The sequence below is a fragment of the Helianthus annuus genome, chromosome 13, assembly GCF_002127325.2.
Source record: "Helianthus annuus cultivar XRQ/B chromosome 13, HanXRQr2.0-SUNRISE, whole genome shotgun sequence".
In the NCBI taxonomy this organism is placed as follows: Eukaryota; Viridiplantae; Streptophyta; class Magnoliopsida; order Asterales; family Asteraceae; genus Helianthus; species Helianthus annuus.
The window spans coordinates 144,626,468-144,698,556 of NC_035445.2; the positions used below are offsets into that span (position 1 = coordinate 144,626,468).

A 72,089-nucleotide genomic window follows, 5' to 3' on the forward strand; every position below is an offset into this window, starting at 1 on the left:
ATACATTCAACCTAGAAAAATATAAAAACAAACTACTCCTCGTCCGAATCAACTTCAAGGTGAGGCAAATCTAAACTTCCGAGATGCTCAACGAGATCGTGTTTTAGCCTCCACGTCACTAACAATTTTTAGGAACAAAGACTTGGACATACGAAACCTATGACGAAAAGTATCTTCATTAAATTTTGGATTTTCATCAAAATAATCGGCCATGAGTGTCTCGTGGCCCCCCACACGATCTCGACGGACATAATTTTTTTTTACTAGACGATGCCGTGTCTAGTAGCTCCGCTTGTTGGATGAGATTTTGGAAGAAAATTAAGCTACTATCGCTTGACGATGCATCTCCATCGTCGGGAAAGTCGGGTAGGGTAGAAAGAAACGGAAGCTTGGAATCCATTTTGTGTTTGAAAGATTTGAGTTTGAGAGTTTTGGTGTGGGTTTGAGAGTTGTGAATGTGGTAAAAAAAATGAATTAGATTGGTTAGTATATATTGTTTAAAAAAAATTGAATTTTTTTTTTATAAATTCGACCGTTTAACAACGGTCAAATCTCGTTCAACGTGCAAAATCAATCGGTAAAGCCACACCCAAAACCCTCCCCGATTCGGGACCCCGCGGTGATGGCGGCGGTGTTCCCGATCGGGGAAACTCCTCACCGAACCACTCCCCGAAGACGCCCCGTACACCCTAAAATATCAAACAAACAAATTAATCAAGTCTTTTATAAGAATTAATTTATATTTTACCCAACTATTAAGTTCTCCTGATCATAAATCTTCATAAATTGATGTATAAGTGATTTCAAATGTGATGGCTAATAGAATGAGAACGGTCTTAGAGGAGGTCATCTCTGACTCGCAGTCTGCCTTTTTAGAAGGTAAATATATCCTTGATGGCCCGCTCATTGTGAATGAAGTTATGTCTTGGTTGAAGAAAAAGAAGTCCAAAGCTTTTATCTTGAAGATTGATTTCGAAAAAGCCTATGACAATGTTCATTGGAATTTCGTTATTTCTATTCTTATCCAAATGGGTTTTCCTCCTCGGTGGTGTTGTTGGGTTTTTGGAATTCTTAAATCTGCTAGATCTTCGGTGTTGGTTAACGGGTCCCCGACTTTTGAGTTTCAATGTAGTAAAGGTATGAGGCAAGGAGATCCTCTCTCTCCGTTCCTCTTTTTGGTGGTAATGGAAGCGCTTTCGTGTATGATAGATAAGGCGAGACAAGCGGGGGTGATTAGAGGAATTAAGTTACCGAACGAAGGTCCGGTGTTATCGCACCTATTCTACGCAGACGATGCCATCATTTTTGGCGATTGGTCAGCAGAGGAAGTTAAAAAAGTGGTTAGGATTCTTCGGTGTTTTCACATGTGTTCAGGTCTGAGAATGAATATCGCTAAATCTAATCTTTATGGTATTGGGGTGTCCTTGGTCGAGACGGAGAATTTGGCCTTTATAGTGGGTTGTAAACCGGACTCTCCGCCTTTTACTTATCTTGGGCTAACGGTCGGAGCTAATATGAACCGTATTAACAACTGGAGACCCATTTTCGAAGTTTTTGAAAGGCGGCTTGCAGTTTGGAAATCAAACTTTCTTTCGATGGGAGGTAGAGTTGTTTTGATTAAATCCGTTTTAGAAAGTTTGCCGTGTTATTATTTCTCTCTGTATAAGGCTCCCAAAAAGGTTATTTCTGATTTGGAAGCTATTATCAAGAGATTTCTGTGGGGAGGTTCTAGTGTTGGTAGGAAGATGCACTGGGTAGGCTGGGACAGGGCGGCGTCTCCTAAGGATTGTGGCGGTTTGGGTTTAAATAGGCTGGGGGATATTAACATAGCTTTACTCTCGAAGTGGGGTTGGAGGTATAAGTCCGAGACGTTTAATCTATGGAGAAAAGTCATTATGTCCTTACATGCTAATAGAAAATCGTGGGAGTGTGTTCCTTTTAGAGCTTCTCTTTCGGGTGTGTGGAGTAACATAGCGAAGCTCTTCTCTAAAGTCAGGATCAATGGGTCCCCGATGCGTAACTGTATCAAAGGTATCATTGGTGATGGTAATGATGTTTCCTTTTGGTTGGACCCGTGGCTTGCGGATGAGCCGTTAAGAATTATGTTTCCGGATCTTTTCCGTCTAGAGATGGATAAAAGATGCAAGGTTTCGGACCGTATTGTTGAAGATGGCTCGGACCGTTCTTTCAGGTGGCGGTGGAAGAGGGGTCCAGATGCAGTTTCGGATATTGCGGAGTTCCAAGATCTGCTTGAGCTGAGTCAGGGGGCTGTTTTTGCAGGCGGGAGAGATAGGTGGCGCTGGATTGCTGACTCTAAAGGTAATTTCTCTGTTGCCAGTGTGAGAAAGCTTCTTCGTTTTGGGCTGGATGTTAGCAGCAGATTTGTTTTTCAATGGTGTAATTGGGTCCCTCTAAAGTGTAACATCCTTGCGTGGAGAGCGGAAATGGGTAAGTTCCCGTCGTGTCTTGCTCTCAGATGCAGGAATGTGTTAGTTGGTAATATGGCATGTAGCCTTTGCGAGGGCTGCGATGAATCCGTGGATCATATTTTTACTTCGTGTCCGGTGGCGGAGAGGGTTTGGAGCTGGATCAAGGCTTGGTGTAAAGTTCCCGGTTTTCTGTTTTTCTCGGTCAAGGACCTGTTGGAATGGCACATGTTCTCGGGCCTCTCGGAGAGTGCTAAAGTGGCGTTCCAAGGGATCATTATCGTCGCTTGTTGGTGCTTATGGATGGCTAGAAATGATGCCAGGTTTAACGGTATTTCGGTTAAAGTCGATAACATTTGCAGCCAAATAAAAGCATTGGGTTTTCTTTGGTTCCACAACAGATCGAAGTTTAAGGAAGTCTCTTGGGTGGAGTGGTGTAGATTTGTAATTATGTAATTTTTGTTTTTGTTTTGGTCGTCCCGGTCTGTGGGTCGGCTTTTCGTTGTGCGTTTTAATGAAAGTAACCGTTCAAAAAAAAAAAAAAAAAGAATTTAATGATTGTATGTTCTAATATACTATTAAGTTCTCCTGATCATAAATTGATGTATAAGTGTCAGTAAGAATTTAATGATTTAATCAAGTATGCTCTAATATACTCTTAAAATCCTTATAAATTGTTATAAATAATAGTATTTTAAAACTTAGGACGTGACCGAACCGAACCATAACTGACATAACTGAACCGTTATTAACTGATAATTGATGGTTATGAAACTCTGATTAACTGATCAATCGGTTATGTTAACTATATAGAGGTTTTTACTAAGATAAAAATATGTTAGTAACAAAAGGATCTTGATGTACATACCCATTGTTTTGATAAAAGCTCAGGTGTTATGATTTTTTTTTGTTGAGAGTTACCTTACCAAAAAGTGTAATCTTGGACTCTTAGGGTAGGGGGTTTAGGTTTTTGAGAGGTGGTGGGTGTTTAGATATATAGTGTGAGGTTCATTGGGGAACACTTAAAAAGTGGGGAACAGCGGGGAACCGACTCAAACGAACTCCGATTGGACTCATTTCAGTTGCGTTGGAACCGGCTCGTCGAACCCTAACTAGGATCTTTTAACCCTGAACCCTAAATCATAACCCCTAAACCCTAAATATATTAGGGTTTGGCTTTTAGGGTTTTTCTTTAGGGTTTAGCTTTAGGGTTTAGCTTTAGGGTTTAGATTTAGTGTTTAGGGTTTAGCTTTAGGGTTTAGGGTTTAGCTTTAGGGTTTAGCTTTAGGGTTTAGCTTAGGGTTTAGCCTTTAGGGTTTAGTTTTTAGGGTTTATAGTTTAGATTGTACGGTTTATCTTAGGTTTTAGCCTTATTTTTTTAGCTTTAGGGTTTAGAGTTTAGGAGTTAGGATTTAGGTTTTAGGGTTAAAAGATCTTAGTTAGGGTTCGACGAGCCGGTTCCAACGCCGCTGGAATGAGTCCAATCGGAGTTCGTTTGAGCCGGTTCCCCGCTGTTCCCCAATTTTTAAGTGTTCCCCAATGAACCTTCCCCTAGATATATATATATATATATATATATATATATATATATATATATATATATATTTTGTTATGTTAGTAACAATAGGTTGTTTGGGTCAAATAATTTACACAAGGAGGTCAAAGTGGGTCACTTAAAAAGTAAAGGCTCTTATCAGCGGGTCAAAGTGGATCTATTAAATTAAAATTACGTGTCATAAGGGTCGTTAGGGATTGAAATAGAAAAACCATGGGTGAAGAAGATGAAGTCATGAACGTCTGAACTCTGATTCTCTGAACATCATCTTCTATGAAGCGAGTTAAATTAGAAGATTAATTCATCGTCTTCAATTAGATTTGAACCGAATCACAGGTCGATTACTTCTTCATCATCGATGTTCATAATTGTGAAGGAGTTACAAGGAATTGTTCCATATAAAAAGATCTGAAAGTTCGAAGACGTCGTTTTGTGGTGTTATTTTGTCTACTAGTAGGTTGTTTTTTGTTTGATTTTGATTATTATTTGTTTAAGTTTTGATTATTTGGATGTGTTTGAGATTGTTATTTTATTTCACAAATAATTGATTATTATTTGTTCAAGTTTTGGTTATTACTAGTTTTTGATAAAAAGGAACTCAGATTTGAGTTGAAATGGCGCCCCTTTAAATGAGATTATGATAACATCAAACAAGTAAAAGATGAAGAGTCCATGTAAAAGTGAAGATGTAGAAGTGTATGGAAGTTAAAACAAATCCCTATTGTTGAGTAAAAAAACAATCCCTTTATAGTCTAGTATCTTGATAAATAATAAAATAAAATATATAAAAGACCGGTTCATTTTGTTGTATTAAAAAATTTTAGTATATTGATAAATAAAAAATTATATAAAAGATCAATACATTTTGTAGAACTCTTCAACATGTGATATCGTTCGCCTAACAATCGATAGATTTCAGTTTTAGCATATGTTTGACACTTTGGTCCAGTTCTGCAATCAAGAACCCTTTAGAGATTCTAGTGTTGAGAAATTTGGCCATTAAAATTCCATAAAGGTTTGGCCAGTTTTGGTTAAAATCTGCCTATAGTTTTTAAAAACAATAAACCAAACTGGTTGGGTTTGGTGGGACGGGTGCAACGGTCAGTTTAACCCATTTGGCAGTTTATACCAACATTTGTTTTCAAACCTATTGGTTTTTAAACTAGCAATTTAAACTGCCAAAACAAAACCTGTTCCATGTACCATATAAGTAATAAAAGTTTACTGACTGGTTTAGCTTACACAACCTCTTCCATGAACCGTTAAACTGCCAAAACGAAACCGTTTGTATCTCAAACCAAAGGATGATATTGGCATTTCATAGCTTCCTAAAACACTTGCCATGTGTGAGTACAGTCCGTAGGGCGAGGGAGCAGAACGAAAGTTAGATTTGGTCATCTTTTTATCGGTTACTATGAATTTTCAGTTCTGTACCATGTTTTTTAAGGTTTTGTATCCCAATCTATTTTTAACAATCTTGAATGCGGTTAAGGTTTTGCATTCGAATCTTTGTTAATACTCAGTGATCTTTACACATCTAAGCATTTTTGCATGTGCGTAACTCTAGAGTCACATAGCCGTCTGCGCAGTCTGCACCTGGGAACTCATTTCAACCCGATGTACAATAATCATTGACCCGTACACAACCCGAACTAACCCGGACTCGTTTCAACCCAATAAAATTGCCCCTTGATGTACAATCTATTTTATTTTTTAAAAGCATTTTTAATCAATCCAAAACCCATTCTGACCCAAACCCGTTTTGACCCAAACCAGTTCTGACCCTAACCCATTTCGACTCGAACCAAAACAACCCATTTTTAAACTGACCCGTTTTGACCCAAACCCGTTGACCCATGGCCAACTCGACCTGACCCCTTTGCCAGGTCTATTCAGAACCCAAGTTCTATTTACTTTAATATATGTTTCAATAATTTATATTCTTAAAGAGTCCAATCGTAAAAGGAGGCTAGCAACCACTTGGGCCTCATTGCTTGTGGCGTGAGATCCACACAGAAAACAGAGCCTCAAACAAAGCAAAGCAACAAACATTTTAACCATAAAACCATCAAAACCTTCATAAATAAAAAATATTTTATATTTTAAAAACAAAAAATAGAATAAAATCAAAACAAAAAATGAAGAAAAAAAGTTAGATAAAAACAAGCATCAGTTCTCCAAGGTGATGTAACATCAAGGAAATGCTTTCAGACGCAAATTACCCATTTGTTTTTAGAGATTCATCATATGCCTAGTTTAAAACACAATCAATTTAACAAAAAATAAAAATAAAAACATAAGCGATCGGAACCTGTCGGGATTCAATGTTTAACATCAATCAAATATTGTCAGTGGATTGACAGACCATTGAATTTTATCGTCACCTCGCCTTCTTTTGTTTTTTTAAATTTCAAAACAATATAATTTATAGCTCAGAACTTCTTAGAGGTATTGCTACCAACACAGACATGATTAAATCATGTTTCTGGAGCATATACATCTTCCTCATAGCAATATTAATTTATAAAAAAAAAAAAATCTAAAAGAGACTAGAGAAGAAAAAAAGAATAAAAATAAATTGACGTAATTCAAAGTTTAAAAAATCAAACGGAATTAGGTGAAGAAAACGAAACTAAACTTGAGTTGTTGATCTGGAGAGTGGAGGGGAGATGAATGAGAGGTTGCGAAGATGGTGAGAGATAAATAGAGTCGCTTGCGGCGCTCTAAACCCTAAACTCTGCAAACATGTTGCTCGGGCCGTATTATAGCCCATTTGGCCCATTTAAATTCTTTTGTGATCATGGACTCGTCGTATGGGTATTATTAATTAAAGTTTGATTTTTTTTTTTTTTGGGTAGTGATGATCATGGACTCGTGGTACGGGCATTATTAATGTTTGATTGTTTTTTGGGTAAATTATGGACGAATATTATTTTTTTTTTGGTAAATTTTGAGACGAATAACCATGTACACTAGAATTCTATCAAATAGGAAGACGTGGATAGAGAATAGCTAATGTATTCCAAAATACTTGACAAACTCTATTGTTTTTGTTGTAAAGTTTTTAGAACGGGGCATCCGAAAGGTGGCTTGGATGATGAAGGTTATACGGATCGGAGACATGCTAGTGGTAGACTTAAAGAACATGAAGCTGGTTTAGAACATTTGAAGAATAGGAATGAATGGTTTGAATTACGCCAAAGGTTCAATTGCAAAGAAACAATTGACAAAGTAGCATATGGGTAATTTAAAAAAGAAAAAGATTATGAGAAATAAATCATTTTACGGAGTGTTGCATTTGTGAAATTTCTTGCAAAATATGGCTTAGCATTTCGTGGATCAAATGAGAAGTTGTATAAAAAAGGCAATGGAAACTTTTTGGGTTTGGTTGAGATGTTGGAAGAGTTTGACCTGATTATGAAAGAACACGTGAGCCGTGTTTTGAATGAAGAGTGCCATGTACACTTTCTCGGCCACAATATTCAAAACGAGTTGATACAATTATTAGCGGATAAAGTTAGAACCGAAATCATCAAGAAGGTTAAGCAAGCAAAGTGTTACTCCATCATCCTCGATTGCACACCTGATACAAGTCACCAAGAGCAAATGTTCATAATTATGAGGTATGTGAATTTTAACTCTAGTTCTGTGACTGTTGAGGAATCGTTTTTAGGTTTTTTGGTTGTTGATGATACCACGGGTTTAGGACTTTTTGAAGTTACATGTAAAGAATTAAAGTCTCTTGGTCTTGATATTGGTGATATGCATGGTCAAGGTTATGATAAATGGGGCAAATATGAGAGGAAAAAACAAAGGAGTTCAAACTAGATTTTTAGAAAAAAAAAATCCTAAAGCTTTCTATAGTGCTTGTGGTTGTCATAGTCTAAATCTAGCATTATGTGACATGACTAACACAATTACTAAGTCTAAAGAATTTTTTGGAACAATACAACAATTATATATTATCTTTGCCCATTCTATTAATAGGTGGAAAATTTTGAAAGACAATGTTAAAGGACTAAGGGGCTGTTTGCCAACATTTGAATGGTTAAGTGCTGAACTAGTAAGAGGTCTGAACCATTAAGTGCTGAACCAGTAAGAGGTCTAAACCATTAAGAACCTGTATAATACTTAACCATTCAGAGGAAAATGTCTGACCAATTCAGATTAGAGGTCTTAACCATTTAGGCTCTGTATAAATCTTAACCATTCAGAGGCAAATGTCTGAACCATTTAGATATATGCTCGTAAAACAAACAGTCTGAACCGTTAAGTGCTAAACCAGTAAGAGGTCTGAACCATTAAGAGCCTCATTAAGAGGTAAACAAACAGCCGCAAACTCTTAAATCACAATGCGTTGCGAAAGTCGTATAGATAGTATTAAGCCTATAAGAACTCAATTTGGAGATGTAAGAAAAGCTTTGCGAGAAGTTAGAGAGACAGATAGAGATGCTAAAATCATAAGTGAAGCTAAATCATTAGAAGAGTATGAAAATGGTGATTTTGAATTTTTGGCACAAATTGTCATTTGGTTTGAATTATTATTAAAAGTGAATGTGGTGAGCAAAATGGTTGCAATCAAAAGATGTTGTCCTTGATGTTGCTATTGATGAAGTGGACAAATTGATTAAATTCTTTAAGAATTATAGAGAAGTGGGGTTCTCTTTGGCGCTTGATGAAGCTAGAGAGATTGCAAATGAAATAGGTGTTAATGCGGAATTCCGTCAAAAACGTATGATATATAAGAAAAAATAATTTGATGAATCGTCAAGTGTAGAAGAAGTAACATTTTCACCCGAGGAGGATTTTAGAGTAAATTATTTTTTATGTATTGTTGATCAAGCTATTTTTCACTTGAAACAAGATTTGAACAATACCAAAAATTCCAAAAAAATATTTGGGTTTTTGTTTCCTAAAAAGTTGAAGACTCTTGATGAAGCCAAGCTTAAGGCGTGTTGTTATCGCCTTCAAGATGCATTGAAGTATGAAGGAGAGTCCGATATTGATGCTAAGGAATTGTATACAGAGTTGAAGTTGATTACTACATTTTTACCGAGACACGTTGACACCCCTTTTAATGTTTTAGACCATATCTTCCAACGCAATACTACTTATCATAATGCTATAAATGCATATAAAGTGTTATTGACAATTCCGGTAACTGTGGCATCGGCAGAAAGAAGTTTCTGAAAGTTGAAGTTGTTGAAGACCTATTTACCTTCTACAATGCCACAAGAAAGGCTAAATAGGTTGGCGACAATATCTATTGAAAGTGAAAAATTAGATACTATGGACTACAAGGAGTTGATCGAGAGCTTTGCTTCAAAAAACGTTAGGAGAATCACGTTGTTCGCTTAGTAAGTAGGTTCGATACTTCGATCATTTTTGCTACACTATTTTTGTTAATTTGTTTTATCTATTTCATAACAATTGTCGTTGTATTATGAGTTTTTAGTTTTTATATATTTGATTGAATGATTGATAAGTTTATATTATATTAATATTTACGAATATGGCCCAAATTTTTTATCTCACATAAAAGTAGTGTCTTAAGTTTCATTATGAAAATGAAAGATGTAATATAATGTAATGTAATTTGATATAATGTGATAAACACATGTCAATGTAATTTAATATAATGTGATGAAATTTAGTGTAATTTGATTTGATGCGATTTAATATTAAATGTATTATTTAATATAATGTAATGCAATTTATTGTAATATAATATAATAAGATACGATATATGATATGATAGAAGTTTAACCAACAAGGAGACAAACCTTTAGCAAAACATCTGGGTTGAGAAAGTAAAATAATAGAGATCAATGGCACAAGTCCTATGCCAGGCAACAAGCCAAGATCTTTGAGCGAATAACAATTGCTTACAACTTTATGAAATTTTAGCAACGAATAACATACGAACTCAAGCCGATAGTTATAAAGAAGAATGACAAATAGTCGCTAGAAGATTATATGAAACGGGAAACAAGTCGAACATAAAAGGAAACATTTATATGTAACAAACACCAGTTGTTCAACAATAAAACTGAAAGAAAGTTTAGAGAATAAAACTTAAAGTTGTAGCACCTCTCTCAATCATCTATTTATTCTTGACCATATATTCCAACTCATTGTAGGCATTGTCACATATATCCTTTTCAGCTTTGGCAGCAGCAAGCTTGGCTTCACATATTGCCTTCTCTTTCATTGCCTTCTTTAATTCTTCCTTTAGATAATCAACTTCAACAATTTTGGAAGTGAGCTCTTGCTCAGCCTCTTTAACCTTGTTGTCAGCTTTGGACTTTCTTTTTACCACTTGGCGAAAAACAGACTGCATGGTTTGGTGGTGCAAAGGTTTTGTAACAAAAACAGAATGTTTGTAAGATATATAGGCATCTGCCAACCCAGGGGCGACATCTCTCAACCTTTTCTATTTACATCTTTTTTTCATTTTGCAATTAATATACTTTTCATTAATAGCATTGGTTAACAAATCTGAATAAACATATTTGCTTTATTTTATTTTTTCTATATATATAAATATATTTATTGAAAATCGAGTTTTATAAAAATAACTTATTATATTTATTGAAAATCGAGTTTTATAAAAAAAAACTTATTATTATGGTATCATGAGGCAACAAAATACGTTATTCTGAATGAATCCGTGCCAACATTCATATACCATTAGTTAAAAGAATCCAACACAAAATACTTACACATTTGGTCATGGGGGTGTACTGTAATATCCGGTAAATTGTAAAACCCTAAAAACGATAAATATCGAATTAATATGTCAGATCTCTAAAACGAATCTAATACATTGTATAACCGACAAAGCAATTAGCGACATTAATTGAGCGTCTTATTTGCTAAATATTGTTCGACAATTTTGAACTCGTACTTATAAATAAACAAGTACTAGCTAGTAACATATATCAACATTTTCTTTATTTAGTTGAGTTGTAATAGTTTGGGGTCTTTTAAAATTTAAATTAAACTATGAGGTCCACTTTGTATATATTGTAATATGCTAGGGGTAAAAAAAACAATAAAAGTCTTAAAAGACTTTCTTTGAACAACTTTGACACTTCCGTGAAACTAGCATCTCACAAACATTCCATTTCAAATGATGATTAGAATCTTTGACAATTAAAGAAAATTAATCAAATTAATTGAGGTGTAATGATATGTGATTGCCTTACGTTCATTCCTATTAACTCCCGAATTGCACATAAAACCCTTCAAACCTTCGCCGCCGTCACCAATAAACCACCGCCACTATTTGTCAAGAATCAGATTATTCAACGCGGCCGACCATCAGTTTGAAACGACGCCACGTAAGTCTGTTCCGCCACGATTCATGTGTGCAAAGCCGCAAAAGAAGCTGAGCATCGCCACCACATTGATCGACTTTCCGTCGTGACGGTCGGGTTCTGTTTGTAGCCTCCGTTCACACCGAAGACAGACAGACATATAACTCCGAGCCATCTCCGCATCACCAATCTAAGCCGCTCGTCGCTACATTTCTTGGTCTGAACCGCATCGCTATTGCGTTGAACCACCATAAGGTAGCCTTGAAACCATTAGCCGACTAATTTCTAACCTTTGATCTTAGATTTGGGATGGGTTGGTTTGTTATTGTGTGCATGCATGAGTGTGCGTGTATGGGTGGTGTGTCTGTGTGTATATTGTGTGTGATGACATAATATATATGTGGTCAACAGTCATGAACTAATAATTCATATCACAAAATTAAAGACTAGCGGAGATACAACAAGAGGTGTGGATCCTGGCCTTTAATGTGCCTGAATGCTCATGTGTGTGTGTTAGAAAAGTTCAAAATCAGGAAAAGTCTTTGAAGTATTCGAAGCGTCGCCGGAGTGTTAACCGGAGTTTTCCTCGTCGGAATAGCGTGTGAGGTCCTGTTCTTCCCCTGGAAGTGACGGTTTGTACCTTCCATTCTATCTTGACCTAGCGTCTCCCCCACTCGGACGTTTTCCTTTTCTCGGCACTTGGTACTCAACCTCCTCTACCCTCATTTCCCGCAGTGGATCCTGGACTTCTTCGGGGCTTAGTGGGTCTGATATTGATCGCGGCTATCTGAGTATAGTTTAGCTAGATCGATTCGAATCCCATTAACACCTTTAGGGTCGGGGTGATACTGATTCGTTTGTTTGTTTGGAGGGCCGGAAAATAAATATGGAGAACAGAAGACAAACAGCTAACAACTGGAGATATGAAGAAAGACAAGAAGAACCGTGGCGGGTGGCAAAATATAAAGGAAAAAGGCTGGTTGATGATAACAAGAACTACAGAAGACCACCAATGAAGGAAACAACTTTCTTCATTGGTAATCTACCGGAAGACTGCTCCAGTCACCTACTGTGGGAGATTTTCTACGGTTTCGGTACAATGTCAGATGCATATGTCCCAAGGAAAAGGGATAAAAAAGGTAACAGGTTCGGTTTTATCAGATTTGAAGGAGTTAGAGACGCTCAGCTCATGGCGGCGGAACTTGGCACGGTGAAGATTGATCAAAGGAAAGTGTTCGTCAAGCCGGCCAAATTTGCTAAAGAAGAGGATAACCATCAAAGAAAGCACCCCCGCAACAACCCGATGTTGAACGTCAGGCAGAACCAAGCCGGCCAAATTAATACGTATAATCTCCCTCATGCAAACGACGTGAGAACCTATGCAGAAGTGACTACGGGTATTAAACATGTTGCCATGCCAGATAAAGATAATTCGGTGAATATAACCACAGTTGAAAGTGAAGCATCAAAAACATGGAGGGAGTCATCACTAGTGGCTGAACTACGTAATCCGTTCGATCTGAAATGTCACCAACAATTATTGGAGGAGGATGGTTTGTCTGGTTTCATTACAAAATACATGGGAGGTTTAAGACTACTTCTCACGTTTGACGGGAAAACAGAAGCTATGAACTTCTTAGAAAACCAAAAGGATATTTGGGAGAAATGGTTTAAAGATCTGTTCGCCTGGGATGGAAGACACCTTCCGTTTCAACGTCTGGCAAAACTACACATTAGGGGTGTACCACTAAAATTCTGGGGTCCGAGCATTTTTGACCAGATTGGGAACCTGATAGGGTCGGTTGTAATTCCTTCTATAGCAAATGATGAAGATGCAGATCTATCGGTGAGCACCATAGGTATCATTACCAACAAAGTAGCTCGTATAAACAGTATTCTAACCATAGCTTGGAATGGTCATCCTCATGAAATCCTCATTACGGAAGACATAAGTGATGGGTTTCCGTTTTCTCAGACAGTATCCGATGATCGGAATAATTCAAAACTCCAGGAGGAATCCGGACAGTCTTGCTCAAAAAATTATTCGCTGGAAGTTGAAGGGGCTGCGTTGGAGAAAGGGAACCTTGGTAACAAGGACAATAAACATAAGGTGGCGGATGGAAATTCTGCACATCATCCAATGTCGGCGGCTGACATAAATTCCCAGAATCCCAATGGTAGTAACAAAGAAATTAATAATAGGGAGTGGGCCACGTCATCTTCAAATTCTAAGGATTCTCAAGTGGGTCCATATGACACCCCACCACTATCTCCACATTTTGGGCCTACAGTTTTGGGTGACAATGAAAATGATCTTGGGCTTAATAATTTATTTGATGATGGTTACATATTGGAAACTCCCCCAAGTGAGCCCAAAGAAAATACCCCCTTAGCCCAGACAAAATCGCCATCTGCTGATAACCCTATATCCCCAGATCCTTTTAACCTCAGACCATTACTTCAGCAAATAAAAAATAAGGTTCCTATTGATCTAAATATTCCCCCAAAAGATATGGCAGGAACTTCGAATCATTCATCCCCAAATTCGGTTCGGACGGGTAACGGTAGGAAGTCCAAATTCAGATTTCCATCGATGAAGATGAAGGATGCACTTTGGGTACCCCGAAACATAGAAGGTCAGAAACACAAAAACAAATTTTCAAGCTCTAAAATTGATGATGGGATCTCTGAGGAAACTGAATCTATCTCGCAAGTAGAAGCTATGGAGGTGGAAAAAGAAGTTAGTCTCACAAAGGAGGTAGGGGAATGTTTGGGCTTTCACATGGAAGGTAAAGAAGAAGATATTAGGAAACAAGTGGCTGGAGAAAGGGTGTCGAATAATGATCAATGAATTACCTATCAGTGAATATCAGAGGGGCGGGCAATCAATTGAAGGCGGTGCATATCAAAGAACTAATCAAACATAACAATGTCAACTTTGTTGCAATACAAGAGACCCAATTCACGGATTCAACAAATCTTCAGGTGAACTCATTCTGGGGTAATTCTCTTTTCGAATCAGAGGCAGTTGATGCCTCTGGGAGGTCAGGGGGGTTGCTTAATATCTGGGATCCTTCTCTTTTTGTTCGTAAATCATCAGTTTCAAACAGGCACTATTTGGCTACCTTGGGTGATCTTAGAAATGGGGGTGGAGACATTAACATAGTAAACATTTATGCTCCTCATGATACTAATCTTAAAAGGGACCTGTGGATGAATCTGACTAACCTAATGAATTCACACAGTGGGGCATGGATTTTCTTAGGTGATTTTAACTATGTAAGGGAACCCAGGGAGAGGAAAAATTCTAAGTTTAATCCGCAAGCGGCTGAAAGTTTCAATCATTTTATCCGCACAAATGGTCTATCCGAGTATACCATGCTCGGGTGTTCGTATACTCATAGATCCGACGACGGCTCGCGTCTAAGCAAAATTGATAGAATGTTGGTATGTCAATCATTCCTATCCAATTGGCCGTCAGCAAAATTAACCGGTTTGCCTAGATACAGGTCAGATCATCGCCCTCTACTCTTAAAGTGTGCCGAAGATCTATTTGGTACCCCTCCTTTTCGTTTCTTTAACTCGTGGCTGAATGAAGGAAGTTTAAAGAATATTGTGCTTGAATCGTACCGCGAGTTTCAACTACCCAATCCGCCAGATAAATTGCTGAGTCTGAGGCTGAAAGCGGTTAAACTGGCAATTAAACCATGGTGTAGGAAGTTAAAAATCCGTGATCGAGAAACAGTCTGTGACCTATCAAAGAAAATTGAAGCGCTTGACATGAAAGCGGAATCTTCTTCTCTTTCGGAGGAAGAGATTCGAAATAGAGAATCATGGTTGAAAACGGTGGCGGAACTTGAAGAGAACAACCTGGAGGATTTAAAGCAAAGAGCTAAAGTTAAATGGTTAATCGAAGGTGATGAGAATTCTTCATTTTTCCATGGCATGATCAAGAGTCACCAGAAGAATAACAGGATAAATGGTCTCAATTTTAATAATGTATGGATCTCGCATCCCGATTCTCTAAAACTGGAAATCAAGAAGTATTTTGAACAATTGTTTAAGGAAGAAAACCACAGTAGGCCATGTTTCACTAATAACGGTTTTAAGGTCTTATCCTTAGATCAATCAGCGATGTTAGTGAAACGATTTTCTAAAGAAGAAATCAAGGAGGCAGTATGGGATTGTGGGGGTGACAAGACTCCGGGTCCAGACGGCTTTACATTCAGCTTCATTAGGCACTTCTGGGACATCATGGAGGCTGATTTTGTTAACTTACTTGATCATTTTTATGTTCACGGTAAATTAAGTCGTGGTTGCAATTCAAGTTTTATCACTCTAGTGCCTAAGTCGTCCAACCCTCAATTTATTAAGGAATTTCGGCCTATTAATCTCATCGGGTGTATCTCAAAGCTAGTTTCCAAAATCCTGGCTAAGAGATTGAAGAAAGTGATGGGTTATTTAATCAGCGATACTCAAACGGCTTATATTGAAGGGAGAAGCATTTTGGAGGGCCCTCTCATAATTAACGAGCTAATCTCTTGGTGCAAGAAGTCGAGGAATAAAATGATGTTGTTCAAAGTTGATTTCGAAAAAGCTTTTGACTCTATTAGTTGGAAGTTCCTGGAGTCAACGCTTTCACAAATGGGATTTCCCGCTTTATGGCGGAAATGGGTGTCGGGTATTCTATCTTCCTCAAGAACCTCAGTTCTGGTAAATGGTTCACCTTCAGAAGAATTCGTCATTGAGCGTGGGGTTCGTCAAGGGGATCCTTTATCACCTTTACTGTTCATCCTTGCTATGGAAGCACTACATGTTGCTACGGTCACGGCTAACACAAATGGTTTATTCAAGGGATGTAAAACTCCGAATGAAGGTCCTCTTATATCTCATCTACTATACGCGGATGATGTATTATTTGTTGGGGAGTGGTCTGATTCAAACCTTCAAAATCTTTCGAGATTGTTAAGATGTTTTCATTTGTCATCGGGTTTAAAGGTGAACTTCTCAAAAAGTCAATTGTTCGGTGTGGGTGTATCAAATGAAGTCATTACGCAAAAGGCGGCTATTTTACAATGTAAAACGGGTACGTTCCCCTTCACTTACTTAGGCCTTCCGGTCGGTGCAAATATGAATTTGGTAAAAAATTGGAGACCTATTATTGAAAGATTTGAGGAGAAGCTCACATTATGGAAGGCTCGTACTTTATCTTTTGGTGGAAGGGTGACATTAATTGAAGCGGTTTTAGGTAACCTACCCTCATACTTTCTTTCGCTTTTCTGTGCACCGATTCAAGTATTAAAACAGTTGGAAAAAATTCGAAGAAAATTCTTGTGGGGTGGGTGTATGGAAAAAAGCAAAGTGAGTTGGGTTCCTTGGTTCAAAGTCGTAGCTCCAAAAAACAAAGGGGGATTGGGTATAGGTAGCCTAGCTTCAACAAACAAAGCCCTCATGATTAAATGGTGTGTGAGATACAAAAATGAGTTATCTTCGTTGTGGGCAAGGGTGATTACGGCCATACACGGTGGACCAAGATGTCAATCGTCCATTCCGCTAAAAAATTCTATAGGAGGTGTGTGGAAGTCAATAGTAAAAATGGGACGTAGTAACGAAATTCAGCCGATAATTGTGCGTGAAAAAATGGTTGTAGACCTGGGAAGTGGAGATAAAACTTGTTTTTGGCTAGACCCGTGGGTGGGAAGTAGACCGTTATGTGAATTATTCCCGAATCTGTTTGAATTAGAAAGTAATAAACGTTGCAGCGTATCGGACCGTTATAATATAATACAAGGTAGAGCCGAATGGTTCTGGGGTAGTAGAAATGTTCTGTCAAATGAAGAACTGAAGAACGAATGGGCGGATTGTTTAGTATGCGTGAAGAATGTCATAATTAGTGCTAGATCAGATGGTTAGCTGTGGAAGTTGGGTGAAAAAAAGGTGAAGTTCCAAGTTAGTATTGTCCGTGCTGAACTGGATGAAATAAACTTAATCAATGAAACAAAGGTGCTTAATTGGCTCCACTGGATACCAAAAAAAGTCAACTGTTTCCTCTGGAGGGTAGTCTTGGACCGTATTGCAACAAAAGAAGCACTCCAAATTCGGCGCCTACATCTCAACTCCTCAAATTGTGTTCTCTGCAATGAATCGCTGGAATCAGTAAGTCATCTTCTCATTACCTGTGATATGGCTCAACAAACTTGGATCTTGATCTTTCAATGGATGAAAATTCCCTTACCGCGTTATATTCTAAGTGTGGTACAATTGCTAGAGTTCATCGGTTCTTATAAAGGTGGAAAAAAACTGAATCGGGCGGTGTACACAGTGGCGGCAGCAACCTGCTGGAACATCTGGCTGATGAGGAATGCAGTTATCTTCAAAAGTAAACCTCCTGATATCGCAAAACTAATCAGTGATATTAAGGCCATCTCATACACTTGGGTAAAAAATCGGGCAGGGTTGTCGGATATATCATGGGAGAACTGGAGAAATTTCAGTTTCTAATGTAATTGTCTGTATTCTTTTCCTGTTTCTCTGTCATTCTATTTTTCATTGTTTGTACTTTGCTTGAGCACCTTGCTTAAGGTTTTTATAAAATTCCGCCTTTATTCAAAAAAAAAAAAAAAAAAAAACTAATAATTCATATGAGTCTTCAAATTTATTTTATTTATATTAACTTTTGTTTTAACTAAATTAATGTATTCTAAAAGTTAAAGCCTTTTATTTAAATAAAAGAAAATACCTTATGAGTTAGTGGATTTTAAAGTTTAAACGTAGATATTGTGATTCATATCTTGAATTGTGAAATGGCCTATAACTTATTATAAGATTCTCTAAATCAGTTATCTTATTATTTATAGACTGTGATTAGATGTTTATAAAAAGGTAAACTTCATCTGACCTACAAGTCATGGTGTAAAAATGCTAAAATAAATTATAAGGGGTTATGGACACAAATTAGTTAACAAGTGAAATAATTGGCGAAACTAAATGATAGCTTATCATAATCAAAATCCGACAATGCTGTAGGATTTTGCGACGCGTGATTCAAGCCTTACGACTTATACCACCTTCCCTTAACTACTAATAAGGTACGGATTCCGTTTCGATTACATCGTAGTATCTTTTATTTATTAGATTCATTACTCTTTGGTACGAATTCTTTAGTCTTCTCATCATAGTACTTCTCTTTATCATATCCTCCGTTACTTTGTAGTACGGATTATTGTCTCTGTCTTAAAATGTTATTTTCATGTTTCGATACCTGTTTTCGTTCGATATGTGATACGTCATCTGAGTTAGTATTTTATTTTCCTACTTGTTATTAGTGTGTTGTAGCATGCCATACCTCAGACTTGTACTCGTGGTCGCATGTTCCTGTTAATATTATATTCAGTAGGATGTAAATTATTTACAAGGCCCTAGTATTTGTACTCTGTCACCCAAGCATGTCTGGCTTGTCGTTTGGGCGTCAACGGCATGGCACTTATCGTGACAGTGCGTAATCAAAGTTCACGGCGTCTCTAGCTCGTGCTTGTGTAGCACCTTGGCCACTAGAGGCGTATAGATCGATCTTAGCTCTGAGTTTGAGTTTGTTTGTCTGGAGATGGAATAAGGGGTGAACGCCACACTCACCATCTCATAGGTGCATGAACTAGCTAGCTGTGTACCAGTCTGTTTCTGTTTCTGGCTCTGGGTGCTTCTGTGTTACACGACTTATTTTATTGATATATAGTTGTCGTGTAAGTTAGTATATGTTTCTGTATGTGAATACGTTAAGTATCTGTTCTGATATGTCTTATATGTTTGTACGCATCTGGTTATGTTTCTGATTGTGTATTGGGTTAATTATGCTTTTGATCGTGTTCAGTATCCGAGTCTATTATGTATTAGCCATGTCTCTTTTGACTCGGTATATGTATCGGTTTGTATCAGATTTGTCTCGATCCGTATCAGTCTCAGTTTGGATTTAGATTCCGTGTTATACGTTTAGTTTGTGTCCGACAATACCTGTATTCAGTATTTGATTCGGTGTCTGTCTTTGTTCCGTGTCCATTTTTCCGATCGGTTTAAGAAATTTCGTAAGGATTAAATTATTCTACGTTTAAAATCAAGTTATCGAGATTATTTTGGTTATTAAATATAAATCTCCAAAGCTATACAAATATTTGTTATAATTAAATAATAACTTATGAAATTTGATTAATTAATAGAGATGGTTTTGAATCAAAACGATTATTAAATATAATAGCTTCAACAATCCTTTCTTTTAAAGATTATATTATTTTTAATGGTATTTAAAGTGTCTAGGCTTACGTTTTTGGTTTTGTTTCTGTATCGGCTTTCCATGTCAGTACGTAACTTTTGTAAGTATTTCATTTGAAATCCAGTTTATTACATTTATTATAGTCCTAAATTATAACTTTTCAAAGTTAGAAAATTGTTCCTTTTTTTTAGTGTTGATTTACTATGAAATGTGATAAACTATTTTATTTTGATAAAATTCAAACGCTCTATATAAGAAAATACTTTTGCCAAGTATCTTGTTTAAAAAAAATAGCATTATTAAACGTTGTTTAAAATATTCGATAGTTATTATTTCTTGGATTTGTATAAACGTTTCATTTAAAAACTACAAATGATAGGTTAGAAACTTTTCTGTTTATATGGATACTAGATTATTTAAAAGATGTTTTCAATAAGTTTGTTTATACAAGATAACATATTTTAGTCACCGTGGTCAACGATGTATAAGTCTCTACAACGGTTTTGTGTTGACTTTTGTTTCCGTGTTAGTTTTCGTTAAAGTTTCAGATCGGTTCGTGTATCAGTTTTTGTATCAGTCTTTTGTCCGCATCTGTTTCGGTACTCGTGTCAGTAATCTGATTTAGTTAAGTCTTAGTTCTGTTATGTTTTGCTTCCGCTGATATGACTTTACTTGTACTGTTGATTTCTCCGTTACTGGGCAATTTTTGGCTCAGCCGTATTTTCTTTTTTTGTTTTCTTCCTATTTGTTTTTACAGGTAATATGGGATGATCCGGGATTTCAGTGAGGAGCGTTAGGAAGTTGCTGGCCAAGATTCTTTATTTCTGTAATGTAATAAATGTAATTAGGATCTTTTATTTAACGCTATGGATTGGTTTTTAGATTTGATATCTGTAAGAGTGACACGTCAGCCCTAGACGAGTTGGGGTGTTACATGTACTCTAACATCTAGAGTGTTAACAATGACCTGGCATGTGATGTGTGCAAAATTTAACATATAAATTACATCAAATTAGGCATAAAACTAACCATTTTTAGTACTAATGTTGGAAAAATCGTGTTTTTGTCTTCCTTTTGAATTTACAGGACCAAATGAGCTTAAACGAACAAAAAGAGCAAATAAGAAGCCAAAACCAACATAAATACAAAGAAAAGAAATAAACGTGACATGCCCGACCCCTCGGCAACATCTCCAAAGCAAAAACAAGGCAACAGAAGACTGACCACGAGGCCGTGCCCAGCCGAATACGGGGTGTGGTTAGGAACCTGCAGAAAAGACAAACCTTTAGAAGCTTCCACGCCCACCACGGGGGCGTGCCCAACTCAGCGCAGGGCATGGTCAACGCAAAGATACGCAGAATCTTGTCAAATCTTGATAGTACAGATACTATGCTGACCACGGTGCCGTGCCCACCGGACACGGGGCCGTGTGGGACCTTCTGCTGACACTTGCAATTAATGAAGGAAGAGAAAAGGCTGGCCACGGGGGCGTGCCCGCCGGACACGGGGTCGTGGCCAGAGTACTGTGCAGGCTATAAATAGGGGTGCGTGGCTCACTTCAAAGGCGTCACTTGGCAAACCACTACTCTCCCACTTTGCCACCATTCCACCACCACTACAACACCAACACCCACTACCATCATCCATCATCCATATTTAGAGTGTGTAGTATTCTTGGGATCCAGGATTGATTGTAAGGGTTCTTGCCAATCAAAGGCTATGTTTGGTTAAGCCTCTTACATCACTTGGTGAAGACAAGTGTTTTATGTATTACTTTTGATTTTTAATCTTTCGTCACTTTTTATTTGGTTTTGTATTAATGACTTTAATAACTAGTTTCTTATGTTGAAGTTGAATTCTTCCTATCATTTTTCTGTGGTGTCTTGACGTTACTTTACTGTCTATGTAAAGTAAAAGATTGCATTATTCATGTTTTTACGGTCTATATAAAAGCATGTTGACTACCTGGTCGGGGGTTAGGGGAATGGTTTGGTAAGATTCTTGCCTTGTTAAGTGTATAGATCATGCAAGAACCTGGTTCAAGCTTACTGGGACCTCCTTCAATACCCACTGGTATTGTATGGTGAGGGTGCGAATAACTTAAACCCCTCATATGTAAACTACTATTAATACATTAAACCGGCATCTTGGGATTGTATCCTTGCTGACTCAAACCACTTAGCCGAGGGTAACGTCGCCTTCAAAAGAGGGGCCTACCACTTTTCACATTAATAACTAACTTAACCCCTCATATGTAAACTACTATTAATACATTAAACCGGCTTCTTGGGATTGTATCCTTGCTGACTCAAACCACTTAGCCGAGGGTAACGTCGCCTTCAAAAGAGGGGCCTACCACTTTTCACATTAATAACTAACTTAATTATCTTTCAGTATCCCGACCCTTTGGGATTGTATCTCTGCTGACTCAAACCACTGGGTTGAGGATAACATCACCTTCAAAAGAGGGGCCTACTACTATAACTAAGATAATCTCTTAAAAAGTCCGAAAGTGCGAAAATCATCAAAGGATACATTAAAGGCGAGTCGGATCCAAGTGATTCATCTTGTCTATCTGTTTTTATTTTACTTTTGCATTTTTAGTTTTTATTTTTCATTTTTTAAAACTTTTCTCAAAAAAAATTTAGATTGATTAGACGTTGAGGATAAACCGGTACTAAAAGCTCTTATGTCTTTGGACGACCTCGGTATCCTACCAACGATATACTACACTCACGATGGGTGCCCCCATCCGAAGTGTATGTTTAGTGTTAGTAGAATATCATGCTTTATAAATTTAAAACTTGATTAATGTGTAAAATGAACTTAATATATCAATAAAAACATATCACGCCGAACGCACACCAGCATGTAAACTAACATTGCAAACCACCCCCTCCTTGTGTTAAAGTGCATTAAACGAGTTATGTATTAACATGTTAACCCAATGTTAAGAGATTGAATTAATTATTATTTTCTTTTTTTGACAAAAACTCAATATTAAAATGCATTAAGTGAGTTATGTGTTAACATGTTAAACCATTTCCTTAGAGTGAGACAAAGTGAAATGAGGGAAAAAAAGAGTTGATGTGTCACTTAGGTGGAGTTAAGTTAGGTTAAAGTATACCCAAAGGTCTTATACACACTATTCTCAAATAATAATAATAATAATAATAATAATAATAATAATAATAATAATAATAATAATAATAATAATAATAATAATAATAATAATAATAATAATTCCAAAAGTACTTGGTTTTCCAACAAAGTTTTATTTGAATAAAAATGTGTAATATGTTATGGCATTTAAGTGTTAAATGCATCAAGTTTATGATTATGATGGAATATGGAAGATTGGAATATCGTGAGGAGCGTACTAAACAACTGAGAACGCTAGGTTAATTATCAGAAATATGAAAGGTCGATTATTAGCTTAATATTAGATTTTAGTAAAGTATACAAATCAAATTTGAAGATTTTGCAAACCAAAACAAGGGTTCGAACAGGTAGAACCAGATTAACTGATGGTATATAACAATTAATGTATTCTAGTTTTACAGGTCTTTTTCGTACCGGATGGTATCCGGTAATTACCTGTCACACCCCAACTAAGGACAGACTATGTCGGGGCGTGATGTGTGATTGTTCATAACACATGACACTATTTTCTTTTTGGTAAAACATTCTCACCACAACACGTGGGTCCTAAAATCTCGTTTAAATATAACTAGAATTTTGACCCATGCCGCGCGTTGCGGCGGCAACATCGTGTTTGTGATTTTGTTACACACATAACGATGATAACACTAACGTGTGGTGCCTGCAAATGACATTACGCGTTTTTTACTTTGTTATATACGTTACGTTCGTGACATTATTGTTATTAGACATAGACAATAAAAAGAGTATAATGTTTTGAACGTTGCAGCGTAAAACTGCAAAGGTAATTTAGACAGCGGTGTAAAAACGTAAAAGTAGTTTAGACACTAACACAGTTAGGCATAGATGAAAAAAAGTATAATACTCTGTCACACGGTGTAAAGTCATAAAACTAATTTAGATAAAATGAGATGTCAAGTTATTAAGTAGAAAATGTTGACGACTTAATTTGTTCATTACCAAAAGTTTGAAGTGGATGTATAACTTACTTAAGGATGACGGGTCAATTTGTTCATTATCAAAAGGTTGAGGGTGTGACCCGAGTGTGGCGGCAGGTGTGAACTCGATCGTTTTTGGTGTGCGCGTGTAGTAAAGGAAATAAAAAACTAAAAACGATATAGTTGTAACACGCGTAGAACATCTTTGTTTGTTTTTTCGTTATATTGTTAAATGTGAACTTGATCGTTTTTGGTGTACGCATGCGGTAAAGGAAATAGAAAACTAAAAACAATATAGTCTTAAGACGCAGAGAACGGGTCTATTTGATTTTTCGTAATATTGTTAAAGGAGAAAACCATTTTTAGAATTTATTACACAATGGTTTGTTGCTTTGAATTAAAGTTAAATAATAAAAAAGTATAATAATAAAACAAAAGGAAAGCTGAGAATATACCTGATCCAATCATTTCATTGTGTACGTTTTCGCTTTAGTGATAAACAAACAAATGTTGGTGGTTTTTGATGTGATAGCCACCGACATTTGTTTTTAAGAGTATATAAATAGCAAAAAGAAATATAGTTGTACGATTTCGACTACACGATATTATATATATACATCTAAGTTCCATTAAATAATATATGCTATGTAAATGCTATATATACATATATATATATATGTATATATATAGGGGAAGGATCCACTAAAAAGTGGATTTTGCCTAAGTAGCCTAAGAAGAATTGTGATGATGACATGTGTTACTCCTAATAAGTAGGAATGAAGGGCATTTTGGTCCTTATGAATAGGAGTGAAAATGACATGTGACACCCCTTTTGTTTTTTAAAAATACAACAAAAAAAATCTAGTACAAAAAAATCTAGCATAAAAAATCTAGTACAAAAAATATAGCACAAAAAATGTAGTACAAAAAAATATAGCACAAAAAAAATCTAGTACAAAAAAACATAACACGAAAAAATTCAGCAAAAAAATGTAGTACAAAAAATTGGAAAAAACTTTAAGACAAAAAAATTCAGCACAAAAAATTTAATACAAAAATATAGTACAAAAATTCAGCACAAAAAAATGTTATACAACATAGAAATACAACACATTTTAGTGGGTTTTTTAGTCCTCATATTTTATATAGCAATATGGTACTCAAATTAAAGATAAAAAGACACTCAATTTTACGGTGAAAATTTTATGAAAAAATAATGTCCTATAAAAAGTTATGAACGTTTAAAAAATGAAGGTGGAATATGCATGTGCCTTGCATGTGGAGAGAGAAAGTCATAAATATGATTTTCCCAAGATACCTTTGCACTCCTCCTTTCTTCTACACTTTCATCTTAACCATTGATTTAAAAAATGAATGGTTGAGATTTTCTTCTCATCCTACTTAGACAAAATATACTTTTTATTTGATCTTACCCCTATATATATATATATATATAGGGAGCCGCTAAAATGAAAACCACCTCCAGTTGTAAGAACTGCGAGAACCACTATCAACCAATCAGATTATGCCAACTAAAGGGTATTTTGTTCTTTTACCCCAAATGTCAAATCCCTCCTCTCTCTCTCTCCATTTAATGCTTGTTTCTCTCCTTATTTCATTTCATCTGACTCTCTCGTTTCTTCAAAAAGCAGATCCCTCTCCTTCTCTCTACAAAATATTAATCCCCCACCTCTTGAAAGTTGCAGTCTGCTTTCACACTACTATTATACTAAAAATGGATCAATATATAAACACCATTTTAAGGCCTCCATCAACACATGAACACGTACTCCACTCATTAAAAGAAGGTAACTTTTTTCTTTTAATTTAACAGGGATTAATGTTAATCTAAGCCTCTGAGTTTCCAAGGTTGTTGATAACCTTAAATCTTTACAAACCCTTTTTTGTTTTTATTTTTTGTTGATTTTATTATAAACCCATAATTTTTCTTGAATCAAGATCTGATTTTTCTTTTTGTTTTTGTTAGTACTTTATTATTTTTTTATTATTTTTGCATTTTGTTAGCTTATATCAAGTGGGTCACTTGTAATCACAACTAATACTTGTTTTTTCTGGCTGATTGTTCATTGATAATTGATTTCATGAGCTGGGTTAGTTTCATATATTTATATAATCAAATAATATTGGGGTTTTTTTGCTGATGCTTTTTAATGTTTGGATTTGGTTGTTTTTGCTGGTGCTTTTGTTGATGCTTTTGAATGTTTTGAAACAGTGAGCTATGTGTGGGTTTTGATCTGTTTGTTTGGGCGGCGATGATGCAAAATAAAAATGCATATTTTGATGACGATGGGGTGGCAAGGATGGTGGAGGGTAGGTTTTTGAACTTGCAACCCCACTTTGCAACCTCTGATTATCAGCAAAATCTGAGCCAAACCCCGGTTTTTTCAAGAATCCAAACATTGTTTTAATTTTTGTTGTTGGTTTGTTATATTTTTTTTTCCAGTCGATGATGATGATAACAATTTATCTGAGACACATACCGAGCTGTGATTTATGGGTGCGTTCGTTTTTGCGTAAAAAAGTTTATGTGAAAAAAAGGTAAACCGTAAACTTTTTAGCGTAAAACGTAAACTTTTTAACGTAAAACGTAAAAAGTTTATCGTAAAACGTAAAAAGTTTAACGTAAAACGTAAAGCATAAAAAATTTAACATAAAACGTAAAATGTAAAACGTAAAAACCTAAAACGTAAAAAGTTTAACGTAAAACGTAAAACGTAAAAAGTTTAACGTAAAACGTAAAAAGATTTACGTAAAACGTAAAAAGTTTTACCTAAAACGTAAAAAGTTTTACCTAAAACGTAAAATGTTTAACGTAAAAGTAAAAAGTTAAAAAGTTTAACGTAAAACGTAAAACCTAAACTTTTTAACGTAAAACGTAAAACGGAAAACTTTTTCTATGTAAGTTGTAAAACGTAAAAAAAACGTGTGATAAAACGGCGCCTAAACAAGGGGCGTGAATGTGGCGCATAGAAACGCCGCGGAAAAAGGGGACATAAAAAACGCCGCCTTAAAACGAGACGTAAAAAACGGCGCGTTAAAAAAACGACGCCTGAAAATGCCGAGCGTAAAAAACTGCGTGCAAAAACGACCCCGTTAAAAAACTACGCGTGAAAAAGTCGGGCGTAAAAATGGCGTGCAAAAACCGACGCGCAAAAAAATTGTCTTGTTAAATAAATCTGAATTTAAAAATGGTTTTAATAAAAAAATTCTTTTTAAAAAATAAAAAGTAATATAGTAAAACAAAAAAGTAATAAAAAAAATAATAAAGACTAAAAGACAAAAAAAAGTAATTTTACTAAACTACCCTTTTGAATTAAAATATTAAAGACATAATAAGACAAAATGTATTTAATATTAATATTAGTTACTTTTAATCTCATCCATCCATCTTGTTGATCTAGTGGTTAGGAACTGGTTCTCGTGGTTCTTACAACAGGAGGTGGTTTTCATTTTAGCGGTCCCCTATATATATATATATATATATATATATATATATATATATATAGGACAATGCTAGATAGAAAACCCTAAAAATTTGAGAAAACCCTAGAAAACCCAATCTCCCGACTTTTTTTTTTGAAAAAAATAACACATGTAATATACATGTTTTTAAGAGTTTTGAGCCAAAAAAATCAAAAAAGCGCCGAGTGGATGTTTTTAAAAAAAATAAACAAGTTTCAGCAACTTTCATCACTAACATGTGTCAGACAAAAAGTGCTGAAACTTGTTTATTTTTTTTAAAAAAAAAGCTACTCGGCGCTTTTTTGATTTTTTGGCTTAAGACTCTTAAAAACATGTATATTACATGTGTTATTTTTTTCAAAAAAAAAAGTCGGGAGGTTAAGTTTTCTAGGGTTTTCTCAAATTTTTAGGGTTTCCTATTTAACCCTCCCCTGTATATATATATATATATATATATATATATATATATATATATATATATATATATATATATATATAACAAGTCTAAAATAACTAGAGATGTAAATTTATAGATTTATAAAAATAGGTTCGTGATGCGTGTGTAGTGTAATATAATTTAGATGTATATTTAAGCTCTTTTTACACTTTTAGCCAAGTTTTAAATTTATAAAACACGATATTTACTAACACTAAACACACATATGGGCAAGTGCCCCATCGTGGACGTAGTATAGCGTTGGTAAGATACCGAGGTCGTCCAAGGACACAAGAGCTTTTAGTACCGGTTTATCCTCAACGTCTAATCAAATCAAAAAGTTAGAAAAGTTTTTTTAAACTAAGAAAATAAAAATTAACTAAATGATGAAAAATAAAATAAAAATAAAAACAGATAGACAAGATGAATCACTTGGATCCGACTCGTGTATTAGTATAACCTTTGATTATTTTCGCACTTTTGCACTTGTTTAAGAGATTATCTTAGTTATTGTAGTAGGCCCCTCTTTTGAAGGCGACGTTACCCTCAACCCAGTAGTTTGAGTCAGCAAGGATACAATCCTAAAGGGTCGGATTATTGAAAGATAATGAATTAAGTTATTAATGCAAATTATGGTAGGCCCCGCTTTTGGCGGTGACGTTACCCTCGACTAAGTAGTCTGAGTCAGCAGGGATACAGTCCTAAATAGTCGGGTTATAGTATTAATAGTAGTTAACTTATGAGGGGGTCAAAGAGTTTGGATCCCTGCCATCCAATACCTATGGGCATTGAAGGAGATCCTACTAAATTTGACCCAGGTCCCTTGCAGGACCTCTAAACGCTGAACAAGGGCAAGACCCTTACCAAATCGTTCCCTTAACCCCCGACTAGGTAGCCAACAAATCTCCATATAGACCGTGGAGATATGAATGGTGAAAATCTTTTATTTTATATAGACAGTAAAATAATGCCAAGACACCACGGACAAACGATAAGGAAAGATCACCTTCAATATAAGTAACTAGTTATTAAAGTCATTAATACAAAACCAAATAAAAAGTGCAAAAGACTAAAAATAAAAAGTATTATACTAAACACTTGTCTTCACCAAGTGATGTAAGAGACTTAGGCAAACATGGCCTTGATTGTCAAGAACTCTTACGATCAATCTTGGATCCCGAGACGACTCACACACTCTATGATGGACAATGGATGATGGTGGTGGATGATGGTGTTATGGTGGTGGTGGGTGGTGGATGAAGTGTGAGAGAGGTGGTGTGCCAAGGGATGAGTTGAAATGAAACCAAACACTCCTATTTATAGGCTGAACAGAAGGCTGGGCACGGCTCCGTGTCCGCTGGACACGCCCCCGTGCCCGTCTGACACTATCTCTCTTCATTAATTGTAATTCGCAATTACAATTAATGCGCCTGCTGTACTTTCGCCACGCCCCCGTGCTCACTGGACACGGCCCCGTGGTGGGCAATAGAAGCTTCTATAGGTTTGTCTTTTCTGCTGCTTCTTGGGCACGGCCCCGTGCTGGCTGAGCACGGGGCGTGTTCAGTCTTCTGACTTCTCTTTTCTGCTTGGGAGGATGCCGTTGAGGGGTCGGGCAATCAACTTTTGTTCCTTTTCTTGTATTTATGTTAGATTTAGCTGTCTTTTTGCTTCTTTTGTGAATTTGAGCTTATTTCATCCTGAAAATACAAAAGGAAGACAAAAATACTCTTTTTCCAACATTAGTACTTAAAAAGGGTTAGTTTTATGCCTCATTTGATGTAATTTATATGTTGCATTTTACACACATCAAATACCCCCACACTTGAATTTTTGCTTGTCCTTAAGCAAAATTCTTTAATATGTGGCTTACACTCCCAAATGGAATGGGTAGAAGAGAAGGTTTTTGGCTTGTCATAGAGTGTCGGGAATCCAAGATCTTTTGGTTTTATATTTATTTATTTACAATCCTATTCGTTATGATTTATTTAGAACGTTTCATAAGAGAAATTACTTATTTGGGCATAGCATGCCTTTTTAAAATTTCATTTATATACAAGTTCACATACCTCACGGGGAATCACTCAACACTCGGCCGAAGGTTTATTTTTAGTGAATCACTCGAGAGCGGCATGGAACTTATTCCTACCATAAGCTTGCCAAGCAGTCAATCCTCCTCCTTTTTAACTTTATACCTTTGTAAGTATCAAGAGGGCTTTTTGGGTGAAGGGTTAGGCTTGGGCTAAAGGTGGGTGGTTGGGTTAGTGGTTAGTAAAAGGGCGAAAAGCGTAAAAAGCGTCGGTTTTCGTGAAAACTTTGTTTTATTGACTTTTTATTTTGAAGTATTTCTCCAAACAAGCCTTTTGTTTTAAGAGCTTTGTTTGTTTATTTCTAACTTCATCATTTTTTTTGTCACACGAAAAACCGAGCTTGTTACTAAAATAAAGGGTGAAAATAAAAAGGGTTTTAGGGTAAAGAAATGAAAGATTTAGGCTCAAAGGGGTTAACTAGGGGGATTTTTGGGTAGGTGGTAAAAAAAATTGAAAAATAATGGTGTAGAAAAAAAATGGTTGGTCCTAATGCCTCCATCATTTCTTACTTGGGTTTAAGTTGGTAAGTACCGGGAATGAATCGTCGTGGCAAGTTCTAGAGTCGTAAGAACCAAGCGGCTATTCACATAAGAAACGAAAAATGAGCATTTACTCTTAAAGATGTAAATTTGTATGCTCAATAAAGGCTCAAAACTCACTTTTGTGGGGATGTGTTTTTTATGTGATCAAGTATATATAATCAAATTTTTAACTAAGCTTGTCATGCCGTTTCATAATTTTCTTACGTTGGTTCTTGTTATCACGACGCTATCGGTTGTAAATTTGTAAAAATATAACCTTTTTAATCCTAGGATTCCAAACTTAAACTTTAGACAAGTAAAAAAAAAATGAAAATTTTTGAAAAAAATTGGGGTGTTTAGCGGTTCCAATAGAGTTTTGTGTAAGGCTTGTTAATAGGATTTGCAAAATTTCAAGGTTTTAGCTTCCCCCCCACACTTAAATTACACATTGTCCTCAATGTGTCCCAAAAATAAATTTTTAGGTTGATTGGATGTGTAATGTGGTGTTAAAAAGCGAAGATTTATGTTACTGGCAGTCTGGACACGGCCCCGTGTTCAGGTGCTAGTAACAAAAATTAAAGAAAAGAAACAGAAGCCTGGACACGGGGGCGTGTCTGGTGAACACGGCCCGTGTCCAGTTACCTGAACTGGGCATTTTCTGCAGGGGGTTCAGCACGGGGCCGTGTTGGTTGGACACGGCCCGTGTTGAACCTTCTGTAATGGAGAAATTTATGTCGGGTTGCCTTGTTCTTGTGCATGGGGTCATGTTTCTCGTTCCCCTTTTCATTCTTTACCACCATGAGTGTGTTTTATTCCTGCAAAATTAAAACTAAAAAACTAACTAAGGATAGTTCCGCGGAATGCCTCCGTGGTGCGCCACGTTTATAAGGGTCCTTGGCTAGACCCAATGTGAGGTTATATATTTTCTGAGTGGGATGTTTGGCATCCCATGTTACACCGTCGGAGAGCCGCATCCAAACTCGAATCAATAACCTTCATGTAGTTGACCGGGTCGTCGTCTTCTATTCTCTTCCCAACTCCGAATTTTACTTCATCATCCCCGTACCTCAAGGTGAGCGTTCCATCATTCATATCTACCACTGCTTGTGCGGTGGCAAGAAATGGTCTCCCTAGTATGAGGGGGACCTCGGTGTCTTCCTCCATATCGAGTATGACAAAGTCGGCCGGATAGACGAATTTGCTTACCTTTACCAGGACATTTTCGATGACACCTTGCGGGAATTTGACGGATCGATCAGCAAGTTGTATGCTCATTTTTGTAGGACTCGTTGTTCCTAGTCCGAGTCTTTTAAACATAGATGAGGGCATGAGGTTAATGCTAGCCCCAAGATCGGCTAGTGCATTACGAACGGGGGAATCCCCGATTGAGCAGGGAATCGTGAAGCTTCCGGGATCGATTTTCTTTTGGGGAAGTTTGTTGAGTACGAGAGCAGAGCATTCTTCTCCTAAGTTAACTAATTGCAAAGTTTCAATTTTCTTTTTATGAGTGAGGAAGTCCCTCATGAACTTAGAGTATTTGGGCATTTGGGTTAGGACATCAATAAAAGGAATATTGACATGCAATTGTTTTAACAGACTTTCGAATTTTACGAATTGCTCATTGGTCTTTTGACGAATTAACCTACCGGGGTACGGAACTCGAGGAGCCTTGGTAGGCTCTGATGACGGAGGGGAGTTCTTTTCCTGCAGAGGCGGGGGTACAGTTTCTTCTGTCGGCGGTGGCGCCTCCGCAGGCCCTACGGTGCGGTTTCGTAACGTGATGAGATGAACTTGCGCTTTTGGGTTTTTTTCGGTATTTCTTGGTAATGCACCTTGTGGTCTCTCGGAAAAATTTTGAGCTAGTTGATTTAATTGTTTTTCTATGTTTTGAATACTAGCTTGTTGATTTCTAAAATTTAATTCTAATTGTAGAAACCTTTCCGAGTTTTTCTTTTCAGTGTCGGAGACGAGGCGAGATACAATATCTTCAAGCCTTTCTCGTCCACCTTGTTGTTGAGTGAAATTTTGTGACTCATTTCTTGGTTGTTGAAAGTTTGTTCGTTGGGTTTGTTGGTTACTACTATTGTCGGGCTCTCTCCAACCAAGGTTTGGGTGGCTTCGCCATCCTTGGTTGTAGGTGCCCGTTGGAGGACCCGACGGCCTAGGTCTATTATCAATGTAGCTTACCGACTCTTGTTGATCTTCCGTTTCTTTCATACAACTCCAATTTTCATGTGGCCCACCACACCCTTCACAAGCCATAACCGAGACTGTTTTTGTCATTTCTAATTTTTTTATTTTTGAAGAAAGGGCCTCGATTTGGGCTTGCAAAGAAGTGCTTTCATCAACCTTATGGGCGCTCGGGGCAATAGATTTATTGCCTCGGGGAGTGTGCCACTGAAAATTGGTTTGAGCAATTTCCTTAATTTGGTTATATATTTCATGCGGGCGGCGATTACCTAAAAGTCCCCCAGAGCTAGAGTCAAGTGTCTGCCTTGTGTGTGGCAACAATCCATTATAGAAAGTGGATACTTGTTGCCATATCGCAAGGCCATGTTGTGGACACTTGCGTAATAGTTCCTTGAACCTTTCCCAAGTTTCATATAAGGATTCCCCGTCCTCTTGTGAATATGTATTAATTTCAGTCATTAATTTAGCCGTTTTAGCGGGAGGGAAATACTTATATAGAAATTTTTGGGCTAGTTCATCCCAGGTGTTTACCGATCCAGCTGGGAGGGCGTTGAGCCAAGCTTTCGCTCGGTCTTTTAGTGAAAAAGGAAACATTCGGAGGCGGATGGCGTCATTTGATGCTCCATTGATCCGAAAGGTATCACATATTTCTAAGAAATTAGTAATATGTAGATGGGGATCCTCGTCCGCACGCCCGTGGAAGGTTGCGGAGTTTTGGAGCATTTGTATCAAATGCGGCCGAAGTTCGAAGTTATTGGCTTCAACATTCGGTGCATTGATAGCGGCGCCTAGGTTACCTACGGTGGGTCGTAGATAATCCATGAGGGTACGTTGGTCCGCCATAGGTGGATTCCCCGAAACTTTCTCTTGGTTTTTAGCTTTTAGTCTTTTTCTGAGAAAGCGTTCGGGTTCTTCTAGAGGTTCTTTTATGTCCTTATTAGAATTGGAGCTCATACACTACGTAGGATGGCGTCTGGTTCCAAGTCCTACAATAAAAACAGAAAAGAATGCTGGTCAGAAGGTTCACCACGGCCCCGTGCTTAGCGAACACGGCCCGTGGTCGGAGTTACAGTGATTGTTTTCCAGATCCCAGTTACTGGAAAGTTGGACACGACCCCGTGTTGCACCGACACGGCCCCGTGTTCAGCCTTCTGTAACTTGGAAAACTAAAAACTGCCAGTAACGATGCTGGGTACGGCCCGTGTCCGACCAGGCACGGCCCGTGCTGAGCTCTGCAGAAGCTGAAAAATTAAGAAAATCCTAAAAAATTAAAAAGAAAAATAAAAATATGATTAGGCCGTTGATTCCTAACTTTCTTAAAATCCTTGTGTCCCCGACAACGTCGCCAAAAACTTGATGCGTGTGTAGTGTAATATAATTTAGATGTATATTTAAGCCCTTTTTACACTTTTAGCCAAGTTTTAAATTTATAAAACACGATATTTACTAACACTAAACACACATATGGGCAAGTGCACCCATCGTGGACGTAGTATAGTGTTGGTAAGATACCAAGGTCGTCCAGGGACACAAGAGCTTTTAGTACCGGTTTATCCTCAACGTCTAATCAAATCAAAAAGTTAGAAAAGGTTTTTTTAAACTAAGAAAATAAAAATTAACTAAATGCTGAAAAATAAAATAAAAATAAAAAGAGATAGACAAGATGAATCACTTGGATCCGACTCGTGTATTAGTATAACCTTTGATTATTTTCGCACTTTTGCACTTATTTAAGAGATTATCTTAGTTATTGTAGTAGACCCCTCTTTTGAAGGCGACGTTACCCTCAACCCAGTAGTTTGAGTCAGCAAGGATACAATCCTAAAGGGTCGGATTATTGAAAGATAATGAATTAAGTTATTAATGCAAATTATGGTAGGCCCCGCTTTTGGCGGTGACGTTACCCTCGACTAAGTAGTCTGAGTCAGCAGGGATACAGTCCTAAATAGCCGGGTTATATTATTAATAGTAGTTAACTTATGAGGGGGTCAAAGAGTTTGGATCCCTGCCATCCAATACCTATGGGCATTGAAGGAGATCCTACTAAATTTGACCCAGGTCCCTTGCAGGACCTCTAAACGCTGAACAAGGGCAAGATCCTTACCAAACCATTCCCTTAACCCCCCGACCAGGTAGCCAACATATCTCCATATAGACCGTGGAGATATGAATGGTGAAAATCTTTTATTATATAGAGACAGTAAAATAATGCCAAGACACCACGGACAAACGATAAGGAAAGATCACCTTCAACATAAGTAACTAGTTATTAAAGTCATTAATACAAAACCAAATAAAAAGTGCAAAAGATTAAAAATAGAAAGTATTATACTAAACACTTATCTTCACCAAGTGATGTAAGAGACTTAGGCAAACATGGCCTTGATTGTCAAGAACTCTTACGATCAATCTTGGATCCCGAGACGACTCACACACTCTATGATGGACAATGGATGATGGTGGTGGATGATGGTGTTATGGTGGTGGTGGGTGGTGGATGAAGTGTGAGAGAGGTGGTGTGCCAAGGGATGAGTTGAAATGAAACCAAGCACTCCTATTTATAGGCCGAACAGAAGGCTGGGCACGGCCCCGTGTCCGCTGGACACGCCCCTGTGCCCGTCTGACACTATCTCTCTTCATTAATTGTATTTCGCAATTACAATTAATGCACCTGCTATACTTTCGCCACGCCCCCGTGCTCACTGGACACGGCCCCGTGGTGGGCAATAGAAGCTTCTATAGGTTTGTCTTTTCTGCTGCTTCTTGGGCACGGCCCCGTGCTGGCTGAGCACGGGGCGTGTTCAGTCTTCTGACTTCTCTTTTCTGCTTGGGAGGATGCCGTTGAGGGGTCGGGCAATCCACTTTTGTTCCTTTTCTTGTATTTATGTTAGATTTAGCTGTGTTTTTGCTTCTTTTGTGAATTTGAGCTCATTTCATCCTGAAAATACAAAAGAAAGACAAAAACACTCTTTTTCCAACATTAGTACTTAAAAAGGGTTAGTTTTATGCCTCATTTGATGTAATTTATATGTTGCATTTTACACACATCGGTTCGGTTACAAATACAATTAATACGAAATATTATATTTTTAAAGGCTAAATATTATTGTTTCTGAATTGTGACAAAAATACTTATTTACTTAAGAAATATTTCTAGATGTTATATATGATAAAATAATGGGTCTCTCTCTCTCTCTCTCTCTCTCTCTCTATATATATATATATATATATATATAGGGGAATTATATAGAGAAAATCCACTTAAGTTAAGAAAACCTTATGTAACAAATTTTTTTTTTCTAAAAAAAAATTAGGAATTGTAAGTTACATGCTATTGAATGTTTTGGAATGAAAAAACAAAAAGCGCCAAAGGTATTTTTTTTATAAAAATTTTAAAAAATCAGTGTTAATATATATGCTAAAAACTGAATTTTTAATTTTTTTATAAAAAAAATCCCCTCGGCGTTTAGGTTTTTTTGTTACAAAACGTTCGATAACATGTAACTTACATTCCCTATTTTTTTAGAAAAAATTGTTACATATGATTTTCTTGAGTTTTCTTTACTCAAGTGGGTTTTCTTTCTATCCCTCTCCTATATATATATATATATATATATATATATATATATATAGGGAGAGGATCATGAGAAAACTAGATATAAATGAGAAAACTAGAAAACTAACTAAAATCCACTAAAAAGGAGGGGGAGGGAGACCTTTAATGAAGGAGGGGAGACTTTTAATGAAGGAGGGGTAAAATTGGAACAAAAATATATAACTTTTCAAACATTTCCCATTTCTCCATACGTTATCATTTTAAAACAAAAATGGCACCATAAGATCACAAATTTTCTTATCTTTCATTCAAGTATATTCGAGCATATTTTTTATGACATAAAAAAAGATTTATGGTGTCGTCTTGTTTTCTACACTATTATTATAGTAGTGCATATGTGCAATGTAACATGTACTACAATTGCATTACATGCTTAAAATTAGCTTTTTGAGTCTAGTTTAGCTTTTAGGGTTAGTTTTTTTGGAGGTTTAGGATTAGGAGGTGTGGGGGGAGGGGGGGTTTAGGTTTTTTTTTGGGGGGGAGGGGGGTTTAGGTTTTTTTTTCGGGTTTATGTTTAAGGTTTAGTTTTAGGTTTTTGGGGGTGGGGGGGGTTTAGGTTTTTGGGGGTGGGGGGTGGGGGGGGTTTAGGTTTTTTTTAGGGGGTGGGGGAGGGGGGTTTAGGTTTTTTTTGAGGGGGGGGGGTGGGGGGTTTAGGTTTTTTTCGGGTTTATGTTTAGGGTTTAGTTTTAGGTTTATGGGGGTGGGGGGCTTTAGGTTTTTGGGGGTGGGGGTGGGGGGGGGGGTTAGGCTTTTGGTGGGAGGGTGAATTTAGGTTTTGGGGGGGGGGGTTTAGGTTTTTGGGGGGTGTCGGTGGGGGGTGGGTTAAGTGGTTTAGGCTTTCCGTATTAGTGCACATGTGCAGTACAACAAAATTTTTTTTTTTTTTTGAAAATTTTTTTCCATACATATAAAGTAGCGATTTTTATTAAAAAATTGTAAAAAAAAAAAAATTTGGTATTTTTTAGGTTTTTTTTAGGTTTTTTTAGTTAGTTTTTTGGTTTTCTCATTTAAACTAGTTTTCTCATGATCCATCCCCTATATATATATATATATATATATATATGATAATGATCCGTTAGGCGTTAGCAACTGTCACACCCGGACCGCGTAAAACAACATACTGCGGCGAAAACGTCGGGGAGTGTCGTAACAGAATCATTGTTTCACAACTCATGGTCGTTAAAGATTGGTTTTATTTCATTAATGAACTCATTGTTTTATTACAAATCATATAAATACAAATAATTATCTCTCAAGTTTTAAAGTCGCTAAGGCACGAGTTCATCCTATGTGTAGCATGCATTAACAATCATCACGTAGCAGCACCTGAAACATATGTGAAAATAGGTACGTCAGCATAAAAATGCCTGTGAGTAACATAGGATTTGTGAATTTGATCCCATTTTTTTCATTGGGTCCGGGTAGAGACCAAAGATCTTGAGTGACCGGTCCGGCGAACAACTCAAAAGATAAAGAAGTATCGTTAATTTCTTCATGCTCGTTCCAAGTTCGAAGTACCAATTGTACAAATAAAAATCCACTTCGTTACATGATTTCTTTTTCATATAGATAGATACATGGATCTGGATAACATAAGAAAAGGTTTTACGTTTTCAAAAATAGCCACGAATCCTTGTAAAAGTTTTGTTTCTAAAATGCGTCGTTTTGGTAAAAGGTTTATAGTATATACAAAAATATACTTTGGTTTTGAGATAAGTGGATAAGTAGTATATCTAAATATACTTTAGTTATAAAATAGTTAAACAGATAGTATATCAAAATATAGTTTGGTTTCTGAAATAATAGACTTGGTATTATATCATAAATATACTTTGGTTTAAGAATATAAGCATTGGTAGTATATCAAATCATACTTTGGTTTTAAAAGTAGCATATCAACTATGCTTTGGTAGTATATCAACTTATACTTTAGTTTATGAAATAACAAAGTCGGTAAAACTATACTTTAGTAAATAATATCACGTTGGTAGTATGTCGAAACATACCTAAATCGTGGTTTGGTAGTATATCAAACTATACTTTAGAAAAACAATAGCATATCAAATTATGCTTTAGCAAAACGGTAACACGTTGGTAGTATATCGAAATATACCATATATCGCACTTTGGTAATACATTCAAACCTTAGTGCATCAAACTACACTTTAGAGACTATAGAAATACCACAAAGGCAAATTCTATTTGGTTAAAATTTTGGTTTCTGACATTCCATACAACAGGAATGGGATGTCTAGTCCTATAGCCCTATATCGTACTACCAATCGGCTTGATCATTGTTAATGAATGTATAAGTAACAGTATAAATGAACAAATAGTTCTAACAAACTTTGGAAATCAGTGTTTAAGCCATGGATAATAGTTCATTTCATCAAAAGATAAGTACTATGCATGTGTAATTATATAGTTGAAATAATGAAAATAGCGTATCGGCACATATGTATCATGTCACACCCCCAAAATCCACACGCGGAGTACCACCGCATGGAGGCGTGACATGACCAGGATCAAGCCACCAATCATATCGAACATAATAAGTAATAATAAACGTAAGTGTATATCAAACCACAATATGAAAGGTGTTCAAATAACATAGTTTAAGTAGCGGAAGCATAGTATAAAATCCATCGTAATTATTAAGTTTTCAACTGTCATAAGAGTTTAGCAAAACATCCACGATCCATGTCCACAATGACCGCGCCTCCCGTGCAAGCTCCATAAGTACCTAAGGTCCTGCAAGGCATGTAACAGAGAGTCAACAACTAGTTGAGCGAGTTCACAGTGGTTTGTTCAGTTATAGTAATCGTATTGTAAATCGTATGTTCGTTTAGTAATCCATGTATCGTATGCATTTGTATCGTAGCCCTCTAGGCATGTGTGCGAAGATTAGTGGGAGTTTCCCAAGTATTCTAGACCAGGTATATTTGTATCGCAGCCCACCCGGCATGTGTGCGAAGTTTAGCGTATGGTTCGCAGCCATTCCAGGCATGTGTGCGAAGATTGGTTCTATTATCGCAGCCATTCCCGGCGTGTGTGCGAAGATAAGTATTTGTATCACTAGTCTAGCAGTATCTATCAATAACCTTCCTCTCCCGAGGCCCAAAGTACATAATCCCGATATTAACTTAAGTATAAGAAATCTTCCAAACCCATTCCCGACCCTGGGAATCCCATGCCTTGGTAAGAGTGTGAACTCACCTTGGTTTGCTCGGCAGATACACAGAAGGGTCAAGTCTAGCTGCTAGTGGTCAACCACGTCCTAACATGGTTACCATACAAGTCAGGTTTTGGTTTCAAGTTGTGCACATAAGTATCACATAAGCTAGCAGGTGATTAACACATATCGATCATGGCAAACACACAGTGCACGTAAACATATTAGCAGTCAATTCCATAACATCCGATACTTGTACGATCCAAATGTAAAGCCCAATAAACAGGCGGCCCAACATGTTGTGCGTTCAGCACAGCCTTGTGCGATCCACAACATGCTGTGCGATTCAGTAAAACATCGGGCCCAATTAACAACCCGATCCAACATACATACGGCCCAATTAATAAATATAGGTCTTGTGCGATCCGGACGGCTTGTACGATCCGGTCGACTTGTGCGATCCATTTTGGGTTGTGCGATCCGAACTAGCCCAACCCAACATGTATACCTGGCCCAACAGTTAAGCAAACATAACAACTTGTACGATCCAACAGCCTTGTGCGACTGGGGACCTCTTGTGCGACTAGATCATCTTGTGCGACTGGACTCCTTGTGCGATCAGTTTAAATATCCGGATTTCATGCAATCAGTTACAAACTTTCAACAGTTTCCTTCTTTACACTTTATCAATTAACAAATTTCTAACTATCCATTTAACATATAATCGATCAAACTGAGCATATTCTAATAAATTCTCATGAACCCTAGATAATCATAGTTATGAACAATAATCAAACATTCAATCCGTGTCATTAGGCTAGCAACTCTTATATCAACATGCAATACTAATCATCCTACAACCACTTCGAATATCATATCACAACAGCCGATTATATATATATATATATATATATATATATATATATATATATATATATATCCGATTCTAAATCTAGATCGTTAGTTGCATCATATGTTTTGATAATCCTATGTCGATCAATAGCATCATACATGTGAGACGCTTATCATCTATTTATAACAAAAATCAATCGTATCTCATCCGTAAAGCATCACGAAGGAACATATGAATCACAACCTCATAAAATCAATAATTAAAGCACTAACCGATTAGAAGGATCAAACAGAGATGGTGATCCGAACCCAAGAAATCTTTGATGGGAAGGTGTGTGTTGCCGTCGAGTTCTAGAGAGAAGGAAGAGAGCTAGGGTTTGTGTGTGTAAAGTGTTTTGGTAAAGTGTGAGATGGTTACTAACACCCTAAGTGTTATGCGCATAAGAGAGTGGGCCGAACCCTCATTTGGGCTGCCCATTGATCCGTGTACAAAGAGTAAGGCCCGAATGGGCTTGTGCGATCGGTCGAGAGTTGTGCGTTTTGGGCTCGTTTGCATACATACATATATTACACATAGCACATATCAAACATAACATTCATTAAATTAGCATATAAAATAATTACACCAAGTTCACATACGTTACATTAAGCACATGCATAAGTTCGGAAATACGAGTTGTCACATTATCCCCAACTTGAAAGAAATTTCGTCCCGAAATTTGGTACGTACTCACTAAGGAAGCTAGTTAAGTTGCATGGTTTTCCTGGGGTGTCACATCCTCCCCCCGTTGATCTGGAATTTCGTCCCGAAATTCCGTGGTAGCTTCAGCCTCAGTAGTGGTTGTACTGTTCGCGAATAATTGGGGATACTTTTCTTTCATCTGATCTTCGCGTTCCCAGGTGAACTCTGGGCCACGACGGGAGTTCCAACGAACTCGAACAAGAGGTATTCTGGTGTGCTTGAGGACCTTAACATCCCGGTCCGTGATTTCTACTGGTTCCTCGACGAATCGCAACTGTTCGTCGATAGTGAGTTCCTTCAAAGGAACTATGAGGGTCTCATCTGACAGACATTTCTTCAGATTCGACACGTGAAAGACGTTGTGAACTGCACCGAGTTCTGCTGGTAGGCCACTTTGCCTATTCTTTCTATGATTTCGAATGGTCCGACATACCGTGGATTAAGTTTACCTCGTTTGCTAAAACGAACCACACCCTTCCAGGGTGAGACTTTAAGTAGCACTCGATCCCCAACTTGGAACTTGAGTGGTTTCCTACGCTTATCAGCGTAACTTTTCTGACGGTCACGAGCTGCCGCCATGCGTTGCCGTATCTGTGCAATCCGTTCAGTAGCATCAATTACCATTTCTGGACCTGTGATTTGACTATCCCCCACCTCTACCCAACAGAGAGGTGACCGGCATTTACGTCCATACAATGCCTCGAATGGAGCGGCTTGGATGCTGGTATGGTAACTGTTATTGTACGAAAACTCCACTAAAGGGAGATGCTTTTCCCAGCTGTTGCTGAAATCAATAACACATGCCCGAAGCATGTCTTCTAGGGTTTGAATCATGCGCTCAGACTGTCCATCCGTCTGAGGGTGATAAGCTGTGCTCATGTCTAATCGAGAACCAAAAGATTTGTGCATTGCTTGCCACAGTTCTGAAGTAAATCGTACGTCACGATCCGAAATAATAGAGGTTGGCACCCCGTGCCTGGAGACAACTTTCTTGAGATACACGTCTGCTAGAGTGGAGAACTTGTCCGTTTCCTTAATAGCCAGGAAGTGTGCAGACTTTGTGAGTCGATCCACGATCACCCAAATAGTATCATTCCCACGCTGGGATCTAGGCAGGCCAGTAACGAAATCCATGGAAATTTCCTCCCATTTCCATTGTGGTATCTTGGGTTGCTGAAGTAGGCCTGATGGTTTCTGATATTCCGCCTTGACTCTCGCACAAGTCAGACACTTGCCAACGTAAGTTGCAATGTGGGCCTTCATGCTAGGCCACCAATACGTAGTGCTGAGATCGTGGTACATTTTATCCGAACTTGGATGTACCGAGTAACGAGACTTATGTGCTTCATCCATCACAAGTTCTCGTAAACCGCCATATAGTGGGACCTAAATACGCCCTGCTACGTAATAGGCACCGTCTTCCTTCTGTTCTAATCGTTGCCTTGAGTCACGTAAGGCTTCAGCCCTTACGTTTTCTGGTTTTAATGCTTCTACCTGAGCATCTCATATCTGTGCAGGAAGACCAGACTGAATAGTAAGCTGTAGTGCTCGCACGCGTCTAGGTAGAGTGTCTTTTCGACTGAGAGCGTCAGCCACAACGTTGGCTTTTCCTGGATGGTACTTGATGGCGCATTCGTAATCATTAAGTAGCTCAACCCATCGACGTTGACGCATGTTCAACTCCTTCTGCTTGAAGATATGCTCGAGACTCCTGTGATCGGTGTAGATAGTGCACTTGGTACCGTACAGGTAGTTGTTGGTGCACTTGTGTCTGTACTTTGTCTGTATTTTGTAATATATAAAACGATGTCTTTTGTCTGTCGTGTTTACGTCTTTTGTTGTATTTGTTTAAGTGTTTGACTAAATGTTTGACCAAGTCAACCATCCTCCTGGTTTGACTTGGCCAAACAGTCAACATTATGTGTAAGATTGTTATGTTTCGAAGGATGTCATCGAAGGATGTTATGTATCCTTCGATGACCTCGAAAGACATCTTTCGTTGGATACTTATGGACCTCGAAGGATATATCATCCTTCGAGGTATATATGGATCCTTCGGAATCTTTCGATGGACATTCTGGTCGATAGATGATCCTTCGACCAGAACTCCTTATCCTTCGTGCATGTCAACTGTTATGGGTATATATATCCCATGTAGGTTTCACTTCACAGCAAGTCATTCGGAGATATTGTGAGAGCATTGTGAGTGAACCAAGGTCTTGTAAGAGAGCATTTCAGTTTGGTCAAGGGCTGTAACCGTGTCCACTGAAATACAAGAGAAAACTTTGATATATTGCTTGTCTACTCTTTCTCTTGTTACTTTGCTTTCATCTAAACTACGGTTTGCACTCTAGCTTGGATTCCGCACTTGCTAGTGTGTTAAACATAACAAGGAATAGGTTTATCCTCAACCTCCGAGGGACCTACAAGTGGTATCAGAGCCGTGGCTCTTTTCCTTGTTAAAAACCGGGTTTGTGCAAGATTTTGGAAGTGTTTGGACAAAAAACTCACTTGGTTTAGCACCCGTTTTTAGTGTGTTTCCTGTCTTTCTAACCTTAAAAACTTGTTCTAAACTAACCGGGTGTGTTACGGGAAGGTTTGGGTAACTTAAAATCTTGTTTTAAAAGGTTTGCTATTTTTCCGGCCAATATTCCGGCTAAACTCCGGTGCTTGGTTGTGGATAAGAAGCTTCCTTTTTGGGCAATTTTTCAAAGTCAAATCTGAAGTTGGTGAAAAGTTGTTGTCAGATCATCCCTTCTGCCGAAAGTTGGTTCACCAACCAATCACCTTTTCACCAACCTGTCAACCATTTGTCAGTGTGTCAGACCTATCGAAAGATACCTTTCGAACTCGAAAGATCATCTTTCGATCAAGGAGGTTCGACAGATAACCATCCTTCGAACATCTTTCGAAGTCAGTGAGTTGTCTTTCGAGCCAAGGAATCTTTTCGAAAGATAAATCGTTCGAGTTACTGTTTCCCTTCGAAAGATAAGGATCCTTCGTGTAGGAGAATCTTTCGAAGTTATTGTTCGAAACTCAACAGTGATCCTTCGAACACTGTTGATCCTTCGAACAAGTGTCATCTTTCGAGTATCTTTCGAGCTTTATTTGTTTAAGATTAACAGTTTGTGACTTTCAGGTCTTTCGATCCTTGATCCTTCGGCTGTTTGTTATCCTTCAATTTTTAACATAGTTTGTGAGATTTTTCTAAATCAATTTTCACTTAATATATTAATTTTTATAAAATGGGAACAAACGGTCAGTGGGATCCATCTGCGTGGACTACAACAACTTTGACTCCACAGTCATCATCTACGCAATCATCAGCCACGCAATCTGCGCCAGAGTTCAACAAAACTGCATGGATGCAGGCTATTGCCCCACCTCAAGCTGCAATGATAACTGCAAATCAATGGGCATTGGTCACAAATCAAAGCAGCAGCATTCAAGCAATGATGCAGAACGACAGTGAAACTGGTACAAGCACAAAACCGCCAAAACTAAATCACATCAATGATTGGGGATGGTGGAAAGAAAGGCTGAGAACTTATGTTCAGGGGCAAGGTCAAGATCTATGGATGTGTTTCTTCACTCCATTTGAAAATGAGTTGGAAGTTGCAGGATCAAATCTAGAAACTTACAGCACAATGTCTGATGATGATAAGAAGAAATTTGAGTTGGAAAAGAAAGCATTCATGATTCTCACGCAAGCTCTTCACAGAGACATATACCACCAGTTCGTTTACTGTACAACTACTAAAAGCTTGTGGGATATGCTCACATTACGGTGTGAAGGAAACGCTCAATCAAGGAAGATCAAGCAAGAGCTGCTGAAGAAAGAGTTTGAAGGTTTCACGTGTATGGAGAACGAGGGTTTGGCTGAATTATCTACAAGATTCCATCATCTGTTGAGTGAAATGTTTGCCTTCAGAGTCACTGCCACTCCACAAGAAATGGTGAAGAGATTTGCTGATGGCTTACCAGCAAAATGGAGCGGTTATCTTGAGATTCTCAAAGAAAATGGTGTTCTGGACACAATCACCGTTTATGAGCTAATTCAGAAATTGGAAAACAAAGATGTAGAAGAAAAGCTAAAGGCAAAAAGAACAATAACTCCTCAGAATCCAGAGATGTATTTTGGGATTGCAGGTGGCATTAGTGGAGAAAAGCCAGCCTCTCAGCATGCTAAGCTTCAAACAACTTTCATCTCTAACACCGGATCTTCCACAACGAATCAGTTTGATCCTTCAGCATACACGATGATGTATTCAAGACCAAATTCTTCTTCTCAACAACAACAACAACAGACAGCTCAACAATTTACACCACCGCCTTTCTTAGACCCAAGCAGAGCTCAGCAGCAACAACCACAACAGCAAGGGTTTTATGGAAACTCTTCAAACTTTCAAGTCACTTCCAATCCGAACACAGTCAGATTAGACACTTCCAACTTTTCCAAAGTCACTGTTGAAATAGCCAAGGAGCATATGGAGATGTTGAATACCTTGGTTAGTGCTTATTGTGGATTAGTTGCAGGTCAGATTGGGAATATCAATCTAACCAATGAAGATTATCAGCAAGTGGATAAAGAAGAGTTTGAGATGATGGATATCAAATGGGCTCTTGCTAGTGCTATTCGAAGAGCAAAAGAGTTCATGGAAAGGACGGGGAGAACCAACTTGGAAAGCAACAACAACACCAAGTATGGTTTTGATAAGAATGCTGTCACCTGCTTCAACTGTGGTGAAAAGGGTCATTTCAAGCGGGAATGTCAGAAGCCACCTAAGCAAGGCAATCAGAATCCTTTCAGGAATCAAAGACAGCCTCAACAACAACAAAACAACAATTCTGACAGACAAATAGTTCCCGTGGGAGGAAATACATCTGGATCCACAAACACTAATCCCCACAGAGGGTTAGTGGTTCAAGCTGATGAGATTTGCAACTGGAATCTTCAGCTTGGTGAAGGAGGAAATGGTGGAACAACATGTTATGCTAAAGTGGTTGAGAAAGTTGTAGAACCCGTGTCTGCTGGTGAATCTTCAGAAGATGAAGATAGTTCGGGTTACAGTGGGAGCATGGATGGGGAATCACTTGATGCTGGTGATTTATCAAGTGATGCTTTAGATTTGGAGGTTGATGAGCCCTTGGCTGACGCTGAAGCATTATGCAAGAGGAGATCTATTCTTTGCCAGAAATCTACTGGAACTTCCGAGAAGCTTTCTCAATTTTTCTCTGAAGACGGATCTTTTTCTTTTCATACAGCCTTTATGGCTCATATAGAAGGTCAAACCTCTCAGGTATGTGATTCTAACTCTGACTCTAATTCTGCTTCTGTTGAATGTGCTAAATGTTTAGAATATGCAGAAAAGGAAAGTCTGTTTGAAATCACACACAAACACAATCAAGAATTGATTGTTGATCTTTCTAAAGCAACTGAAGCTAACTTGTTTTTAACCAGAAATGAAAAGGAGTTTAAAGCAACAATTGCGTCATTAAAACATGATGTTTCTGAACTACAAAAGGCTGTTTTGAGAAAACAACATGCTAACAATAATCTAATTGACACAATTGAAAAACAAATGGTAGAGTTAGCGAAAGCTCGATGCGAATGTGAAACAATCAAGCAGAAATTGGAAAGCTATTCCAATTCCCGCTATGTTTTGGATCACATTATTGATGTCCAAAAGAAAAAGGGGGATGCAAAATGTATTGGTTACAAATCATGCCCTCCCCCGATGAATCACAATTATTCCAAATTGCCTAATGACGAGGATATGCCCCGTTTTGAACCTATTGTGCCACTCGGTCTAGATGACTTTGCAGCAGGCCTCGGGTTCACAACTGGTACATCATCCTCAGGTCAATCAGAATCTGAGAATGTGACAGATTCGTCATGTGTTAAGGAACAGAGTCCTCCCATTATTGAGGATGCTGATTCTTCGGACGATGAATCTGAAGAAATTGTGAAACAACAGTCTGACTCGGTTACAACAGATATTCCTATCGAGAATCACATTCTGTGTGATCCACCAGTGAAACCGAGTAAGACTGGAATGTCAAAAGCAATGGAATCCCTTGTAGTTAGCTCTGAAGGGAATAACTTGTTGTATACACTCAAAGGAGATAGCAAAATCTACTCTGACAAAGATTTTCCAATTAAAAATGTAAATCAAGATTTAATTGAGCAAATTTTTGAAGGATGTACTTATAAGTTTTTGGGAAACAAAAGTAACAAAGTGACAGTCACTCAATGTGATCCAATTCCGTGTGAACAAATTAGAAAACAATACGGAAACCAAAAACTACCAGTTGAGCGAAAACAACAAGTCAATTCAGGAAAGGGTAAGGGCCAGGTTCAGGGAAAGAAGGCTCAAAACAAGAATGCTCAAGCACCAAAAATTCAGCAGCCTAAGACTGAACAACCAAAGGTTCAACAACCCAAAGTTGAGCAGTCTAAGGCTCCTCAACCTAAGGCTGCACAACCTAAAATTCAACAACCTAAGGTTGAGCAACCTAAGGTTCAAAAGGTGCAAAACAAAAGAGCTCCAGCTAAGAAAAGAGAACAGAAAGTGAACTTTGTTGGATCCAAGGGTACGGACAAACTTGAAACATTTCAAAATAAATCTAACATTGATTTTGTAAAACAAGTTAGAATTTTAAAACGAAATGATCAGAACAATTATACCCAACACACCAATGGATGTGACTTAGGTCCAAGCACATCTAGATCACAAAGTTCAGTGTCTGGTTCTCCGTCTGGTCATCAACATGTTTCTCCGAGGTTTGTAGAGCGGAGAATGTGTTTTGAATGTGGCACAGTTGGGCACATTGTAAGATACTGCCCATACCTGCAAAAGTTGAAAGGAAAAACGAGTGTTCCCCAAGAAACCAATTACCAAAAACAACCGGTTTCCCCGAAACAAGACCCACGTGTCTTGAAAGAAAGGGAAAAGAAGTTAAAACAAAAGAACCAAAAGGTAATTGAGAAGGCCTTAAAATCAGAGGTCAAAGAATAAAAACCTGTACAAGCTAAATCCACAACTGTAAAACCAGTAAATGCAAAAACAATTAATTCAAATACTGGTAAGGGACAACAAGCTTGGAAACAAAAACAGGTAATTCAGTCAGGGGGAGCACCAGAGGTTTTATTTCCTAATCATCAAGTGATTGAAATCACTTTCCTTGATGATCAAGGACGACCCAAGTCCACAAAGGCTTGGGTCCCCCTCTCAAACTGATATTTTAGTTGCATGTGCAGGCGGCTCCAGGAGGAACTATTAATAGTCTTTGGATTGTTGATAGTGGGGCTTCCAGGCACATGACGGGCGACTATCGTCTTCTTTTCGATGTGCGAAGTATAAGAGGAGGATATGTTGCGTTTGCTGGAGACAAAGGAGGGTATATCACCGGCGAGGGAATGATCTCAAATGGAATTGTGAGTTTCGACAAAATCAATTATGTGCAACAGTTGGATCACAATCTCCTGAGTGTTTCTCAGATCTGCGACAAAAAGTTCACCATGCATTTTGATGATGCCGGTTGTTATGTGCTGAAGCCAGGATTCAAGATTCCCGCAGAATGGATTCTCTTATCAGCACCAAGAGTTAATGATTTGTATGTCCTTGATATGAGCCAAGCAATAACTCAGTCAAAACAAGTTACTTGCTTTATTTCAAAGGCCACTGAAAAGGAGACGATCTCTTGGCACAGACGGATGGGTCATATTTACCTCAGAAAAATGAATCACCTTGTCAAAAACAATTTGGTGAGAGGTGTCAATGTGAAGAACTTTCAACTTCAAGATGTCTGTGTGCCGTGTCAGAAAGGGAAGCAGATCAAGAAATCACATCCATTGAAGAAGGTTAACACTGTCAACATGCCACTTGAACGTCTGCATATGGACCTTTTCGGCCCAGTCAAACACAAGAGTGTGCACGGAGAAGTTTTCTGCTTGGTAGTTACTGATGACTATTCAAGATTTTCATGGGTTGACTTCATGGTCCACAAGAGCGAGACTCCAGAAATTCTAAAGAATTTGATCACCTTGTTGGAGAATCTTTATAATCTAAAGGTGAGGCGAATTCGAAGCGACAATGGAACCGAGTTCAAAAACAGGGTTATGGATGAGTTTTGCACTGCAAAAGGAATCCTTCATGAATACAGCTCTCGGTACACGCCACAACAAAATGGAGTCGCTGAAAGAAAGAACAGAACCTTAATTAAGACTGCAAGAACCATGTTGGTTGAGTCTCAGCTTCCAGTTCGATTCTGGACTGAAGCTGTTGCCTCGGCTTGCTACACGTTAAAGAGGGTTCTCACAGTGAAAAGACATGGAAAAACGTGCTTCGAACTCCTACACAAGAAGACTCCTGACTTGGAATATCTAGAACCTTTTGGTGCACCATGTACAATGATTGAGCCTGATGGGAAGTTTGGTGCCAAAGCTATCGAAGGTTACTTCCTTGGGTATGCTACTCCTAATCTGCGAGTATGGAACCTGACTACCAAAAGGATTGAAGAATGGGGTGAAGTAAGAGTTCAAAGATATTCTAATCCTCCGAAGCCTTCTGGAGATCCATGGATGTTCGATTATGATGGTCTTTTCGACTCATTTAATCTGCCGACATTTGATGATGACAATGCAATTGCTCAAATGTTGTCTGAAAGCGAGAATGCGACTGGCTCTCAGTTAGCTCGTCCAATCATTGTTGACTCACAAGCATCTTCTTCTGTCAACAATCTCGCTTCAAATGAGTGTTTAATGATGCTGTCGATTACAATTTGTCATCGGAAGATGAGGAGTATGTTGATGCAAATGATGGTGAAGCACTGCGTCCGGTTCAAGGTACTTCAGAAGCAACGGATCCAGTGTCTGCGCCAATTATCCAAGAAGAAAATGCATCATCTTCTACAACTCAACAGCTTCAGAATGATATCGGGAATTTAAATATCAATAACTTGAGGTCAAATGTTGACGTTCCTCCAGTTTCTGAAACCCGAATTCATAACATTCATCCTCAGCAGAATATTATAGGTGATGTTCTCAGTGGTGTAAGGACAAGGAATCAAATCAGAAATAATGAAAATGCTGGCTTGTATGCTGAGATACGAGAATCGGGACAACAAAATGATTGGTCTTTCGCCTGCTATGTTAGCCAAGAAGAGCCTAGATCTTGGAAGGAGGCATTGAAAGATGATTCCTGGGTGGAAGCCATGCAAGAAGAACTTCAGCAGTTCGAGAAGTTGGGCGTATGGAAATTGGTTGATAGGCCCGACAACTACAAAAAGATCGGAACTCGCTGGGTGTTTAAGTGCAAAAAGGACGACCGTGGGATTGTTGTCCGAAACAAAGCAAGGTTAGTTGTTCAAGGCTTCAGTCAGATTGAAGGTATTGACTACAATGAAGTGTATGCACCTGTTGCTCGTCTGGAGGCTATTAGAATCTTTCTAGCCTACGCATCCTTTAAGAAATTCAAGGTGTACCAGATGGATGTTAAAAGTGCTTTTCTACACGGAGTAGTCGAAGAGGAAGTATATGTCGAGCAACCACCGGGGTTTGAAGATCCATTACATCCTGACAGGGTTTTACTTCTTAACAAGGCATTATATGGTCTTCATCAAGCACCTCGGGCTTGGTATGAAACGTTGTCTACCTACCTGCTAAGCAATGGTTTTAGACGGGGTTTGATCGACTGTACCCTCTTCATCAAAGAAAAAGGTGAAGATCTTCTGTTGGTACAAGTGTATGTCGATGACATTATCTTTGGTTCTACCGATGATAAGCTGTGCAAGGAATTTGAAAAGGTGATGCAAGATCGATTCAAGATGAGTGCGATGGGTGAAATGACGTTCTTCTTGGGTTTGCAAGTTAATCAGTCCGAATCTGGAATTTTTATCCATCAAACCAAGTATGTCGGAGACATCTTGAGCCGGTTCCAGATGTCCGATTCGAAGCCAATTTCTGATCCTCTTCCGCAGAATCACGGGATTACTCCGGATGAAGAAGGGGATGCTGTGGATTCTTCACTTTATCGTGCTATGATTGGATCCTAAATGTATCTCACTGCATCAAGACCCGACATTATGTATCCAACTTGTCTTCTCGCTAGGTACCAAGCGAATCCGAAGGTCTCTCACTATGCTGCTGTCAAAAGGATTTTTCGTTATCTGAAGGGTTACCCTGACACCGGGTTATGGTACCCTAAGGATGATAACTTCGATCTCAAAGCTTTCAGTGATTCTGATTTCGGCGGCTGCAAGAAAGATGGAAAATCAACTACAGCAGGATGTCAGTTCTTAGGCAATCGCCTAGTCACTTGGCAATGCAAGAAGCAGACATGTGTGGCTACATCTACATGTGAAGCGGAATACATTGCTGCGTCTAGTTGCTGCTCCCAGGTTCTATGGATCCAACAACAGATGCGGGACTACGGTTTTGAATTCCTAACTACTCCTATTTATGTTGATAATGAAGCTGCTTTACAGATCACTAGAAATCCTGTACAGCACTCGAAAACGAAGCACATCGATATTAAATATCACTTCATACGTGATTGTTTTGAAAAGAGACTTATCGATGTGGTTCACATTCATACCGATCACCAACGTGCCGACCTTTTTACCAAAGCATTTGATAAATCAAGATTTGATTATTTACTTTTGGTAAACGGCATAAAGGTGAAGCAAGAGTAACCGACATCAGGAAATCGTTTTTGTAAATATTTTTCTAAAAACCAAAAATCCAAAAATATTTTCATTTGTCTTTATTTTTAAATTTTAGGGGGAGAAAGTTTCAAGAAAAATACAAAAACATTGAAAAATCACAAAAATACAAAAATATGTCTTTAATTTATTTACTTTCTGCATTTTAGGGGGAGAAAATTCAGAAAAACACAAAAACAATAGAAAAACAAAAATGAGTTTCTTGGTAATATAAGAGAAAGTGATATTACATCAGAGGTCGGTTGAAACATGTTTCTAGAAATCAAAAGAAAAAAAAATGATAAGTAGCTCTACTAATGATGTACCGGTAGACTCACGATCACTTTAAAGTATGCAGGAGATATAAACATAACAGACTGAAAACCGGGTGGGAACCATTCATTGGCATATGGTCTTGGTACCTAAATTTCGTTTGATAGATTGCCGAGGTTCTGAGATGTTCGGGGTTTATGCTTTTTATCATCTGGGTATCATGGTTGTTTCTATAAAAGACAAAGTCTAAGTTCTTCCATGATACCATACATACGTGTACATAATTCATACTGCATTCGACCTCAATAAGTGATAAACAATCACATGTCCATCAAAATAAGTGATAAAATATCACATTTATCCGGGAGTCAAGTTTGTCTCTCTGCTGTACGGAAGTACTGACCTGTTCACGGACTTGCTCCTATGCCCTCATGCATTGAAACTCAAGTTCCTCATCAATAAGTGATTCTATCACATAGGGCTTGTTTTCAAACTCAAATAAGTGACTTGTTCACATTGTATATATATACGTTAAAAACGGATGATAAATGGTATACTCCCCAGTAAGATGAACTCTCGTGCATACCTTGATACGGGAATGTGTCGTGAGTGGATGAACACCGGTCGGTAAGTACAAATCATACCTTAAACGTATCTCATTGTATTATGATTACACTTGATTGTTGAGTTTAAGTGGATAACAATATCGGTAATTGTGGTAGAATACTTATCAACTTCTGTAAAAGAATTTTAAAAGGAAATGTGTTTTGACAGAAGACCGCTAGCTGATATGATTCTCTTCACCAGAAACTCGCAAAAATATTGTTGTGTTTGTACATATTTACTTACTGTTTTATTTTTAAACAGTTTTTGTTGTTTGGTGCATATCAGCACGACATTAGCGGTGATGTCGTTTGATAACATTCAAAGGATTTTAAAATTGTTGCCTTTTATTTTATCAAACCACAAAATCCAAAAAGATTTTCAATTTTATATTATTTTTGATTAACTGATGTTGGTGCTCGATCCGATACCTGACAAGCCGAGATACTTTAAAAAACTAACCTTTGCAGAACTTCATAACGGACAACTTTTCAAAATGGTCATTTCTGAAAACCTCTAAAATTTGAAAGGTTTAAATTGGAAATTCCCAAAAATCCAAAGTGTTGGTGGGAAATCTGATCCTTCGAGGAAGCAATGGCCCTCGAAAGATCAGATGGTTAAGAAAGTCAACGAAAGTCAATCACCTCAGTCGAAAGATGATTTGGTCAACGAAGGATTTGACCAATTGATCTTTCGAGTTGACCAGATCCTTTTGAAAGATGGTTTAGATCGAAAGATACCTTTCGAAGGATAACAACAAATATCTGGTATCCTTCGATCCAGATCTTTCAAATATCTGGATCTTTCGAGCCAAATATGGATCTTTCGACCCAAAGGTCATCCTTCGAGACACCTTTACATCTTTCGAATGGTTTTGGGTCCTTCGAGGCGGTTGGACTTTCGAGGTAAGGGTATATAAAGGGTCATCTTCTTCATTTGCCATTATCAGTTTCAAAAGTTCATCACCAAAACCCTCTCATCTTCTCGAAACTCTGCCAAAATTTTTCAAAATCAGTTGAAATATCAGGATTTTTAAACAACACTCGGTAGGATAATCATGCTTTCCCATCAAACATTTAATCAAACAACACTTTATGAAATCTTCAATTGATCATAATTATATTACACTGTATTGTTCTTGTTTTAGGATGAAATGTGTTCATATAATGTGTTAATGTTGATAGAATAGAGTTAAGTTTTTGATGATGATCAGATTATTTGGATGAAACATGTTTTGTTTTGAATCTTGATAACAGAGGTGTTTGGGTTGGGTTAAACAAGGGAATGGTTGTGGTTTATGGTTCAAATCAGTGCATGTGTGTTTGTTCGAGTCCGGTTTGGGTCTAAATATTGATGGTTTGAAATGGTGTTGATGTTGTTCTTGTTTGGCATAAAACACACTTGAACTAAAAACAAATCACCGGAATTAAACTTAAAATCCACCGGAATCTCACCGATGAACAGTTGCCGGTAATCAAAACGAAAGATGATGACTCATCACCTCGATAGATGTGCTGAACAACATCCTTCGAGTTGAGTCTCGAAAGATGTTAGGTATCTCGAAGGATCATCCTTCGATTGATCAATCCTTCGAATGATCAAGATATCTTTCAAAATTCTTGATTATTCGAAAGATGATCCTTCGATAAGGTTGTCATCCTTCAAGAAAAGTGACATCTTTCGAGCTGACTAACATCCTTCGAACAGATTGTCATCCTTCGTGCCATGATTCAATCCTTCGATGGATAATTTGGATCCTTCGAAGAGTTCAACACTTAGAATTTTTCCAAGAAATTGAAAATTTTCTAAGTGTGGAATTCCTTGTTGACTGTTTGACTTTTTCTTATTACGTGTCTATGTTTGATGAACAGAAATGGCACCAAAAGTAGCGAAAAAGGAACGGGCCAAGCCAACAAAGAAGGAGAAATCGGAAGTTGAATCTATGTCTGAATCTAGACATAACATGGCTGCGTATTTACAACCGGAAGGCAGTATCAGTCCGGAGTTTACTGGAATCATGGAGTATCTTCATAGGGCGCGTATCAATTATGCTATCACGACACAGCACATTGCCTATCAGTCGCACATCAAGGCGTTTTGGAGTTCAGCTGTGATTGAAACGGTAGAGAATAAGGAAGTGATCAGGGCATCAGTTGCTGAAAAACCCGTGGTTATTACAGAAAACACTATCAGAGAAAGTCTACGGCTTGGAGATCAACCGGAAGATCCTACTTCTATAGATTTACAATGTCAGCGGGGGTTACTGATGAGGCTGCGGTACAGCGACGACGTTCTTGCCAATCAGATCAACAAGAAGTATATGCCGCTTCGATACAAGCTCTTGTTGCATATCCTTATTCATTGCCTGAGCAACAAGCGTTCTGGATATGATCTGTCACTAATCGATTTGACTGGATTGTTTACGGCTCTGATTCTGAACAAGCCGTTCAACATATCCCGCTATATCTTCGACAATCTGAAGGAAAACGCTCGAAGGCCACTCCCATCAGCAACACAGCGAACATCTACCAAATTCTGGCTATATCCTAGATTTCTGCAGATGATGATTGATGATCAGATTCCTGCTCTTCCAAAGGCTGAAGCAGATGTTCTACCTGTTAATCCAATGAATGAGCGTACTCTGCTGATATTCAAGTCTATGGCCGCCTATAAGGAATCGGACCCAATTAGGAAACTTATTGGTCATCTTGATATTCCCGATTACGAGGCACCGCAGGACAACAGATGGCGTCGAGACGCGAGCGATTCTGATAATGAAGAGCCAAAGTTAATCGCTTTGGCTGATACGCAGCTCGGGGCTAAACATGGAATCAAAGCAACAAGGAAGTCTGCTGGCAGTTCTAGTGCTGCAACACGTGTTGAGGTTGATGTCAATGTTGCTGCAGAAGACGTTCAGGGATTGTTTGTAGATCCTGATGCTAGTACTGGTGCAGGTGGTGATGGTGGTACTGTGGTTGTTGAAACAGGTGGTAGTGCAGGTGGTGCTGGTGGTGTTGCTAGTCAGTCCGGTACTGTTGCGACTGACAAAGGCAAAGGAAAGGTGGATGAAGCGAGGAAGCTAGTTGATGAAAGTAGCTCGTCTTCTGAAGAGGAAGGATGTTCTGGTGACGATGGTTCATCGTCTGAGGATGATAATCCTCCTCCTCCAGGGATGAAGAAGGTCTTTGATAGTCGCGGGAATCCCCGGTTTGTGCGAATAGAGAAGACAGTTAGAACTGGAGAATCTGACAGGGATGAGGATTATATCCTTACTTCTCCGGGTTTTGTTAGAAAGAGGAAAGCAAAAAGACAGGGTGTTCGTTCATCAAAGAAAACTGCTGGTGATTCCTCTATTCCAGTTTCTATTCAGCCTTCATCTGCTCCTGAGCAACAGCTTCCTCTTGTTAGTGATCAACTGACTGAAAAAGAGACGCTGGAGCTAATGTCTTCTCCTCAGAGGTCCTCTGGGACGCGCACGGTGACTGTTGATCAACAGCCGCCTGCAACTCCCGCCTCAGGTACACGTGCCCGACCCTCTCTCGTTATATCTGGTCCTACAGGTGCTTCGGGTCAGGCTGGTCAGTCTGGTTCTTCTGGACCTGAGCCTTCACGGCCAACTCTGGCAGAAACCTTATCTGGATTTTCTGAAGCTGACAAGATACAATTCCTGATTGAACAAGTCAGTGAATTGGGTTCTATAGTTGGTCGACACACAAGAACAATTGAAGAATATCGTGTCCAGCGAAAACAGGATGTAATGGCACACAACAAGCTGTGTTCAATTGTTGACGCTCAGAATATCAAGATCAAGGAACAGGCCGAAGAAATTGAAAGGTTAAAAGAGGCGAACAGGGCACGAGATAGGGAGGTCGAAATTATGAAAAGGCATGGTACTAATTTGGAGACTCAGGCGAAAGCGTTAAGGGAGAAGGTAAGTAGTCGTGATGATAGACTAATGGAAGCCTTCAAACCCATGTATGCAAACTTTAATAAGATTCATTCCAAGGTTGGTACATTGTGGAGTGAAAGGTGCAGTACGTTAGGGATAGTTCCCTCAAGGCGTGAGGATGATAAAGATGATGATGCAGCTAATCCAGATCAAACAACTGCCTCAGGTTCCGGTGCCACTGCATCCGGTGCTGCAGGTGGATCTGGTACATCTCAGGATACTCCTTCTGCTCCTCCAACAGCTACCACTGGCCCATCAGAACAGACAGAAACACTGGAAACGTCTACCGGGCCTGAACAGATTAGTCTGGAACCAGAAACATTTGCAGATCTCCCTGAATCCTCAGGTTCTCAGAAGTAACATCCTGTCACGGGTGAACTGCTGGAAGAGGGAGAGTTTATTTCTGAAATGTCTGATGAACAAATACTGATCTTGACTGATTTGGATGAAGTTGCTGTGAGTATGATTGATGCTACTCCGTTGGAACAGGATCAAACTGATTTCTCTACAATTGAAGAAATCTTCATCAGTTCTGATCCTGAACGTCCTGTATATGTTGGAAAGGACAATGCGGAGGTGAATGCTCTTGATGATGATTTTGTGGCTGAAAAGACTGCAGAGTTCGCCAATCTTTCTTCTGATTCACCAACAGCTCAAGAAAACCGTGAGAAAACAGTGAATGAATGGCGAGCAGATTTCCTTGCTAGGAATCCTCCTCCGCTCGCTCCGTTGGACCAGGTTAACTATATGAGGCTGGAGAAGAATCGGGCTCGGGGTCGCATTATTAGTTGGATGTTCGTCAAGGAACTTCACTGCATGGTCGTGAAAAGAGAAACTGGTCTTCAGTATTTCAGAACTCTCCTCAGTATTCTCTCACTTCCGTACTATGATGTTGCAGTGTTAGCTCAACTAGATGTTATCAATCGAGACGAAGAAAAGATGGTGGATCTCTTTGCTAAGAAAATCAGGTTGGAAAGGAGAAGGGGTTGGAAGGATCCTCTGTACAAGCCACAGTTTCCCAGATACTAGCAGATCAGATTTACACTTGATCCAGAAACAAACACTGCTCGCTATCGGTTGGTGTATGATCCTCCTAAAGTGATGAAGAAGATACCGTTGCTCAAGATGAAGACCGACTTTCTTGGAAACTTTCGTTGCTGGGTCTATGACGCGGATACTGGTGAAGCCGTGATCCTATTCAGAGATAATCAGGAGAACTTTAGAATAATAGATCCGATGTGGATTACTAACATGTCTAGATCGGATATTATTGTTCTGAAGGATCATGAGATAAACTACATGGTTCGGGATCGAGATCAAGCTATGAAGTTTCAGAAGATGGCCTTGTACTGCTTCAATCTGCTGGTCAACGCAGAAAGTGCATGGTCATCACATCATTTGACAGTGGAAAGGACGTCAGAGACTTAAAGACACGAAGACCGAGACAAAGCTACAGCCAAGGGGGAGTTTGTTGGTGCACTTGTGTCTGTACTTTGTCTGTATTTTGTAATATATAAAACGATGTCTTTTGTCTGTCGTGTTTACATCTTTTGTTGTATTTGTTTAAGTGTTTGACTAAATGTTTGACCAAGTCAACCATCCTCCTGGTTTGACTTGGCCAAACAGTCAACATTATGTGTAAGATTGTTATGTTTCGAAGGATGTCATCGAAGGATGTTATGTATCCTTCGATGACCTCGAAAGACATCTTTCGTTGGATACTTATGGACCTCGAAGGATATATCATCCTTCGAGGTATATATGGATCCTTCGGAATCTTTCGATGGACATTCTGGTCGATAGATGATCCTTCGACCAGAACTCCTTATCCTTCGTGCATGTTAACTGTTATGGGTATATATATCCCATGTAGGTTTCACTTCACAGCAAGTCATTCGGAGATATTGTGAGAGCATTGTGAGTGAACCAAGGTCTTGTAAGAGAGCATTTCAGTTTGGTCAAGGGCTGTAATCGTGTCCACTGAAATACAAGAGAAAACTTTGATATATTGCTTGTCTACTCTTTCTCTTGTTACTTTGCTTTCATCTAAACTACGGTTTGCACTCTAGCTTGGATTCCGCACTTGCTAGTGTGTTAAACATAACAAGGAATAGGTTTATCCTCAACCTCCGAGGGACCTACAGTAGTGTCGCCATATCTTGAGCGCGAAAACAACAGCTCCCAGCTCTAAATCGTGCGTTGTGTAGTTCCGTTCGTGAACCTTGAGTTGGCGCGAAGCGTAAGCAATAACTTTATCCCGTTGCATCAATACACAACCAAGCCCCTGTATCGATGCTTCACAATAGACCACAAAATCGTCCGTGCCCTCTGGCAATGAGAGGATAGGTGCACTGCAAAGTCTATCCTTTAAGTGCTGAAAAGCGGTTTCCTGAGTATTACCCCAACGGTAGGTGACACCCTTCTGTGTCAGTAGCGTAAGCGGCTGTGCAATCTTTGAGAAGTCTTTAATGAATCGTCTGTAATAACCCGCCAAACCCAAGAATTGGCGTATTTTCGTTGGTGTACGTGGTGCAGGCCAGTTCCTGATCGAATCTACCTTGGATGGATCAACATGGATCCCATCCTTATTTACCACATGGCCTAGAAAGTGGACTTCACGAAGCCAGAAGTCGCATTTCGAAAACTTCGCGTATAACTGTTCTGTTCGAAGGAGCTTCAAAATAAGTCGCAAATGCTGCTCGTGTTCCTCCTGACTCTTAGAGTAGATCAGGATGTCGTCGATGAATACAATCACAAACTTATCGAGGTAGGGCTTTCACACCCTGTTCATAAGGTCCATAAAGACTGCCGGTGCGTTTGTCAACCCGAATGGCATGACAAGAAACTCATAGTGGCTGTAACGGGTTCTGAATGCTGTTTTGGAGACGTCCTCATCCCGGACTCTCAACTGATGGTAACCTGACCTCAAATCAATCTTTGAGTAGTAACTTGACCCTTGCAACTGGTCAAATAAGTCATCAATACGTGGAAGAGGATAGCGGTTCTTCACTGTCACCTTGTTCAGTTCACGGTAATCAATGCACATCCTGAAGGTACCTTCTTTCTTTTTCACGAATAATACTGGAGCTCCCCAGGGCGAAGAGCTAGGTCGGATAAATCCCTTATCCAAGAGTTCTTGTAGCTGTGTCGATAGTTCTTCCAATTCTGATGGAGCTAAGCGATACGGTGCACGTGCTATCGGTGCTACTCCTGGTGCTAGCTCGATTTGAAACTCGACCTGGCGATGAGGCGGTAGACCAGGTAAATCTTCAGGAAACACCTGAGGAAAGTCACGTACAACTGGAATATCTTCCAATTTCTTTTCTTTTGCTGATGCATCAGTAACAAGTGCCAGAATGGCAGTGTGGCCCTTACGCAAACACTTCTGGGCCTTCAGGAAGGAGATGATGCCAACCACGGCACCACTCTTGTCGCCTTGAACCACGAGAGGTTCTTGAACAGAACGAGGAATACGAACTATCTTCTCCTTACATAGGATCTCTGCGTGATGTTGGGATAACCAGTCCATTCCAATGACGATGTCGAAACTACCCAGAGCTATGGGAATGAGATCAATAGAAAAAGTCTGACCAGCGAGGATAAGATTACAACCCTGTACTATGTGTGTGGCCTCCAGACTTTTACCGTTAGCTAACTCTACGACATGTTTGGTGTTTAAGGGAGTTGGTGCACGTTTTAACATTTGGTTAACTTTTAGGGACATATAACTTGTATCCGCACCCGAATCAAAAAATACAGTAACATAAAAGTCGTCGAGGAGAAACTTATCCATTACCACGTTGGGATCGTTCCTTGCTTCTCCCTGCCCCAGCACAAATGCACGTCCCCTAGCTTCATTGCCATTATTGTTTCCACCGTTGTTATTCCCATTGCCCTGATTGTTGTTGTTGTTGCGATTCTGGTTCAACTGGGGGCAATCCCGCTTGAAGTGACCTTCAGTACCACACTGAAAGCATCCCTTGTTGCTTCGCTGTTGCTGCTGCTGGTTTTGAGGAGCTGGTGGTTGTTGTTGGTTCTGATTCGCAGGTCGTGAGCTCCTGCAATCTTTAGCTTCGTGCCCTATCTTGAGACATCTCTGACAGCGGCCCTTGCGGCACTGACCACTGTGGTGTCTGTTGCACCTGTTACACAGTGGGTGAATTCCCCGATATCCACCCTGCCCCTGACCACCAAAAGTTTGCTGACCCGGGCTCTGGTAATCACTATTCTTGCGCTACTGCTGTGCTTGAGACTGAACGGTAGCTGAGCCCTTGCTGGAATCCCCATCCTATTTCCGCTTGTTGTCACTAGGAGTAGCAGGAGTAGCAGAAGTGGTAGCGGTAGTAGTTGCGCTGCTACGTTTTGGCAGCCTGTTCTGTTCCACTGCCTGATCCGTGAGGCGATGAGCAAGACGCTGAATGTCTTGGAATTGTCGAGGTCAGCCGATGTCACATGGCTCTGAATTTCTGATGCTAGACCCTTGAGGTACAACTCAATGCGCTTGATTTGAGGGTCCACCATGGTTGGACACAAGATGGCCAGCTCGTTTGACCGTTTCGGATAAGCTTCAATTTCCGATCCTGTCATTTTCAGATGATAGAGCTCCACTTACAACTTGTGGATGTCATCACATGTGCAGTATTCCCGTTTGATGAGTTCCTTGAAATCGTTCCAAGGGGTGGCGTTAGCAGCTGCCAGCCCTAGAATCTGAACTTGCGCGTTCCACCAAGTCAGCGCAATTCCTTCCAAAGTACCAGTGGCGTATTTCACCCTGCGAGCCTCAGGGCATTCACACATTTCAAACACCAACTCGAGCTTCTCAAACCAATGGAGGAGTCCCACTGCTCCCTCAGTGCCACTAAACGTGCTTGGACGGCAGTCCATGAAATTCTTGAAAGTGCAAACAGGTTGCTGAGCGTGTTGACCTATTGTGTATAAGAATAGGACAAGGTTAAACACAAGAGTTGGTTTTAGGAGTGTAGGATCTAGAGATCCTAGCGTGAGTTACAACTGCAGGGTATACCTCCTGCTTGGGCGGCTGCAAGTGCCGCAGCAACTTGCTCGTTAATGAGAGCCGTCAACTGGGCTTGAGTCATGTTAATACGTCCAGACATGATCTTCATAGGAAAGATAACATAAGTAAGAGAGAGGTTCGTGAAAAGTGCGATGACAGAAGAGAGTAAGCATACAAGTGTTCTCAAGAAATAGTGGTTATGTGTATCTAAGCATACCCTGAGCAAAGTTCTATGTAATATAGCAAGTAGGCAATATAACGTATACCATATTACCTAGCATGTTGAGTCTTGCACGTGGAGCGAAGCGTCGTTGTGGATCGTTGAGAGCACTGTTCTGGTTATAGTCTGGTTTTAATAAAAACGTTTTTCCCTTATTAAAACCAAGTTCTCTATAACCAATGGCTCTGATACCAATCTGTCACACCCCTAAAATCCACACGCGGAGTACCACCGCATGGAGGCGTGACATGACCAGGATCAAGCCACCAATCATATCGAACATAATAAGTAGTAATAAACGTAAGTGTATATCAACCCACAATATGAAAGGTGTTCAAATAACATAGTTTAAGTAGCGGAAGCATAGTATAAAATCCATCATTATTAAGTTTTCAACTGTCATAAGAGTTTAGCAAAACATCCACGATCCATGTCCACAACGACCGCGCCTCCCGTGCAAGCTCCATAAGTACCTAAGGTCCTGCAAGGCATGTAACAGAGAGTCAACAACTAGTTGAGCGAGTTCACATTGGTTTGTTCAGTTATAGTAATCGTATTGTAAATCGTATGTTTGTTTAGTAATCCATGTATCGTATGCATTTGTATCACAGCCCTCTAGGCATGTGTGCGAAGATTAGTGGGAGTTTCCCAAGTATTCTAGACTAGGTATATTTGTATCGCAGCCCACCCGGCATGTGTGCGAAGTTTAGTGTATGGTTCGCAGCCATTCCAGGCATGTGTGCGAAGATTGGTTCTATTATCGCAGCCATTCCCGGCGTGTGTGCGAAGAGAAGTATTTGTATCACTAGTCTAGCAGTATCTATCAATAACCTTCCTCTCCCGAGGCCCAAAGTACAAAATCCCGATATTAACTTAAGTATAAGAAATCTTCCAAACCCATTCCCGACCGTGGGAATCCCATGCCTTGGTAAGAGTGTGAACTCACCTTCGTTTGCTCGGCAGATACACAGAAGGGTCAAGTCTAGCTGCTAGTGGTCAACCACGTCCTAACATGGTTACCATACAAGTCAGGTTTTGGTTTCAAGTTGTGCACATAAGTATCACATAAGCTAGCAGGTGATTAACACATATCGATCATGGCAAACACACAGTGCACGTAAACATATTAGCAGTCAATTCCATAACATCCGATACTTGTACGATCCAAATGTAAAGCCCAATAAACAGGCGGCCCAACATGTTGTGCGTTCAGCACAGCCTTGTGCGATCCACAACATGTTGTGCGATTCAGTAAAACATCGGGCCCAATTAACAACCCGATCCAACATACATACGGCCCAATTAATAAATATAGGTCTTGTGCGATCCGGACGGCTTGTACGATCCGGTCGACTTGTGCGATCCATTTTGGGTTGTGCGATCCGAACTAGCCCAACCCAACATGTATACCTGGACCAACAGTTAAGCAAACATAACAACTTGTACGATCCAACAGCCTTGTGCGACTGGGGACCTCTTGTGCGACTGGATCATCTTGTGCGACTGGACTCCTTGTGCGATCAGTTTAAATATCCGGATTTCATGCAATCAGTTACAAACTTTCAACAGTTTCCTTCTTTACACTTTATCAATTAACAAATTTCTAACTATCCATTTAACATATAATCGATCAAACTGAGCATATTCTAATAAATTCTCATGAACCCTAGATAATCATAGTTATGAACAATAATCAAACATTCAATCCGTGTCATTAGGCTAGCAACTCTTATATCAACATGCAATACTAATCATCCTACAACCACTTCGAATATCATATCACAACAGCCGATTATATATATATATATATCCGATTCTAAATCTAGATCGTTAGTTGCATCATATGTTTTGATAATCCTATGTCGATCAATAGCATCATACATGTGAGACGCTTATCATCTATTTATAACACAAATCAATCGTATCTCATCCGTAAAGCATCACGAAGGAACATATGAATCACAACCTCATAAAATCAATAATTAAAGCACTAACCGATTAGAAGGATCAAACAGAGATGGTGATCCGAACCCAAGAAATCTTTGATGGGAAGGTGTGTGTTGCCGTCGAGTTCTAGAGAGAAGGAAGAGAGCTAGGGTTTGTGTGTGTAAAGTGTTTTGGTAAAGTGTGAGATGGTTACTAACACCCTAAGTGTTATGCGCATAAGAGAGTGGGCCGAACCCTCATTTGGGCTGCCCATTGATCCGTGTACAAAGAGTAAGGCCCGAATGGGCTTGTGCGATCGGTCGAGAGTTGTGCGTTTTGGGCTCGTTTGCATACATACATATATTACACATAGCACATATCAAACATAACATTCATTAAATTAGCATATCAAATAATTACACCAAGTTCACATACGTTACATTAAGCACATGCATAAGTTCGGAAATACGAGTTGTCACATTATCCCCAACTTGAAAGAAATTTCTTCCCGAAATTTGGTACGTACTCACTGAGGAAGCTAGTTAAGTTGCATGGTTTTCCTGGTTTTCCTGGGGTGTCACATATCACCCCAAAACATTTGAAAACGTAAAAGAGGGGACTTTTTGACGCTTTTAGTCCCTATTACGCGACGAATGGTATTTTTGCATTCCAATCACTAAAATAAAATATTTTAATGATTACATAAATTTTTGGATATCCGGATATGTTCAGAACGTAAGATATGCGCGTAAATGCAAACTTATGCACTTTTTGACGTTTTTAGTCCCTATTGATCAAATAAGCATATTTTCGCATATTGAACCCCTCAAAGCCTATTTCTAAGATATGTAAAGGATATTTAGGGTATGTTTAGCTTATGATCAAGTTCCAGAATGTTTGTTACTATACGAATCGGCAGACTTCCGCAGTTTGTCGTAAATAGTCCCTGCGATCGAATAAACTTGTTTTCGACACACCAAACCCTCCAAAACTTATTTCTAAGTTATGTAAAGGTTATTTATGGTATGCTAAGCCTATGTCACTATTACGTAGTGTTTTTCGAGTTAAACTGATTATGTTTACGCATCAGTTCGCATATAACTTTCCAGAAAGCGATTTAAAGCTTAAAATTGAACTAGGATTGATATGTGCAAAAGTCACATGCAATTGTACAAATTCCTAGAATGAAACACAAGATTTCATTGGATTTGCATTTGTATGATGGTTGTAGAGACACAGATGTCACAGTCTCCCATACTTTAGGAAATTTCGTCCCAAAATTTAATTTTAGAGGAAACCTGTGAAAACAAATGTGATTGTTTCGCTTTCGAATGAATTCTCCGTTCCCTAAGTAAAACTCTGGGCCATGTTTGGATTCTTAGCGAATTTTGTTAATTGTCAAAGTGGTGTCCTTGTTGCAGAAAAAAAAATTGTATGAACTTTGGAGTTTCGAACAATGGATGGAAGAATGTTTTCTATGAAGACTATTATAGGAAACTTGTATGTGTTCAAAATTGGAGTTGGAGAGTGTAAGATAAAATAACATTGGTCAAGGTCCAGGACTTCTAGTAATTTAAATAACGTTACGCTCGTAATGTAATAAGGAACACTTATATATAGGAAGTACCAGCGGCGTATCCACCATGCCCCTTCTACATTGTTCCTGTTTCGTTATTCTTATCACTATAGGTCTTAACACATGACAAAACTTGCTGTGGTTTCTGTGCACTGAATTCCACAATTATGTATGCATCCATAATTACGTAATTCCTTGCACAGTCCACACAGTTTATTTCATAATGCGTAGGGAAAAATCAATCGAACAAACATGTAATGACTTAACTAGACCACCAAAGGATCTTTTTAACTAGATCAACGAACGATCTTTTTAACTAGATCAACACATGATCTCTTTAACTAGACCGTTGTATGATCTCTTTAAATAGATCACTTAAAGGATCTTTTTAACTTTGAATCAAATAATCGTTTTGGAATAGCACTTTGGAATCCAAGGTTCTTACTATTCGCATAGAAAAGCCCCTTAAGGAATTTAAGATAGTACTTTGAGTATCCTTCTGAGAATCTAACATATGACAATACGGAAGATTCTACCAGGACTTAGATAGCGAGCTTTAGAATTACACATAAACACATAATCACATAATCGCACAGTCGTCAACCTAATTAGCTCGTTCATTAACTTGTATGAATGCATTTAGGTTATACCAGAAATCCAATCAAGGACGTCAATTGGTACTTTAAGCATCCCCAAGAATCTAACTATGAAGATAGGAAGATCTTATAAGGATTTGGTTTTGTCTTGGTTGTATCGTAACGTTCATATTAAAGCACACAAGGAATCCAATTAAGGACTTTTGATTTTGCGCTTCAAACATCCATAAGGATCTAACTATAAAGATAGGAAGATCCTGTGAGGATTGCGCAGTGAAAATGTTTTGAAATTCATGTACTAAGTATGTTAGGTCAACATACGAAGTGAAGTATACATGAAATCAAGGTGCTAGATATGCTAAGTCAGCATATGATGCAAAAAGGGTCCTTGAAATCAATGTGCTAGGCATGTTAAGTCAACATACAAAGCAGAAATGTTCTTGATAATCATGTACATAGTTATATAGCATAGGTCCAATTAAGGATTTATGAAAGTACCTTTAGATATTAAATCAAAGATTTGAAATGGTATTTCAAGTATCTGTTCAAGAATTTTGTAACTTATACCCTGTACTTTGTTTCTTACAAGAAACGAGTACTTCGGATTTTCTGGGAGATCGCGAGTGATCATAAAAATGAAAGAACCACATGAGTAGTTTGTCTTGCAAGGAACATGGTTCCTTGGTGTCGGCATCGTAGGGGTATGTCACACATACACACAATTGTATCAGTTTTGTAAAATAAAATTGAAACAACAAATTTATTTATATATCAACTTATTTGTTTCAAGCGTCAAAGATAACAACAGGGAAAATACAAAAGTCTAATTGTTCACTGCTGCATTGTCATTTGCGTTTGCCTCGTTTATGTTAAATACTCGTCCACATGCTGGATTCGCATTAACAAGCCTGGGACAATTGTTCCGATAGTGAGTAAGATCACCACAGTTGTAGCACGATCCAGGTGGATATGGTTCTTGAGCAGCAACAGGATTTGCAGCAGCTTGGTTTTGGATAGCATAACGACATGTATTGACCAAATGTCCCAATCGCCCACAGTGGGTACATTTGTGACACTGTGTTTGTTCCAGATGATGACGGTTGCATTTGTTGCACAAAGGTGCAATACCAACGTAGTTTTTCCTAGTACGAGGTTGTGCTGGCTGGTTTGGTGCAACCTGATTATTCTGAGCAACTACTGCGAAGTTTTGTGAAGTCTTACGCTTCTTCGACTTTTTGGAGGACTCAGTCTGTTTATCCTTTGGTTTTTCTTGTGCAGACTCGTCAGATGATTTCTGGTCACCCTTTCGGAAAAACTTACCCTTCCTGATCTGAGATTCAGTCAAGGTAGCGGATAGTTCAATGGCCTGTCTGACGGTAGTAGGGTTGTTACTAGTAACAATGTCCTGAACTGGGTCAGGGAGATCATCAATGTACTTTTCGATCGCCTTATCCAAAGGCGTAACCATGGTAGGATATAACAGGCTCAGTTCCTCATAACAGTCAGTGTAAGTGCTCTTTTCTGGAATACGTGGACAGAAGTTCACCGCTGTCTTGCTTAAGATCGCGTAGGCTCGATGTTCACCGCTGTCTTGCTTAAGATCGTCGAATTCCCTTTCCAATGCCCTGAGTTCATAACGAGGACAGAAGTCCTTCATCATTAGAGCTCGAAGCTCTTCCCAGGTTTGTGCCATTGCCACGTCGGCACCCCTATCCCTCATTACACCGTTCCACCATGTAAGTGCTCTTTTCTGGAATACGCTCGATGCAAACTCAACCTTTCGCCCGTTTGGGCATTGTACATGACGAAACGCACTTTCGAGACTCTCAAACCATTGTAGGAGCCCAGTGGCCCCTTCAGACCCAGTAAATGTGAGTGTCTTAGCTGAATTGAACTGCTTATAGTTGCACAGAGCATTGTTGTTATTGTTGTTGTTTGCTTGGTTTATCTGGGTTATCAGATTTGGGAGTACAACAGCGTTTTGCTGAGTGATTAAGGCTGCCATGGCGGCATCCTGTGTTGGGTCACGTCGAGGAGGCATTCTCCAAGAGCAAAGAAACATGAAAAAAAAACAAGTGAGATGATATCGGATAGTAAAAATTGAATGCTTAAAAGAATATCGGTAAGGCATAAGGATTGTGATCATTTGTTCGTTAAAAAAACAAACAAACAATAAGGTGACTAATCAAAGTAAACGGGTCATAATAATGTATCGCGAAGACATGCTTTAGCCTATAAGTGGACACTCACCCCAAGAGTTCCCAGGTAAGAGTGACTGGTCCGATTATGTGGATTTGTACGAACACTCTAGCCTTAGACAGAAAACTCGAGGTACAGACATCCACCCTTCCAGATTGCACGTGTTCACATTATTTAGGCCCAAACTTTGACGAAATTTTGAAAACTTTGAAGGTTCAAAACCTTATAATAAATCATCCAGGAATAGATGATTGGTTTTCAAAACAGATGTGTAATTTGTGTTTTTGTTGTGGTTGTCACCTAAAGATAGGCGACGGTATTGTTTTAAGACTAAACACAAGATAACTTGTGTTAGGGTCCTAGGAAGGTTATAGTCTAAGTCAAAGCATTACTAATAACCTAATTCCCTATAACCATGAGCTCTGATACCAACTTTTCTGTCACACCCCAACCGCGTAAAACAACAAACCGTGGCGGAAACCTCGGGGAGTGTCATAACAGAATCATTGTTTCACAACACATGGTGGTTAAAGATTGGTTTTATTTCATTAATGAACTCATTGTTTTATTACAAATAAGATAAATACAAATAATTATCTCTCAAGTTTTAAAGTCGCTAAGGCACGGGTCCATCCTATGTGTAGCATGCATCAACAATCATCACGTAGCAGCACCTGAAACATATGTGAAAATAGGTACGTCAACATAAAAATGCATGTGAGTAATATAGGATTTGTGAATTTGATTCATGGATTAGGATAACACAAGAAAAGGTTTTACGTTTTAAAAAATAGCCACGAATCCTTGTAAAAGTTTTGTTTCTAAAATGCGTCGTTTTGGTAAAAGGTTTATAGTATATACAAAAATATACTTTGGTTTTGAGATAAGTGGATAAGTAGTATATCTAAATATACTTTAGTTATAAAATAGTTAAACATATAGTATATCAAAATATACTTAGGTTTCTGAAATAATATACTTGGTAGTATATCATAAATATACTTTGGTTTAAGAATATAAGCATTGGTAGTATATCAAATCATACTTTGGTTTTAGAAGTAGCATATCAACTATGCTTTGGTAGTATATCAACTTATACTTTAGTTTATAAAATAGCAAAGTCGGTAAAACTATACTTTAGTAAATAATATCACGTTGGTAGTATGTCGGAACATACCTAAATCGTGGTTTGGTAGTATATCAAACTATACTTTAGTAAACAGTAGCATATCAAATTATGCTTTAGCAAAACTGTATCACGTTGGTAGTATATCGAAATATACCATATATCGCGATTTGGTAATACATTCAAACCTTAGTGCATCAAACTACACTTTAGAGACTATAGAAATACCACAAAGGCAAATTCTATTTGGTTAAAATTTTGGTTTCTGACATTCCATACAACAGGAATGGGGTGTCTAGTCCTATAGCGCTATATCGTACTACCAATCGGCTTGATCATTGTTAATGAATGTATAAGTAACAGTATAAATGAACAAATAGTTGTAACAAACTTTGGAAATCAGTGTTTAAGCCATGGATAATAGTTCAATTCATCAAAAGATAAGTACTATGCATGTGTAATTATATAGTTGAAATCATGAAAATTGCGTATCGGCACATATGTATCACCCCAAAACATTTGAAAACGTAAAAGAGGGGACTATGTACTCACTTGAGATTGCAAGTATCCTTGATTAAGTGTCCTAACAAAGCTCGGAAATCAAGGAATCAAGTGGCACCTAGTATGGAATCACTATGTTAAATAATCGGTACCTAAATCGGAAGATCGGGTAGAATGAGGTCTCGTAAACCAAATGAGTATTGGAACTCATGTGATATAGTTTAACCAGGCCTACATTCTAAATCGGAACCTATCCTAATTGCTTACGACCCGTTATGACCCATTAAGGTAGTCTACGCTACTTTAACGTGTCGTTCGTGCGAATGCGCGTTCGAGACGCCTAACTAGTCCTATGACAAGTATTATATGCCCTAACATGTTTAAATATGTTGCATAATCAGTTTAAGTGACAAAATTTAAGTTACATATGCTTAAATTCAAATTATGCATGAAAAGGGCATTTTGGTCATTTACCTAAGGCATATAAACTACATATCATACAACTAAATTTAAACTAAGTGACCATAAGGTATAACCTTGGAAGGTTATTCCCTATACAACTATGGTCACTAAATGTGCTTGGAAACGGGTCGGGTTCGAAAGTCTAAGTGGTTGTCCAGACCGCTTGACTTACGACCCTATAGACTAAAAGTGACGAGTTAAACATGTTAAAACATGTTTAACTAAGTTAGAAAACAAGTTGGATATCAAAACAAAGTGTTTTGATACCCGAAAATAGCTTCGTTGCAAAATGCGCATAATCGGCATTTTGACCGAAATTTTGACTCGTCACTTCGACTAATCGACGTGGTAATAAGTAGGTATAGTCACAAGGGACTATAACCATCGTGATTACACTCACGTTGCAAAGTTCGATTGAACTTTGACTTGACCAATTCATGGTCAAAGTAGAAAGTCAAACGCTATTTGACTTTCATGCTTGAAAAGCATAAACAAGCATGAAAGAAGCTTACAAAGGGTGGGAAGAATTGAACTAAAATACTCAGGTATGAAGCCTTAGCTTCAACTTAGAGCAAATTAGATCAATTTGAGCAAGGAACAAGAATGAACTTGATGGGTATTTATAGGAACTTTGAACTCACAAGAACATTACATGTGTTTTTGCAAGGATCAATAGTTTCTAATACAAGGGGAGCTAAAAAACAAGCTAATGGTATGCCAAATCAGGGGTTAAAACTAGTGGAAACAGGCTGCTGAACCAGATTCAATGTTTCTGTCTGGGCAGTCTGTCGCGCCCCGCGTAGGAATGGGTCTCATATTACGCGGCCCGCGAGAACAGTTTAAGGATTTGGCAGATTTAGTCCATGGAAGCACATAACTCAGTTTTTGATGCTTTTAAGCCCCGTTAACCCCATTTCAAGGCTCTAAAATGAAGTTAAAGCATAGGAAACATGAAATATGCTTGAAAACATCTCGGATGTCGGTTCGTTTGGTCGTACAGTTGCGTTATTCGGTTAATTACGACAAAAACTCGAACAGACGCGAAAACGATCCAAATTACGCGACGAATGGTATTTTTGAATTCCAATCATTAAAATAAAATATTTTAATGATTAAAAATTTTTGGATGTCCGGATATGTTCAGAACGTAAGATATGCGCGTAAATGCAAACTTATGCATTTTTGACGCTTTTAGTCCCTATTGATCAAATAAGCATATTTTCGCATACCGAACCCCTCAAAGCCTATTTCTAAGATATGTAAATGATATTTAGGGTATGTTTAGCTTATGATCAAGTTCCGAAATGTTTGTTACTATACGAATCGGCATACTTTCGCAGTTTGTCGTAAATAGTCCATGCGATCGAATAAACTTGTTTTTGACACACCAAACCCTCCAAAACTTATTTCTAAGTTATGTAAAGGTTACTTAAGGTATGTTAAGCCTATGTCACTGTTCCAAAGTGTTTGTCGCGTTTAACTGATTACGTTTACGCATCAGTTCGCGTATAATTTTCTAGAAAGCAATTTAAGCTTAAATTTAAACTAGGAATGATATGTGCAAACGTCACATGTAATTGTACAAATTCCTAGAATGAAACACAAGATTTAATTGGATTTGAATTTGTATGATGGTTGTAGAGACACAGATGTCACAGCAACCAGGCTTTATTGCGAGAACCACAAGAAATAGTGTGAACACAACTAAAACTACTTAAAAAAGCTTAAAAATCACACAATTTTTTTTTTTTTAGATTTTCCATTAAAAATCGCAACTTTTTATATATAAAAAAATTAATATTTTTATTTATTTTATTTTTTAACCGAATAACAATTACTGATACACATGTGCATATTTCATATTTCTTGAATAACAATTACTAATTCACATGTGCATATTTCATACTTATTGACAACACCTATATAATTTCCCTTCAATCTACACTACATCCATAATACATTACCAATAATATACAATTTCACTTCCATGTACACTACCATTGGTAATATATTGCCAATATGTATAATATTTCAAACTATACAAATGCGTATCACCAACCTTCATACCATATCAAACAATATATTATATCAGAAACAAACAAATATAACCAAACTATCAACCACCAGATAAAATTAACCAAAATGCATATGTGCATACAAATGACAACATCATTTTAT

The 72,089-nt window shown here is 38.4% G+C and overlaps 4 non-coding genes across 4 annotated transcripts; 1 reads left to right on the forward strand and 3 right to left on the reverse strand.

Moving 5' to 3' along the window:
- Nucleotides 1–6,142: 6,142 nt before the first annotated feature.
- LOC118486214 lies at nt 6,143–6,237 on the reverse strand. Its single transcript, XR_004878068.1, has one exon. It is a non-coding gene; the product is annotated as a small nucleolar RNA Z101 (small nucleolar RNA).
- Nucleotides 6,238–6,281: 44 nt separating this feature from the next.
- Nucleotides 6,282–6,370, reverse strand: LOC118486223. The gene has a single exon (XR_004878076.1). It is a non-coding gene; the product is annotated as a small nucleolar RNA snoR14 (small nucleolar RNA).
- Nucleotides 6,371–6,409: 39 nt separating this feature from the next.
- LOC118486220 lies at nt 6,410–6,495 on the reverse strand. The gene has a single exon (XR_004878073.1). It is a non-coding gene; the product is annotated as a small nucleolar RNA U61 (small nucleolar RNA).
- A 26,243-nt stretch (nt 6,496–32,738) lies between these two features.
- LOC118486054 lies at nt 32,739–32,845 on the forward strand. The gene has a single exon (XR_004877910.1). It is a non-coding gene; the product is annotated as a small nucleolar RNA R71 (small nucleolar RNA).
- The last annotated feature ends 39,244 nt before the right edge of the window (nt 32,846–72,089 follow it).